The sequence below is a fragment of the Triticum aestivum genome, chromosome 6D (genome assembly GCF_018294505.1).
Source record: "Triticum aestivum cultivar Chinese Spring chromosome 6D, IWGSC CS RefSeq v2.1, whole genome shotgun sequence".
Lineage (NCBI taxonomy): Eukaryota > Viridiplantae > Streptophyta > Magnoliopsida > Poales > Poaceae > Triticum > Triticum aestivum.
Genome location: NC_057811.1, coordinates 258,343,478 through 258,415,566, shown reverse-complemented (window position 1 = coordinate 258,415,566; position 72,089 = coordinate 258,343,478). Strand labels below are relative to the sequence as shown.

Genomic DNA, 72,089 nt, shown 5'->3' with positions numbered 1-72,089 from the left:
ACAGTGGGTGGTACCACGGGCTCCTTCTTCTCCCATGCAATTCGCTTGCGCATTAAAAGGGGGGCTCCTGAGCATCGCGACTCAGGAGCTCCTACTAGCTCTCCAGCCCTCACCCCCTGGACTTGACCACGGCATCGCGACCTGGCATACCAGCGGCGGCTGAGCTTGCTCGAGGGCTGGGACCTGAGGACGTAGAGCACAAAGGAGATCGTGGAGAGGAAGGTAAGCACGCACGGGCCTAACCTAGCTGCACCATGACCGCCAGCGCACAAGTCTGGTGCAACGCAAGGGAACGACTCTAGATTGCCAAGATGAGTTTCGCGCTCCGACCAACCAATCGCTACGACACGGGATCCTCACTCACTGCAGCCCTGCCATGGCAACGTCGCCTCCCTTTCTTACCTCTCGATGGTCACTTGGACACTAAAGGGGACCTCCTGAGCATCGCGCCTCGGGAGCTCTTACTGGACCTCGGGCCGCTCACCTCCTGGCCTTGACCACGGCATCACGACCAGGCATACCAGCGACGGCTGCAGCCTGCCTGGGGACTGGGACCTGTCGGCGTAGAGCATCAAGCCGTCGCGAGGATAGAAAGGGGAGACTGAGCCGAAGCAGGACACGCACTCGCACAATTTCATAATAAGGATAATACCAACAAAAGACATTACAGGTTCTTTACACACCTCCACGGGGTTCGTTTCGATTCCTTGCACGGAACAAGAGAAAGGAAATTCACGGAGACCTGTCTACACGTGCCAGCGTGGTCGACGCCATCATCAATAGTGGGCCACAGGAGGCCGGCGCCAACCCCATCCAGATCAGCGACGACGACGGTCGGGTGCTGCAGCCTTGCTCCGAGTCCGGCGAGAGCTCGAGGGCACGTAGCTGTCGTCACTCGTCTCCGAAGTCTCGTAAAGCTCGGGAGAATCGCTGGACTCCCAAGCGGCGCCACTACTGCTGGATCAGTCGCTGGCGAGGTGGGCGGCAGGCCCAGCACCTGCCGTGGCACCGTTCAGGCGGCCCTCTCCAGGGCAGCACTCCAAGCGGGGGCCTTCCGCGTCGAAGACCTTGAAGAACATGGTGGAGGCGCCATCGTACCTGAAGTGGATCACAAGGGCGCCTTCTGCGCGGCAAACCCAGGCAACCTCGCCCCAGCCGCGGGTCATGAAACCTTGCTCGGGGAGACGACTTCCACATCCGCTCCGGTCGCCGGGGCATCGCAGTCGGCGTGCTGCAACCATAGCTCGAGGGGCCCCCTCGACGGCATCTCGGCGGAGAAGAACTGGGGGAAGCGGAATCAGGAGCACGGAGGCATCGCCACCCACAGGACGAGCTCACGCGAGGAGTCCATGGCGTGGGCCCCTGGGGCGACGGTGTGCGCCACCATTGCACGACAACCGCGGCCGCGGCGTGGGCGACGCCGCTCGCCGCCTCGTCCTCCCGAGCCCTCGGCTTGGGAATATATAGATAGCGGATACCCAGGAGGTGGCCGCTCGTACCAAGGCCTTGTCACCTCCTGCCGCACGGCTACTTCACAGCGGTGGACCGACCTCTTCTTCAGCGGAAGTGGCCCGGGCTCTTCACGGGGAGTTTTTGCTTTCTCCGCGGCCGAGAATCTTTGGATTGGCGCCATGGAGTCGCTGCTGGCAATGGAGCAAGGTAGGAGAAGTGAGCGGAATGGGAAGAGATGGGCGACGGGGGCTCTGCTGCCCTCCTCATTTATAGCCCCGAGGAGGCCAACCGCCGACCTCCACGATCAGAGGTAATGATAACTCTTTTTGCATGCAGCAGGGACTCATCAAGTCAGGCAGTTGCCGAGGCATCATGGGGAAGCGGAGACGCCCACGTCCAATCAATCGCCACGCGTCGACCAAGGCCGCAGGCTGTTGGGGCGCACTTCCCCTTTGGCTTCGCCTCGAAGCCAAGTCCAAGCGCGCCTTGGGCCCGGGGGCTACTGTCAGCGTTCTAGGAACGGGGTCCCCAGACTTGCCTACCTGCAGCCCACGGCGTGGCTCCACTCGCGGCGCAGTATGGCCCGTCTTCACCAACAAGCACTCAAGACCCTCGCGAGGGGCCAAGCCTCGCGAGGCGGACAACGCAAGACCTCCTCGGGAGTGGCTTCACCAGGCTGGCTCGCGAGGGGCGGAGAGATCAAGGCAAGACAAACCTCACGAGGTTCCTACGATGTCAGCCATGACGACCAAGACCAGGCGGGCGCCAGCGCGCACAGTGTCCTCGCTTCCTCTTTGGTGCCAAGGAGGCAAGCGCAGGCGATGAGTACTGAGGCATTAGGCAAAGGTTTCCTTATTGGTGCAACGAGACCAAGACCAGCAGGACGGCAGGACGGAGGTCACCGTGGAGCCCAAGAAGGCGTCACCACCAGAGCCTTTGGCAGGAAAAGACCACCTTTAGTCAGGATAGCTTGTACTAGTTGTCCCCTTTCAAATTGGCCGTTGTTGGCTCCCTTCCTGCTCAACATTTGGGAAGAGGACTAGAGCCTCTATAAATAGGGCTAGCCACCGCAGTAGGAGGCATCTCATCTTGGACTAGATCCAACCCATCCTCGCACTCACCAAGCACAAGAACACCTCGCCTCAGGAGGCTGTTCTTCCCCTTGTACTGTTCATCCTCAGCCCGAGAGGCAATCCACCACACCACACTGGAGTAGGGCATTACACCACAACGGTGGCCCGAACCAGTATAAAGCTTGTGTCTCTTGTGTTGCGAGTTCGTCGAGCTAGCCTTTGAGATCGTGGCGAGGTTGAGGGTGTGATTAGGTAGGAAGAAATCTTCGCACGCACCCCACTGTTCAAACCTCAAGGGTTTTGCCGGAACCCAAAATCCGACACCACCCATCATAACATGGAATCAAATGAAGGATGTCATACGAGTGCGCTTTGTACCCACGTACTATAGTCGCGACCTCTTCAAGAAATTGTAACTCCTCAAGCAAGGCACCAAGTCCATTGAAGAGTACTACAAGGAAATGGAGATCGCCATAATTCGAGCAAATGTCACGGAAGATGAGGAGCAAACCATGGCATTATTCTTGAATGGACTCAACCATCCTATCAAGAAGATTGCGGATTTCCAGCCATAGATGAACCTTCTCGAGCTAGTGCACCAAGCTACCAAGGCGGAGCGACAAGTGCAAGATGATTACAAATACACCAAGTACTCATCCAAGACATATGGCTCGTACACTCAAGCTTAACCGACTACAATGCTTTCTGCCTCAACTAAACCTACACTATTGAACAACGACAAGTCAAGTTACAAGAAGACTTCGACACCTTCAAGTCGTCCTCCTACTACAAGCAACTTCAAGACGAGAGCTTCATAATCGACAACTCTACCAGATGAGACTGTCAAGATGAGTTCTATCAAATGCTTCACATGTCAAGGCCGAGGCCACAAGACATTTGAGTGACCCACTCGGCGCACCATGATAGCCAATGACGATGACACCTATGACTCGATGAGTGAGGAAGAAATGAAAACTCTTGAGCACCTGGCCATGCACCGGCGCGTGAATGAAGATGAAAATGACCAAGTCTTTTGTGACAATGATTCAAACCCCGCTCTCATTGTCTACAAGACACTTCAACACCAACAAGACGAAGACCAACGTTGCCACATCTTCCACACCAAAGCGGGCATCAATGGTCGTTCCATGATGGTCATCATTGACGGAGGAAGTTGCCACAATTTGGCAAGTGAAGAGCTATCTTCCAAGCTACAATTGATCAAGATGAGGCATCCTCATCCCTGCAAGGTCCAATGTCTTAGCGACTCCGGCACCATTCAAGTGGAGCACACCATTCAAGTCTCCTTCAAGATTGGAGCATACGAAGACATCTTGGAGTGTGATGTGGTTACCATGTCTGGTTGCCATCTCTTGCTTGGACAACCTTGGCAATTCGACCGCAGCGTCATCCACAATGGGCGAACCAATCACTATAGATTTAAGGTAAAGGGAAAGGAGTACGTGCTACGACCTATGTCACCAAGTCAAATTATCGGCGACAAGCAAGCAACCACCCATCATGGAGAGAATAGTGAGAGAGTGAGCAACCAAAAAGAGAGTGAGAGCCACAAGCCCAAATCGAGTGCCCCCATGATGAGCGAGAAGAAAAAACTAGTGCTTCTAGCTACCAAAAGAGAGATGAGAGAAGTGTGTGAGAACCCATGTAGTGTTATTCATTATGTCCTAGTGTGCAAAGACGAAGAGGCAAGGACTAACACCTCTCACCATCTAACTTTAGTGTTGTCTAATCTATTGTAGGAATCTGTGGACGTATTCCCTGATGAGCTACCTCCAGAACTTCCTGCACTACGCGGCATCAAACATCGAATCGACCTCATCCCTGGTGCACCGTTATCAAACAAGGCACCCTACCGCGTCAACCCCGAAGAAACCAAGGAAATACAAAGGCAAGTACGACACCTCATTAACAATGGTCATGTACATGAAAGCTCAAGTCCTTGTGCCGTTCCGACTATTCTTGTGCCTAAGAAAGATGGTAGTTTCGCATGTGTTCCGATTTCCGTCCCATAAATGCTATCACCGTTTGCTATAGGCATCTCATTCCACGCCTTGACGATATGCTAGATGAGCTTAGCGGATCCACAATTTTCTACAAAATTGATGTTAAAGGTGGCTATTATCAAATTTGCATCCAAGAAGGTGATCAACGGAAAACTTCTTTTAAAACAAAATTTGGCTTGAATAAATGGCTAGTTATGCCTATGGGCTTATCCGAAGCACCCGGTACTTTCATGCGTGTGATGCATTATTCTTCACCCCTACATTGGCATATTTGTTGTGGTCTACTTTGACGACATACTTGTTTTTAGCACATCTCTAGAAGATCATGTCACCCATCTTAGAGCCGTTTTGCAAACTCTTAGGAAAGAACGACTTTATGCTAATATGGAGAAATGCACATTTGGTGTTGACAAGCTCGTTTTCTTGGGTTTTGTTGTGTCCTCTAAGGGTATTCATGTAGATGGAGCTAAAATTGATGCTATTAAAAATTGGCCACAACCAACCAACTTGCAACAACTGTGTAGTTTCCTTGGCTTAGCCGGTTTCTATCGTAGATTCGTTAAGGATTTTAGCACTATTGCATCACCTTTGCATGCCTTGAGTAGGAAGAATGCACCATTTGTTTGGGGACCATCCCAGGATACCACATTTCATGAGCTTAAGAATTTGCTTACACATGCTCCATTGCTTGCATTACCCAACATTGATAAAACTTTTGAGGTCCATTGCGACACTAGAGGTAATGGCATAGGATGTGTGTTAATGCAAGAGAAGCGTCCAATTTCTTACTTTAGTGAGAAACTTTCCGGAGCACAACTAAACTATCCCATCTATGACAAAGAGTAGTATGCTTTGGTTCGAGTATTGCATGTGTGGGAGAATTATCTCCGTCCTCATGAATTTGTCATCCATACCGACCACGAAACTCTGAAGTACCTTAAGGGTAAAACCAAGTTAAATAAGCGACATGCCAGATGGACTGAATTCATAGAGTCTTTTCTTATGTCATCAAGTGCATCAAAGGTAAGGGAAATGGTTTGGCGGATGCTATTTCCCGCAAATGTATGCTTGTAACTCAACTAGAATTGAATGTCATTTGCTTTGAGCACATAAAAGACTTGTATGCGCATGATCCTACTTTGGCTATTCCTTATGCCAAATGCTTGACGCATACATATTGGGAACGCTATTACATTAAGGATGATTATCTAATGAGAGCTAACAAACTTTGTATTCCCGAGTCTTTTCTTTGTTTGTTACTTTTGCAAGAGACTCATGGACACATTGGACACGACAAGACCTTCGCTACCTTCTCCAAGAACTACTTTTGGTCCAAGATGTTTCGCGACGTGTCCCGCTACACCAATCGATGCTCTACATGTTGTAAATCTCACTCTAAAGCTCAATCCCATGGTCTCTATATGCCGCTTCCTATTCCATATCACCCATGTGAAGATATTAGTATGGACTTTGTGCTTGGTTTGCCTAGAGCTAGAAATGGCAAAGATTCCGTGCTTGTTATTGTGGACCGTTTCTCTAAGATGGCACACTTTATTCCATGTAACAAGATAGACGATGCTTCAAATGTTGCCAATCTCTTTTATAGGGAAATCTTGCATCTACATGGAGCGCCCAAGACTATTGTCTCGGACTGCAACGTCAAGTTCCTAAGCTACTTTTGGAAGATGCTTTGTGCCAAGCTCGGAATCAAGCTCTTATTCTCTTCGGCCAACCATCCGCAAACCGACGGCCAAACAGAGGTCATGAACCGGACGCTATCTACTCTCCTCCGCGTGTTTATCAACAAGAACATCAAGGATTGGGAGGAGTGCTTACCCATCGCCGAGTATGCCTACAACCGAGCAAGACATTCGACTACCGTCAAGTCCCCCTTCGAGGTCGTCTACTGTTTCAATCCATTATCCCCATTAGACATTCTACCACTAGCACTACAAGAGCACATCAACATGGATGCAAGCGCACGAGCAGGCTATCTCAAGAAGGTGCATGAAGATACACGACAAGCGATCGAGCGCCAAGTACACCGAGTCGTGACCAAGATCAACTTCAACAAGCAACCCATGATATTCAACATTGGAGATGTATTGTGGCTACACCTTCGCAAGGAACACTTCCCCAACGAACACAAGTACAAGCTAGTACCGCGAGCCGACGGACCCTTCAAGGTGCTCGAATGCTACAACAACAATGCTTACAAGATCGACATCCCACGAGACAAGTACTCCGTGAGCGACATCTTCAATATCAAGGATCTCTCTCCCTGCCATGGTGATGAGGCTTTTGATCTGAGGTTGGATCTTTCCCAAGGGGGTGGGGAGATGATGCAGAGCATCCTACGATCATCCCCATGGACTTACCTTCTTCTCCTACGACACCACATGGACCAATGACTAGAGCTTGAGCAAGGGCTATCGAAACTAAGGTCAACTCGCTCCTCTCCGAACTAACACATTCCACATGTGAGACATGGCTACTACCTCAAGCGGAGACCCTATGTGTGACCAGGTACTTAGAGTAAAGCCATAGAGCAACTACATGAAACAGGAAAGGTGGCGAGAACACCAAGTACGAGGATCTAGTGGAAGAGCTGACAGGATTCTATAGCCTCTGGACGACCGGACAACACCGAACTTCCGACGCCTGGAATGCCAGCCAGCCGAAGGACCCAGCCAGCGTGTGCTACAACTTCCGACGCCTGGAATGCCAGCCAGCCGAAGGACCCAGCCAGCGTGTGCTACAACGGTCGGGCGACCTTCAAGATTTGGACATCCGACACACTCCAGCATCCAGACCCCTCCATCCATCTGGCATCTCCATCACAGAGCCCAAATGACGAAAATCCAAAGGCTTCCTGACGACCGTCGATCGGACGTCCGACCCGTGCCGGAAATCCGACTGCACCGCACCTAAGCCGAAATTGCCGGAAGACCGGACGACTACGGACGTCCGGACCCTCGCAAGCCTCCGGACGATCGTAACCCTCCAAACGTTCGACACCTGTCTACACACAATGCATAGGGTCGAGGCCCATGTAGCTCTTCGCCCCTCTAGACTATATATACTCCTCCACCTCCGCCATTTTAGGGTTAGCATTGTGATAGCTCATTTTGGAGATAGAGCATTGCTCATCTACTTGTATCCCTACTCCATTGTAGACCAAGGCCTCCTAGGAGAAGATCCCCCAAGTGTATTCAAGACCCCCTTGTGGGAAGATCCCCTAGTGGAGTCAAGACCTCCTCCTTGGAGATGAACTAGGTCCTTTGTACCCCCCCCCCCTTTGTTGAATTTGGATCGTGTATCTCTTTGTGTACTTGGATCTAGCACATGTGCAATCAAATCTCGTTGATTTGAGTGTTTCTTCTCATTTCTCCCTTCGTGTGTTCATCGTGTTCTTTGGGAATCCCCCTCCAAATCATGAAAGATCAGCCCCTAGGGTTCCACCCTACATCACCTCCCCTCGTCTTAGAAGGTACGATCTTGGTTCTAGTGTCTTTTAGATTCTTCACATTGATCAGTTGATAAAAATCCCAAGTGACTCAACAATAGAGCTATGCTCCCCAACAACAGTGCCATAAAAAGGTCTTGATAACCCACAAGTATAGGGGATCGCAATTGTTTTCGAGGGTAGTATTTCACCCAAATTTATTAATTCGACACAAGGGGAGCCAAAGAATATTTGCAAGTATTAGCAGTTGAGTTGTCAATTCAACCACACCCGGAGAACTAAATATTTGCAGTGAAGTGTTTAGTAGCATAGTAATATGATAGTTTGATAGCAGTAGTAATAGTAGCAATAGTAACGGTAATAGTAATAGGAGCAATAACAAAAGTAACTTAGAAAAGACCAATATTCGACAAGCGTAGGCATTGGATAACTGAAGGATATTCGTATTGGATGACATTCATCATATAACAGCCACAACATAGAGCGATACATAATAGCTACAATTCAACAATATAATGTAGGCATGTATTCCGTATATAGTCATACATGCTTATAATAAGAACTTGCATGACATCTTTTGTCCTACCCTCCCATGGCAGCGGGGTCCAAAAGGAAACTAAGGGATATTAAGGCATCCTTTTAATAGAGAACCGGAACAAAGCATTAACACGTGGTTAATACATGAACTCCTCATACTACGGTCATCACCGGAAAGAATCCAAACTATTGTCACTTTGGGGTATGCGGATCATAACACGTAATAGGTGCATATAACCTGCAAGATATGATCAAGAACTCAAATATATTCATGAAAACATAGAGGGTTCAGATCTTAAATCATGGCACTTGGGCCCTAGTGACAAGCATTAAGCATAGAAAAGTCATAGCAACATCAATCTCAGAACATAGTGGATACTAGGGATCAAGCCCTAACAAATTGACTCGATTACATGAAAAATCTCATCCAAATCCATCACTGTCCAGCAAGCCTATGAAGGAATTACTCACTCCCGGTGGTGAGCATCATGAAATTGGTGATGATGATGGTGATGAGTCGCCCTCTCCAAAGTCCCAAACGGACTACAGATCAGCCCTCCTGATGAAGAATAGGAGGTGGCGACGACTCTGTATCGTAAAATGTGATGAAACTTCTTCTCTTATTTTTTTCTCGGGGAAAAGGAATTTATAGGCCTGACATTAGGGTCAGCAGGGCCACGTGGGCCCCACAAAGTAATAAGGTGTGCCCAAGGGGGTGGTCGTGCCCTGTTGCTTTGTGAGCAACTTGTGGCGCCCTCCAGTGGATCTTCGCTCTAGTATTTTTTAATATTCCATAAAAAATCTCCAAAAAGTTTGTCCAATTCTGAAAACTTTTATTTCTGCACAAAAGAACATCATGGTAGTTCTGCTGAAAACAGCGCCAGTCCGGGTTAGTTTCATTCAAATCATGCAAATTAGAGTCCAAAACAAGAGCAAAAGTGTTTGGAAAACTAGATACGACGGAGACGTGATACGTCCATTTTGCATCATGTTTTCATATCAATATTTATTGCTTTATGGACGGCTGTTTCACTTTATGGTACAATTCTTATGCCTTTTCTCTCTTATTTTGCAAGTTTTACATGAAGAGGGAGATTGCCAACAGCTAGAATTCTGGACTGGAAAGGGCTATATTGGAGACACTTATTATGCACAACTCCAAATGACCTGAAAATTGATGGAGAATTATTTTGGAATATATAAAAATACTGGTGAAAGAATGAACAGAACACTAGTGGAAAAATGGCTAGCCACAACTTCCGTTTGTGGCGCGCCATTTTTCATCAAAATAGTGTTGGCATCGTCCAAATTGGTACGCCAGCTATAACTTGCTATTGCTGGCATTCCTAATACTTCTGACTTCACTACTATGTGAGCCCAGTTGTTGTGACCAGTTGTAGTATACTACCTTCATGTGATTTATAAACACGACATAGATACTTAACCTTGTGCTGTCGTGCCGTCGTCGCGAACGTTGGCACTAAGTTATGCCTATATATAGATGTGTTGGCAGCCCCTTGTTCTCAAATACATTCACTTCCATTCTCCACAAAATTCTACTCCCTTTTAGTTGCCTGCTTTGGTGACAGTGGACCACCGGAGGTTGAATTGACACGAGCCTCCCCCCCGTGCGAGTCCACGTCGGCGGGGCGTGCCGCAAGTTTGGGACTCTGCCGCCTTGGTCGAGCTCTTATCTGGCCTCGTTGGCCACGACATGCGCTCGCCACGGCCAATGCAGCTAGCCCTGGCTGGCGAATCATCCCACTGCAGCGCGATGTTCCTTTGATCCGATAGTTATGCCACCAGTGCCGAAGCTGTCAGGAGTCGAGCAAGGGCACCTGTGCTGCTTTCCGGCTGTGGACGCCCTGCTGATAAGCATATGTCGCACACACAAAGTAATCCAGAGCGAGAGTTTTACATCTGCGGTAACCGTGGAAAGGTAATATGATAGAAAATACATCGATCTTGATCTATTTCTGCTAATTTGCACAATTCAACTTTATATATATATATATATATATATATATGGAATTCAAATAGTTACATTCCTATTGATTCACTACGTAAAATTTGTCATAAAAAAATAAAAATATAGGTCATAAGGCAAGAAAATTTGCAGTTTATGTGTATTTTACACTATGTTTTTACGTTTGTAATTTCACATAACATGAAATATTTTTTACGACGATTATATATATTATTACGGTCTCTTTTTATGTCGGAAATAAGACAAAACTTACGGAATGTAAAATTACGATGCATTGATGGTAAAATAGAGGGGGGTGAAGAATAACTATTCCTCACCCAGGGTGACGAATAGTCAATCCCTATATATATATATATATATATATATATATATATATATAAACACTATTCCGATCACGGGATGAGAATAATATTCTGATAACTACGTGACCTGTCCCAACGGTAATAGTTGAACTTCCCCCAGTGCTAGGATGAACTTCCGCAAGCATTGCGCAAACGGGGCTTGCCATGTACCGTTGGAAAGCTGTGGACACGAGTACCATGATCTAAGTTAAAATTTTGGCAAAATCTAAGCATTTTAAGAGCAGTTTTGAAATCCCTTTTTTCTTCAGACAAAATAACGTGAATAGTATTTTCGATTCCATTTCTAAACCATTTATCGAAATGAGGCAAATAATATGGTGTTGGAAAGCTGCTATATATATGCTCCTTCCTCATGTATAACGTTTTCTCTAATTCCTATGGTTAAAGAGTAATTTGAAAAATCATAGAATTTTGCAAACCAAACAGCCGAGTTCGTATTTTCAATGTCATTTCTAGAAGGCTAATCCAATTGAGGAAAATTATTTGGCGTTGAAAAGCTTATGAAAATGCTCTTCTTTTTCATGTACAATGTTTTTTCTAATTTTGAACGGTTTAAGAGTAATTTAAAAAGTGGTCCAAGTTCCACTAAGTTCGTACTTTCGACTTAACTTTTTAGCCGTACGTCGGAATGCAGCAAATGATATGGCGTTGGAAAGCTTGATGTAATGCGAAACGTTTTGGTATATAATGTTTCTCCCAATTCCTTACGGTTTTAAGTTAATTTTGAAAATGGTTAGAATTTTTTTTTCATAATTTTTGCAAAATTTGTCAGGAATGGGGCAAATAATATACCGTTGGATATCTATCAAAAATGTGAAACTTTTTCATATATAAATTTTTCTCTAATTCCCAACATTTTCAAGTAATTTAGAAAATGACGAGATCATGATTTTTGCCTTCATCGCGAAAGGAAATGCACTGCGTGAAGTAGTTGAACTTCTAGGGCATGTCTGTTTGAACTTCACACTGTTTTGGACGTACTGTTTGCCTGTAACTCTCAAACCACTTACCGAAGTTGAGGAAATGATATACCGATGGAAAGTTGTTGAAAAGACACAACTTTCCCGTGTTGATTAGTTTTTCATACTCGCGATGGTTCTAAAGAATTTTTTGAATATATAAAAATGTGTTTTAAATGATATACATGATAATCTTAAAATGTTCATTGAAATGTAGCACATAATATACCGTTCGAAAGCTTATGAATAGCAACAAGTTTTTCATGTAGACATTAGATTCGAATTCATTCCCGTTTGAGAGCAGTTTTAAAAATGGGAAAAGCAACGTTGTTTTTGGACAGACGACTCGCACTAGAAATTTTTAACCACTTAGGCAGGAGCACGTGAGCTTCTTGCAACAACCCTTTTATACACTTACTTTTGTATTCTTTTTAATCTCACCTAAAATGTATTCCGGGTAGTAGTTGAACTGCTCGCGGTTTTCACCTTGAACTTCGGTCGTGTATTTTTGTTCATAGCTCCTCATCCTGTTCGACGGAGTTGCACAAAGGATATACCTGCTGAAACTTATGGAGAGACTTGACTTTTTTCTGATACGGTTAAACTTTTGTTCGAACCACATACACCAATTTATTTTAATGATTTATTTTGGAATAGAGCATACGATACACCCTTGGAAAAAAATTTCGAACAGGAGGAACTTTTTTCTTGTAGAGCATTTTTGTTCCAAATTTGTAGTGGATTGAGATAATTATTTTAAAACACGAGAAACAACATCTTTATTTCTTATTTTTTTGAACATGTAAACACACAATGCACCTCTCCCTCAAGAATTTTGAACTTCCAAGGGCAGTGCACATGAACTTATAGCAACAAAAAAAATTAGACTTTGGTTTTTTTTCTTTCTTACTATATGAAACACACACCATGCCTTACGTGCACTTCTGTCTGTTATCAATTTGAACTTCTCTCTATTTCGCTTTAGCAATGTAAATAATTTGAGTTTATAGGCATCGAAACGCTCTAACTTTTTTATTCTCATCTGAAACGCATTCCGTGTACTAGTTGAACTTCCCGCTGTTTTCACTTTGAACTTTGATCACGTATTTTTGTTCATAATTTCTCACCCATTTATTGGAGTCACACAAATGATATACCTTTTTAGTAACCTGTTGAAAAGATGCAACTTTATGTAATACGGTTAAAATTTTGTTTTGAACAACATATACGGATTTTTAACCATTTTGTTAAATAGTGTGTATGATATACGCTTGGAAATTTGTTGAATAGGAGAAACTTTTTTCACATAGAGCATCTTATTTCAAATTTTTAATGGATTAATAGAATTATTTAAAACATCAAAAAGTACTTATTTTTTGTGTGTTTTGAACATGTAAATACACGACGAACATCTCTCACAAGAATTTTTGAACTTTCTCCGGCTAAGGACTTGAACTTCTAACAACATAAATTTTAGACTTTGCCTTTTTATTCATTTTTTAATATACATCGTACCAGTTTGTTATTTTAATTCGAACTTCTAGTTCTTTATGAAAATGGGAAAAAATATTTTTATAATTATTTTTTCAACTGTTCCTTTTTTATTTTGGAACTCTCTTTTTCATTGTTTAGTAACAAGCAATATCAGAGTATTTTATCAACTTTGAACTTCTCTATTTTTTTAATTTGAACTTATTGATTTTATTCTTTTAGTATTGAGGAAAATCTGAGTTTTTTATAAACATCAAATTGCTTCATTTTTCTAATTTGGACTTCTAGGTGTTACTCGTTTGTAGCAGGAAATGTCCTAGTTTTGTAATAGACATCAAACCGCTTCATTATTTAAATTTGAACTTCTATGTTTTTTTAAGAAATAGAAAAATCCATTTTTATAAACTTATTTGAACTACTTTTTTTAATTTACCTTCTTGAGTTTGTACTAAATATTGAACTTCTCCGTAATTCAAACCTCTAGGTCTTTTTAGAAATGTGGAAAATCCATTTAGAACAATTGTCCCGCTCTATTTTTCAATTTGAACTTTTTGAGTCATTATTTACTATCAGGGGAAATCCTAATTTTGTAATAAAAATCGAACCAGTCCGTTATTTAGATTTGAACTTGTAGTTCTTTTTAAGACAAAGTCAATCTCTTTTTTAATTTGAAACTTCTTGTTTTTTTAGATACATGAAAAACCAAAAAAATTATAAAAGAGAGGATATTTTCTAGAAACATTGAACTCCTCAATTATTTTATTTTGAACTTCTACGTTTCTTTTTTCTAAATCAGGGAAAAAATTAAACATACTTCTTTTGCGCCCTTGTTTTTGAACTCCACTTACATTTTTTTATTCTTCTAAATTCTTGGGACATAGTATACGAACTTCTAGATACCCACAATATTCTTGAATTTTTTCATCTTAAATCTCTGTTCTTTTTTGTACATGGATTTTTTATTGATATTTTCTCTTTTTTTAGTTTCACGTTTGTCAAAAATGAACTACTAGATGTTTTTTCTTAAATTTCTGTGTTTCTCTGGATGAACTTTCCGGCTTTTACGTACTATTTTTTCTTCTCTGAATTTTTATGTGGTTTCGTACCTGAGAACACACTAACGACAATTCAGAGGAATACACACGCACTAAGTGCCAGAGAAAGAAATACATTTTCACTATAATTGATGGTTTCTATCCACCACCCACCGCTATATCATATCCACACACACACTCTCTCTCTCTTCTGATTTCTTTAACCACGGACATGGCAATGCTAATCTCTAGCAGAAATAACTCTTTTTGCCATGTTGAACTACAGCAACAGCGTAGCAATAGCAGCCAAAATGGCAGTGGCGCCGGGCAGCCACACGGCATAGCAGCTAGCAATGTCTGACAACGGCAGCTAGTAGTGACCGGCATCAACATTGAGCGATAGGAAGAGAGGGAAGCAGAAGCAGCTGGGTCGCACGCACTAGCAGAAAAGAGAGATGTCTAGTGGCAACCACTAGCATCAATCCATCTACTCCTGTAGTTGTCAACAGGACAAACGATAAAGATTCAGTTCAAACAAACATCAAAACGTCAGTTTCAGTGAAAACAATATTTGTACTACTATCCATGGAGAATATATCGATGGAAATTTTGGCTAAAGTTTGAAGGTTTAGTTGAAGTACACATTAAAATTGCAGTTCAGTCAAAACCAAACGGGGGGTGCTAGCTCATTGGACACTGGACAGCGACATGGGTTGATGTTGTTCTTCTCTGCTAGCAGCTTTGCCTGGAGCTGATATGCTTGTTGCGGCAAATTTGAAAATTTTGACCTCGGGACGAAATCAATTCACAGAATGAACTGCCCGTGAAACTATTTCACTCCCCTGACCTTTTTGTGCAGCGTCCGCCACGCCGGCGCCACACCCAACGGTGCAGCGCCTAGCTCGGGGGCGTTGCACTCCAGTCCACCGTGGCAGCCCTGGGCCCCGGACCCAGCAGTGCAGCGCCTACGAGGTAGGCGCCACACATGTAATGTGCAACGCCTAGCCCTTATGCGCTGCACTGTGACTTAGATGCTAGCCGCCCGCTCCCCCTCCCCCCACCCCACCCATTCGTTCCAGGAGGAGTTACAGAATAGGTGCGCCGGCGGCTTCCTCCTCTCCCCCTCTCAATCCCCTCTCCCAAATCCTTTAGATCTGACGATTTGGTCCGTGCATTTCTTCACCAATCCATCCTAGAAGGTACTCTCCTCCGATCCCCTTCTTTCTATCCATACAAAATATGGTATTTTGAAGATTTGGGGAATCCTTGTTTGATTTGATTAGATTTGAATCTTGCATGTATTATAATTTTGCATGTATTACAACCCTTGTTTGTTTGATTTGTGGAACCCTAGTTTATTTTGTTTTATTGAAAAGATATGGTTGGATACATAGATTGACATGTTATTTCTATGGAAAAGTTATTTGTATGAAGTAGGCCTAGTTTAGTTTATTTGTACTGAAATTATACTCGTATTGAGAAAAATGCTTTGGATACATATGCTTTGAATCTTGCATGTAGTAGGCCTACTTTAGTTTTTTTGAATTGAAAAGATAATCGTGTTGACAAGAATGCTTTGTTGAAATTGTTAGGATGGTTTGGCTTCTCGATGATCATTGGGACAAACAACACCGGTCGTACGCTATGTCGGTGGAGCAGCGGGTAATACTGAAAGTGGCCGGTGTTATGAATTTCGTATTTTTTTAAACACAAATGCCCCATATGTAATGTTATGATTTGTTTGTTTGTAGGAGCTTGCACCTTTGAAGCTTCGGTCTCACGGGGTCACCCTTGGATGGATGCGCTATGATGAGCGGTGCACACCGTATGTAAGGGAGGCAGGACTTCTCCCTTTCATTCAGTTGGTCCGCCGGTCGACGCCACCCAACAATGCTGCAGCACTCACCGTGCTTATTGATCATTGGAGGCCGTAGACACACACTTTCCATCTTCGGACCGGGGAGATGACCGTGACGCTCCAGGATATTGATATGATCACCGGTCTTCCTATCGATGGCAATCCTTTATGTATGAACACCATTCTGATGGGTGGCGCGCGCAGATGCATGCCCTTATCGGTATGGTTCCTCCGGAGCCTCGGGAACCAGAAGCAGAAGATAAGAAGAAGGAAAGAGTCGCAGCCGGCACTACTTTCACGTGGATATCATCGAACTTCAGTACTTGCCCTGAGGATGCTAATGAGGACATGGTGAAGACATATGCTCGTGTCTACATGTGGTACGTGATATCCAGGACTATGTTTGCTGATGGCACATGCAAGAATGCTCCATGGATGTGGCTGAAGGCGTTGACCGTCTTCGATAGCAAATGGAGTTGGGGTTCGGCAATACTGGCTTACTTGTATTGACGAGTATGAAGTTGTTTCTTTTTCACTTCATTGATACATTATCAATGCGCTCTTGCGGCAAATTTGACCATGTTCTCTTTTATGTGCAGTTGGACGAAGCCTGTTGTAGGCACACTGGAGGTATTGGTGGTTGTCTGCTCACACTTTCCATATGGAGCTGGGAGCGTTTGCCGGTTGGACGACCGAAGACCGTGAAGTACGAGGATTGGGACGACAAAGATGACCCACTACGGCTCCCCACTTGGGCTTACAAGTGGGATGTGTTAAATGAGACGATGGATGATCCCTCGGTAATGTACAAGTTGTACAAGAGCGAGCTGGACGCGATCACGCCTGAGCAGGTGAACCGACATTGCATAAGTGATTATCATGCTTGTATCGTAACTCGATATCAATTTTGCATTCAATCCCATTTTGCAGGTGGAATGGGAGCCGTATGGAAAAGGAGAGAGTTTTGGTAACCCTATAGAGTTCAGGCTGAATCCGATGTGCACTAGGGATAGGGATCTCTGGCATATGCGGTGCCCACTGATATGCAACTGGGCGGTTGAGCTTCACCTGCCACATCGGGTGTTCCGCCAGTTTGGTTTGTTCCAGCCACACCCGCCGGAGTGGGAGGACACGGACAAGTTGCTACATGCGTAAGATATAATTAACCTTGAGCACTTAGCAGCTTCTCGACGTTTTCGATGATGCTAATATTCTGTTTCTAACATGCAGGTTGGATAGGAAAAAGCAGCGGAAGATCAAGGATTGGGCCAAGCATCACAGGAAGTATGTCGTGCAGTTCGCTCTTAGTGTGGAGCAAGCAAGGGCTGGAAAACGAGCCCAGCTTCGTGAGCACTGCCCGATCGCATTCAACAACTATCTCACATGGTTTCTTGCAAGTACCCGCGTGGAGGTATGCAAGCCGGCGTATGCTGAGGAGATTGTGGAAGAACCCACCGTTTTTGATGAGGTAGCCCAGCACCAGTACAACGCATTAGTCAGGAAAGGAAACTCAGTGATCCCTTCAGCTCCAATGATGAACTTTGTGGTTAGCCCTTTTTGCTTTTCCATTCGCACTATTGACATCTTCGCTTGCCTAACACTTTGATACCGTTTCTGTTCATAGCGTGCCCATATCAAGAAAGCAGCTGATGAGACTGAGACTATTCTGGAAACAACCCCGGCTGGCAAAAGCGATGGGGAAGGTGCACTTCGAGCATTCATTAAGGTTCACATCTCCTTCAAACTAGCACTTAACATTTGTTGCTACGTTCCATGTCTCATTCACTTGTACATGTTGCAGCGCCAGGCCAAAAGTTAAGGCGGCTATCAAACCTTTTCGGTTGTTGTGACCCCGAGTATGTATCACCAGAACGGTCTAGGTCGGCGACACCATCAGATCCCGCTTCGGGGCAGGGCCATGGTGAACCTTTCGAGGATGAGGATGTGGGTGTGGTCACCCAAGAGGTATGGCATGATGATATATATCCATTTGTTGATGCATTGCTAACTATATCCTCACACACGGTCTTTCCATATCTTCTGTTGATGCATAGGTTGCTGATGATATGACCGTGGGGATGTACCAGGCTCAGTCTGCATACGAGTTGAAGCCTAGGAAGGGAATCAACAAGTACACACCTGAAGACTTCACCCAAAGAGGCCAAAGAGGCAAAAGGACGGTCGGCACCTCGCGGATGGCGGCTTTGGATGACTATTTGGATGACTATGTAGATGACGTGGAGGAACCGGAGCCGGAGCCGGAGCGGGTTCCTCTTCCTAGGAAGGTGAAGAAGATAAGCGTCAAGAGGGCGGAGGAGCCAGTAAGCGCGGAAAGCACTAGTCATCGTCCTTTATTTATAATGTTCAACTTAGAGTGGAATTTGTTATGTCGTTGAACTTGGAGTGGTGGTAGCTATTAGTAATGTGGAATTTGTTATGTCGTTGAACTTGGAGTGGTCGTAGCTATTAGTAATGTGAATTTGTTATGTCGTTGAACTTGGAGTGGTGGTAGCTCTAGGTTAAACTTGAACTTATTGTGATGGTCCTTTCTAAGAAATGATGTCTTTGGTGAACCCTTTTTGAACCTTAATGTTTATTATACGAAATGTTGAACTGTGGCTGAAAATGACCCAGTATGAATGACAAAAAAAACACTAAGTGTTTGTGCAGCGCCTAGCCCGGAGGCGCTACAGTATACAGTGCAACGCCTAGCCGCAAGGCGTTGCACTGTAGAGTGTGGCGCCTCCAAGCTAGGCGCTGCACAAACACTTGGCGAAATTTTTGCCCCAAACTGGAGGCCTACCTTCTGTTGCTCTCTGGATAGCTATAGACTTGTGCAGCGCCTAGCTGGGAGGCGCCACACTCTACACTGTAGCGCCTTGCCGCTAGGCGTTGCACTGTATAGTGTGGCGCCTCCGAGCTAGGCGCTGCACAAACACTTAGCGAAATTTTTGCCCCAAACTGGAGGCCTACCTTCTGTGGCTCTCTGGATAGCTACAGACTTGTGCAGCGCATAGCCCGGAGGCGCTACACTGTACAGTGCAACGCCTAGCCACAAGGCATTGCACTGTAGAGTGTGGCGCCTCCGAGCTAGGCGCTTGATAAACACTTAGCGAAATTTTTGCCCCAAACTAGAGGCCTACCTTCTGTTGCTCTCTGGATAGCTACAGACTTGTGCAGCGCCTAGCTCGGAGGCGCCACACTCTACAGTGCAGCGCCTTGCCGCTAGGCGTTGCACTATAGAGTGTGGCGCCTCCAAGCTAGGCGCTGCACAAACACTTAGCGAAATTTTTGCCCCAAACTAGAGGCCTACCTTCTGTTGCTCTTTGATAGCTACAGACTTGTGCAGCGCCTAGCTCGGAGGCGCCACACTCTACAGTGCAGTGCCTTGCCGCTAGGCGTTGCGCTGTATAGTGTGGCGCCTCCGAGCTAGGCGCTGCACAAACACTTAGCGAAATTTTTGCCCCAAACTGGAGGCCTACCTTCTGTGGCTCTCTGGATAGCTACAGACTTCTGCAGCGCCTAGCCTGGAGGCGCCACACTCTACAGTGCAACGCCCAGCGTCTGGGCGCTGCACTGTACAGTGTGGCGCCTCCTGGCTAGGCGCCACACATCTCTGTAACTTGCCATACCTCCTGTTGCTCTCTGGATAGCTACAGACCTGTGCAACGCCTAGCTTGGAGGCGCCACACTGTAGATTGCAGCGCCCAGATGCTAGGCGTTGCACTTGGACTTAGTGAATTTTTTAGCATATGCAAACATAGTAAGTAGATGTGAAGTAGGATTGATACGTAGCAAGCAAACAACTATGAAAAGAACATATGCACGAAGTACTTCACAACACATAGTAGTTCATAACACATAGTACTTCACGACACATAGTAGTTCTTACAACCAAATCGAGGAGGAGACATAGTAATTCACGACACATAGTTGTTCTTACAACCAAATCGAGGAGGAGACATAGTAGTTCACGGCACATAGTAGTTCACAACCAAATCGAGGAGGAGACATAGTAGTTCATGGCACATAGTAGTTCACAACCAAATCGAAGAGGATGACATAGCTCTATTGCGTAGAGCAAGGCCCCTTTCCCTTCTTCTTCTTCCTCTCTTCTTCCTCTTCCTCCTCCATTTTTCTTATGAGGTGAGCCTCCTTAACCACCCTCTCCATGAATATCTGATTGTCCCTCTCTTCTTTTTCAGCTGCAATTGCCCAAAGCTTCATGGTTCTTTCTTCAAAATCCTGTTGACGCTTCTTCTGTGCCTCCTCACATTTCCTCACCAACGCTTGCTCCCTAGCGCGCATCGCATTTGACGCTCTCTGTTTTGCCTTCCTCTCCTTCTCAAGCTCCTCTTCCTTCTTCTTCTTTAGCTTGGCTGCATCCTCCTCTCTAAGCTTCTTCGCAGCCTTCTCCCACCATCCCGCCATCTCATCTTCGCCATCCTCCTTCATCGTTGGTTTGTTGGGTTGGGAAGCCGCCATACCTACAATGAGTGAAACATAATGGTTAGTAAGGACAATAAGAACAAATGGAAGCACATATGAAAAAGAAGAACATATGGAAAAACAAGAACATATGATACATTATAGTTAGTGAGGAACATACGGAAACGGTCCATCTAGGTATCCAAACATTCCTCTATAACGAACTTGCCCTTGTCCATCACCACGGCCAAGTCCACCACCAAGGCCGAGACCATCACCACGGCCATTACCACCATGACGAGCTTTACCACCACCACGGCCTAGACCACCACCACGAGCTCTACCACCACCACGGCCTCTTGTAAGTCCTAGTTGCCGACCTCTTTGTTGCCTAGATCCTCTTTGGCTAACACTTGGTTGGCTTGGCACTTGTTGGCTACCACTTGGTTGCCTTGGCACTTGTTGGCTACCACTAGGTTGGCTACCACTTGGTTGGCTTGGCACTTGTTGGCTACCACTAGGTTGGCTACCACTTGGTTGGCTCCCTTGTGTAGCTCCTTGTTGGCTTGTGCTTGCATCATTTTTCTTGGACCTTTTCCTTGGTTTCGTACATTTTCTTTTGTTGTGGCCATGACCTTTGCACTCCCCACAACGGGAGCTCTCACGAGGCTCTTGGAATTGGTCGTTGCCCGCTTCACGGCGGCCACCATGGCCCCATCCGTCCATGTCGCCTCTAAGACGCTTTGTCTTACGTCTACCCCGTTTAACAACCTTCGACTCCGGATCCGGCCATAGTTGAAATCCATGATACTCCGGCAATTGTGATTGGTCAAAGTATGGGTGAAAGCGGGGAGCCCATGTTTTCTTGACCGTCATGATTGAGAACTCCGATTCCCTCACGGTGCGTGGGTGATCGATGTCCACATTCCCAACGCGACCGGCGGTATACAAGTGTGAGCATGGGAGATGAAGCAACAATGGCCTCCCGCAAGTGCAATCACATTGTGTTAACGACACCTTGAAAGCCCGACCTCCATGTTGCCCGCCATCGTTTGTGGTTCCTCCTAGCTCTTTCACTTCGTACTTCCACTCTTCGTTGTCATATAATATAGCTTCTTCTGAGTCCGCCTTCCGTGATTAAAATACCAACCATTCATCAACTTTGGGTGGGAACTTGTACTTGTACTTCCGTGGGTTCTCACCCGCTAGCTGTGCATCGGTTTCCATCGAGTACTTTACAAAGTACGCATTCATCTTGTCAAATGTGTATTGAACTATTGCCGTCACGGGTAATCCACGTGCACCTTTGAGCACCCTATTGAAGCATTCGGCCATATTGCTTGTCATTTGACCGTATCTCCGGCCATCTTCATCAAAAGCACGTGCCCACTTGTTCCGGTATTGAATGTGCCTATTGAGAAAGTCTTGACCCCCGGGATCAAGTTTTTTGTGTGCGAGCAATTTGTTGTACAAAGTGGCGAAGCGCTTATCGGAGAAAGCGAGACAACAATCTTGAAGATCATCGGCCAACTCCTTAAGGCCACATGCCCTATAGAAGTTCGAACAAAAGTGCCTCATGCACCATCGATGGTGCAACGGAGCATGCCCGGGAATGTCAATCTCCACCGCGTTAAGAATTCCTGGATGCCGATCCGATATGACACAAATTTCCCTTTGAGCGGGTAACACCTTCGTCCTCAAAAGATGCAGAAACCACTCCCAGTTGTCATTGTTTTCCACCTCAACCAAAGCAAATGCCAATGGCAACACCCGGTTATTGGCATCACTTGCTATCGCAACCAACAAGGTGCCCTTGTATTGTCCGGTCAAGAACGTGCCATCAATTGCGATGACCGGCCTACAATGTTCGAAAGCCCTCACACATTGCTCGAACGCCCAAAAAGCACGGCCAAATACTCTGACTTTCCTTCCTTCATGAACCGTTGTTTGGTGCCCATGAGGCTCGACCACATGAACCATGCCCGGGTTTGTCGCGGCCATGGCTAACAACAACCTAGGGATTCGGTTGTATGCTTCCTCCCATGTACCATACAACATCTTAAATGCGGCTTGCTTCGCCTTCCATGCCTTGCCGTATTTCACCTTGTAATGAAAGATGGCTTTCACAAGATCAATGACATGTTGGACGCTCATTGTTGGAAGTGTGGATATTGAGTTGGAGAGCCTGTAAGCGATGAACTCGGACGTGAGTTGTTTGTGGTCTTGGGACACAATCTTGCCATCCACCCTTTTGCCTTGGCACAAGTGAGTTGGCACACAACTCACTACATGCCAAGTTGGACCTCCTTTCCATGGTCTTGCACGCACAATCCACGGACATATTTCATCTTCACATGCACATGCAACCGTGTAGCGCACATTGACGTCCGAGTTCACCACCTTGTGTGGACGATAATGCGTAACCGAGTAGTTGTCGAGCCACATCTTCAATTCCAACAAGGTGTCGAACTTAGAACCTTTAGCAATCCGGTTCTTGTCGTCTACCAAATCACGGTGAGAGCTTGGCCTAACCCCAAGAGGTACACATTGGCCACCATCTACCACGGCTTCATCCGCGAGACTAACATCCTTGAACAATGTAGTCCGATGATCCCGACCAAATACCTTCTCGAAAGCTTCGGCCTCCTTCACCGTGAACCCCTCCGCATCAACTTGTTCATCGGGACCATCGTCATCCGAGTCCGATGCATATGCACGGGAAAAAGGGATGGAATGGTCCATTGTCTCTTGCAAATGATATTTGTCGAGATCACCCACATTGTTGTCATGGAGATCAACTTCATTGTCATCGTCCGCATACTCATCATTGTCCTCTTGCAAAGCTTCATCTTGGTTGTTTGTAAACGGGCTCAATGTTGGCCTCACTTCTTGGGTCAAAAGAGGTTCAACAATTTCATCTCGCTTCAAGGGTGGGGGGCTACTAGCAACCAAAGGGGAGGGGTTCCGGTTCAAGTCCAAATGCAAACTTGAATCAACCTTCTTCGTTGCAAATAACTCAAGAGCCTTGTCTAGTGATTCGGCCACCGTCTCCTTGTATGCAACCCAACGTTGCTCCGAGTTGACACGCATTGTCTTCCAACGGATGTGCATTCCAAAACCAACATTATGCCTTCCCTCCAACTCAATGATATCACTAGGGTCCATCCAATTCAAATCTTTCCTAACTTGTTGCAAGAGCTCCGCATAGCTAGGACTACTATCAAACACCATGTCAAGCTCATCCGGGTCCGGTTCTATATTGCCTTTCAAAAAGGCGTCTTTGTCCCCATGATGAACAAACACACATGTTCTTCCCATCCCTATAAGCATTCAAAGAACACAAGGTAACATTGCTTCCATGAGACTAATCCAAGGATAAACACGGAATACAAACCCTAATATATATATCAAACAAGAACCCTAACCCTAACCTTAACCCTAACCCTAACCATAACCATAACCATAACCCTAGCCCTAAACCTAACTCTAGCACCAACATAAGAACACCCATAAGAATAACCCTAGCATACTAACAAAGCCTAATCATAGAAATTGGCAAACAAACATCTCACATCTCCCTGCAAATCTCTAGATCCAAACAAAACTAGGGTTTCCCCAAACTAGCAACAAATGAGCAATGGGAGAACTTTACTTGGATCAAAACAAGGGGATCGGAGAAAATTACCTTGAGGGAGGGTTTGACTGAGAAATCCACAGACAAATTCTTCAAATTTGCAAAGATTTGGGAGAGGATTTGAGAGGGGGAGAGAGTGGGAGAGGGGCCAAAGCTCGGGGAGAGAGTGGGAGAGTGTGTGGTGTGGGGGGTGGGGGAGGGGGGCCAGCAAAGTGGCTGGATAAGTCACAGTGCAGCGCCTAGCCGCTAGGCGCTGCACATTACATGTGTGGCGCCCAGCGTCTAGGCGCTGCACATTCCATGTGTGGCGCCTAGCTCGGAGCCGCTGCACTGCTGGGTGCGGGCCTAGGGGCTGCCACGGTGGACAGGTGTGCAACGCCGCCGCGCTAGGTGCTACGTGGCGCCGGCGTGGCGGGCGCTACACAAAAAGGTCAGGGGAGTGAAATAGTTTCGCACCCAGTTCATTCTGTGAAATGATTTCGTCCCGAGGTCAAAATTGTCAAATTTGCCGCTTGTTGCTGCTTGCCTGCCCGCCAAACCAGCAGCCACATGCCAAGAAACTTGGCTGCCGCCCACCAAATTGTTAGCTGCACAGGTGTGCTCGCTTGCCGGTGCACCAGTTCCCCTTTCCTTCACTGGCATTCCTTCAAGATGATATGGTCTACATCAAGGGTCCATTTGAGGAGGGGATTCACATATGTAGTAAAGAAAAAGAAAAAGGTCTGTCGTAGAGGATGCGCTAGCAGGAACAACATGGTGGCAGCAGGGGCATTGCGGCTATGAACTTACCGGGGTTGCGTCATTGAACGGCCTAGGCACCGCGGTGCTCGAGCCTAACCGGGGATGAGGATGTGCGGTTGCTGGGGAGCATTGCCATGGGCAGTGGGGAGGAGGCAAAGGGCGGGAGACGCCGCTGTGGGTAGGCGACGCGCTGCACCTCGGGGGAGGCCTGCATCGCATGGCGGAGGAGACCAGGCGGTGGCACGGCGATGGCTCCGGTTGTGGCGTCCAGCGAGAATGGATCCGGGGAGGAACAGGGCTGGTGGTCGGGCGCCGTCAATTTCGTCGGCGAGTGGATCCGGAGAACAAGCGGTGGTGGCGGCGCGATCCGGGGAGGTAGGCGGCAGCGCAATCTGGGGAGGTAGGTGATGGTGCGATCCAGTGAGTAGTTTTTTTTTATGGTAATGCTCGCCGCTTTATTTACTTATGAAATGAAACTCGGAATCTCATCCGATACAATGTCCAAAATGCAGTCTGGCGGGGAAGAGAGCCATACTTGAGAAAGTTCATCTCCCATTCCCACCTTAGCTAACCTATCTGCGGCAGCATTTGCACTACGTCGCACCCACGAAATACGGAAAGAAACAAAAGCACCTAGCATAGCTTTAACCTCTTCCACAATCGGTCCCAGGGTAGACAAATTCTTCTCCTCATTCTTTAGCATCGCGATGACTCGAACCGAGTCGCTCTCCAGATGAAGTTGTGTCGTTCCCACGCTTGTCGCCAGTTGTACTGCCGCCTTGCATGCGAGCAACTCCACTCTCTCCGGATCAACCATCGCACCGAGAAACTGGCAAGAGGTCACTCTGAACGCACCTTGATGATCACGCGGCACCACCCCCACGCCTCCTTTTTGCCTGTGCTTGCACAAAGAGCCATCAACATTGGCCTTAGTCCAGCCGTCCTCCGGCGTCTCCCAGGCTTGTTGCACCGTTGCTTCCCTTTGCCTCGCCTCCTTCTTATGCACCTCCGCCCATTCATTGAGATAAGTAGCTACCCTGGTTGATAGTTCGTGAGGTTCTGTAATCTTGCGTCCATCTCTAGCCTCATTTCTCGCTAGCCAAAGGGTATATACTGCCTGCACCATGACCGATCTCTCCAGGTCCTCCGCCTGAGCGAACCATTCCAGCAACCACTTCTCTAGCTTGCTCTGGGAATCAATGTTGCGTGGTGGGGTTGCCACCGAGATTCCCAACTCCGAGCTCAGCTTTATCCAAAAACACAGGGAGTCCGGGCATCCCCAAAACCTGTGATATCCATCTTCTTCCCGTCCACATGCTATGCAAAACACTCCAGCCTTGATGCGCCGGCGCAGCAACTCTGTACCTGTAGCCAGGCCGTTCCTCATCAGTTGCCACATGTGTACTTTTGCCTTGCCCGGCGCGGCCGTGTCCCACATAGACAGCCAGCCCCTGTGAGTAAAGGCATCCGAGGATGGCCCCGCTCATCCGGCCCTCGCTGCATTCAGGCTCATCTTCAGGTGATAGGCAGATCGCACTGTGAATTTCCCATCCCTAGTACAATTCCATGCAATATAGTTATTAACTCCCGGGCCACCCACTGCAATCTGTTTTATATCCTCTGCATCATTCGGTGAGAACATATCCTCAATTCTACGATTATCCCATGCAGTACCAGTATGGTCCAGCAGGTTCGATACCTTCATCACTCCCTGTTGGAACACTGCACCCAGTGGTAGCAGGCTTCCTTGGCGTGGAATCCATGGGTCATGGTGGATGTTCACGGACGAGCCATCTCCTAACCTCCAAATAATACCCTCCCGAAGTAGGTCACGCCCATGGAGGATGCTTTTGAAGGTGTATGATCCACCAGATGGACATGTTGCACTCATAATTGAGCTGTCTTTAAAGTATCGCGCACGGAGTACCCTAGCACATAGGGAGTCCGGTACCTGCAAAATCCTCCATGCTTGCTTCGCCAATAACGCCTGGTTGAAAGCTTCATGGTCCCTGAAGCCCATCCCTCTAGTGCGTTTTGAGTGGCACATTTTATCCCATGCGATCCAGTGCACTTTCCTTTCACCGTTTATTGCACCCCACCAGAATTTCAAAGAGATTGAAGTCAATTTTCGGCACATCTTCTTTGATAGGTGAAAATAACTCATGGTGAAAGTTGGTGTTGCCTGTAGCCCAGACTTAACCAATACCTCTCTTGCTTTCTTCGACAGTCCTTGTCCTTTCCATCCCGTTACCTTGCCCTTACAACATTCCGTTAGATATTTGAAAGTCCCGTCCTTAGATCTCCCAACCAGTGTTGGTAGACCCAAATATCTCTCACTGAGCGCCTCTTGTTCAATGCCAAAGGTGTGCTTGAGAACCTCCTTTTGCTGCTGTTCACAACCTTTCCCAAAGAAAATTGAAGACTTTTGGAGATTGATTTTTTGTCCCGATGCCGCTTCATATCTAGCCAATATGTTCTTTAGCACCTGAATATTTTCTATGGAGCCCTGCATGAATACTATACTATCATCTGCAAACAGGAGATGTGTGACTTGGGGGCCAGTGCCCCCAAACCCCACCCCTTTTATACTTCCTTCTTCTTGAGCCCTCTTAAGCATAGCTGAGAATCCCTCCACACAGAATAAGAATAAATAGGGGGATAGAGGATCCCCTTGTCTCAGCCCTCTGGATGGTGAAAACCTCTAGATAGCCCACCATTCAATTTCACCGTGAATCTGGCAGAGGTCACACATCTCATAACCATGGCGATCCAACCCTCGGCAAACCCAAGCTTTGACAACATCTGTTCAAGAAACATCCACTCCACTCTGTCATAGGCCTTCGTCATGTCGAGCTTAACTGCACATAAAGGTTTCTTTCGTCTCCGGGTTCTGATCGCATGCAGACACTCATATGCCACCAAGACGTTGTCCGTTATAAGCCTGCCCGGTACAAAAGCGCTCTGTTCCTTGGAGATAAGCACAGGCAAAATAACCTTTAGCCTATTCGCAAGAACCTTCGCTGCCATTTTGTACAAAATGTTACACAAACTGATTGGGCGGAATTGAGAAAGCAACTCCGGTGAGTTGACCTTCGGAATCATCACAATCGTCATTGCATTGAACGAGTCTGGAGCAGCAACACCCTCAAGAAAATCCCTTACTACCCGGCATACGTCCTCCCGTACCATCGGCCAGTGCCTTTGGTAGAAAAGCGCAGGTAAACCGTCCGGACCCGGGGCCTTTGTTGGCCCCATTTGAAACAACGCCTCCTCAATCTCTGCATTTGTCACTCTTTGTACCAGTTTTTCATTCATTTGTTCTGTAACAGCCGGGTTAATTATCTCAAGAAGCTCCCGTGCGCCCTCTGATCCCTCGGAGGTAAACAACAACTCATAGAAAGTCGCTTCCATCCCCCTCATTTCCTCACAACCATACATTTCGTCCCATCGTCGCGTCGTAGGGCTCGTACAGTATTTTTTCTTTTACGGTGAGAGGCCCGGCCCTGGAAATGTTTGGTGTTTTGATCACCATCCTTCAACCAGTCCACACGCGAACGCTGCCTATAGTATACCTCCTCTCTCGCGTATATATCTCTTAGTTGGCCTTCAATCTCGCGTACCTCCAGTGAGATGCCCGTCGCCAGCGCTCTTTTCTTTGCTTCTTCAAGCTGTTTCTTGAGCTTTGATATTTGTCTGCGGATAGACCCAAACACAGCCCGGCTCCATCGCTGCATATCCGCTGAAACCAGATGGATCTTCTCCCATACAGCTGCTAAACCTCTGGCTCCCGAGCTCGCTGAAAGCCACGTAGCCGCGACCATGCGCTCGTAATCCTCATGCTTCGTCCAAGCCTCCTCAAACCTGAAAGGAAACGCTCCCCGTTGTCTATGTGTTGGAGCCGTCTCTAGCACATGCACAAGCAGAGCCAAGTGATCCGATTCCTCCGTGATGATATGCTCAACATGAGTCTCTGGGTACATCTCCAAAAAGTCATCCGTACACATTGCACGGTCTAGCCGGACATGGACATTTGCATCACCATCTCTCCTGTTGTCCCACGTGTATCTATAGCCAGAGAACCCCAGGTCCGCTAGTCCACATTCCGCCGCACAGTCTCTGAAGTCTTCCATTTGCGAAAAACTTCTCATGTTTCCCCCTTGCTGGTCAGATTGAAACATAGCTTCATTAAAGTCGCCCGCACAAAGCCACAGAAGATTATCCTATGATCGAAGATATCTTAACGCATCCCAAGATTTTTTCCTCTTCTCAGTGTCGGGTTCGCCGTAGAATCCAGTGATTCTAACGGTTTTACCGTCAACCACCACTGCAGCATCCAAAAAATATTGGCACCATGGTCTAATGGATACCTGTACATGTTCTCTCCACCAAAGAGCTAGCCCACCACTTCTGCCCACACAGCTCACCGCTACTCCACTTCTGAATCCCAAACTCCATTTTAGTTTTTCCATAGCTCCTGCACTCTTCTTAGTTTCGCTTAAGAAAACCACCGCTAGGTTGTGGGACCTAATCAGGTCACGCAGTTCGCCAACTGTCGAGTCCAACCCCAAGCCTCGACAGTTCCAGGCAAGTATATTCATTGGCCCCGGCGGTAGTTGGGAGGAGACGATAGCTGCGAGGATCGGGGGGCGGTGGGGTGGGATCTTTTATTTTTTTGTATCGGTTCATTTTTGGTTTGTCAGCATCTCGGGAACACCTCTTCGCGCCCTATATAAGACACTGTTATCAGAATAGTTATTCTAATCCTGGATTAGAATAGTGTTGTTCTATATATACATACATACATACATACATATATATATATATAGTGTCACGATTATTAATATATGTGTGTTTTGTGATCCATAGGCGTTAGGGATAAAATATTTCTACACATGGATATGGGGTTGATCTTGTGCAGAAGTACGTGAGCGAGTTGCTCGAGTACTCCATTGGCGAACTAAGACAACAGATAGATGAGATGCAGCTGAATACTGATGTGATGCACGGCCAAATCCAAATATTCAAGATGCTTCGATATGCTCTTTTAGCTGGTGTTATGCTTGGCCTCGTTCTTCCTGCTGGATCGGTGGCAACTTTTTTTCTCATGGAAATCATTACATTAATGATGTCCTTAGTCTAGATCAACAGTGTGTAGTACTAGAATATATATATATATATATATATATGTTATTATTTTCATCCTTCAACTATTATGTATCTATACTAGATTAATGAGATCGATGTTGGCGTTCTAATTATTGGTTTCCCTTGTATGGTTACCTATTTACACAAAATAATTAGTAAAAATAACAATATAATAAATAACAGAAAAATAAAACAATAAAATAATACACTAAACATCTATATGAATATAAAAACAATATGTATAATACATAAAAATAAAAAACAATATGTGTAACACATAGCAATGACGTTGGCCACGTAGGCCAACGCCAGCAATTACCCGCCGCCCCTGGCCGGATTGATTAAAAATACCCCCCCCCCCCCCACACACACAACCATCGATCCCCATTAAATCGCCGCCATCTCCATTGCCCTCGCCTCCGCTTCCACCGCTGCCTCTGCCTCCACCGCCGTCGCCTCCGCTTCCACCGTCGCCTCTGCCTCCACCGTCGTCGCCTCCGCCTCCACCATCGTCGCCTTCGCCTCCACTACCGTCGCCTTCGCCTCCACTGCCGTCGCCTCCGCCCTCACCTCCACCATCCCCGTCCCCATCGTCGTCGCCTCCGCCCCCGTTGTCGTCGCCTCCGCCTCCACCGTGGCCGCCGCCGCCCCCGTCGCACCCCGCAACGCCTCCTCGCCATCTACAGACTCCGCGGGTGAGTTCTACTTAGTGTAGTGTAGAATAATGTCGAATTTTGTGTGTACAAGTAGTGTAAAATTATATGATTTGTAGACTATGATTTTAGATAGTGTAATTTTATTGTACTTCTAGTAGTATACTTATGGTGAAAGAATGTAGTGTAGTTGTAGACTATGATTTTAGATAGTGTAATTTTACTGTACTTCTAGTAGTGTACTTGTGGTAAAAGAATATAGTGTGGTTGTAGACTATGATTTTAGATAGTGTATTTTTATTGTATTTGTATGTAGTGCACTTGTGGTGAAAGAATTTATTGTAGTGTACTCCCTTCGTTCCTAAATATAAGTCTTTTTAGACATTTCAAATGGACTACAATATATGGATCTCTAGAAAGAGTTATATTTGGAAACGGAGGGAGCACATTTTATGCATTGTAGGTTTTGCAGGTCCTCGTTAATATGTCCATTTTTTACTAACTTGTTAGTTATATATGCATCATCATAGATGGCTCCGAAGTTTCGTGGTGTGCGACAAAAGGGAAATAAGTACTATGCCACCATGAGGAAGGACAATGTCGTCCATGAACTTGGCCATTGGGACATCCCAGAGTTAGCAGCGTGCGCTTATGATGCCATGGCAGTAGAGTTCTTTCAAGAAGGGGCGAATCTGAACTTCCATGAGTGTCGTGAGTTCACGATGATCCTCGCGCCTGAGGACATGAGGATATGCACTAGGGTTTAGGAGAAAGAGAACAAAGAGGCCGAGATACCGTTCTTCGACCCATTGGTGAGCGAGCTTGCGAAAGATGACAAACACGTGGAGGCCAACAAGATGATGTTACTTCAGTATGCAGCCAGGAAGAGCGTAGTGGAGTATCCCGTAGAGTGGGATGCCTTGGAGCGTGAGGAGGAGGATTAGCAGTGGTGTCGTCGTAGGTCTACTAGGAACGACCACGAGGCCGGTCCCTCTGGCCACCAGCTTAGCGTACGCTACCTATTTCATATGAACTGTTTAACATGGTTTGTAGAACTGTTTAATTACAAGTACGTGTGTGTTAATAACTAGATGGGCGGATAGCGCTAGTTCATACTAACTGCTTATGTTGCATTATATCTATGTGCATGTGTTATGTATGCTTATTTTTCTCAACTTCATGAAAGCAGTAAATGGATGCCCCATGTGAAACATGTGGTTCAGTGAGATGCCAAATGGATAAGAAGTTCTTCATAGATCTGCTGAATGACTTCCTCACTAGGACGGTATGTTTTAGTTGAACATGTTTTGATTGAGTTTCATATGATGTATATGGTTGTGCCCAAAATTGTGTAACTAGCTAGCTACTTCTTTCATTCAACTTTCCTCAGGCCATCCCTTGCGGGGCAAGGCGTGACTTCTTAGAGAAGTTTAAAGTTCTAGTTGATGCAACCATCACATTCTAGTGCACCCTCATGAAGATGCTGAAAGCCCAACAATTCAATTGTCTTGTCACCAACGAGGCAAACTGCAACTACTTTGGTCGCCCTGGTTGGAAAGCCCGTGCAAATGCTTACAAGATGGAAGCTGGGGAAAGAGCCACGTTATACCTCGACTACGATCGTGAAGAGATCATGGTCTACTACAAGCTTGTTGGCAGCGATGATGGTTCACTTACTCCGGACTATGACCCTGACTCCGCCCGCCAAAAAGTCATAGTTAGCTAGTTGGCATGCATGGAAGATATCATGTTATTATCACCTCTATTTGTTTGAACTTCTACATTCATATGTGTGTTACTTTGCCTACTTTGTTGAACTATATCAACAAGTGCATTGTTGAACTTAAATGTTGTCATTGGGTCTATATATAGTTGATTAATTGACTATTTTTAAATTGGATTATGCTGTGATTTTGGCTGAAATCGCTGTTGTATAGCTTTTATTTCAAATATGAAAATCAAATTACTGGCGTTGCGAAAACATGGAACATCACAACTGATGACCAATACTGTTGGCGTTGACTACGCGGCACGCCATTACCATCCAAAATACTGGTGGCGTAGGTGCCAATGCCATGCTAATTTTTAACACTAGCGCCATATTGGTGGCGTCGGGTGTCCACGCCACCAAGGCTGTTTTTGACACGCCATATCTAGGATTTTGTGCACTAGTGGAAGGGGGCCAACCAAGCAGCCACAAGCCTGGGGGCACCGCACTAGGGCGCGCCTCCTGGACTTGTGGGGCCCCCGTGAGGCCTCCGAAGCCCATCTTCTTCTATAAGGTGCCATTTGACCTAGAAAAATCAGAAGGAAGGTTTCAGGACGAAGCGCCGCCGTCTCAACGTGGAACCTGGGCAGGAGCACTTTTGCTCTCCGGTGGAGCGATTCTGCCCGAAAACTTCCCGCCGGGAAGGGGAAATCGAAGCTATCGTCATCACCAACGATCCTATCATTGTGGGAGGACCAATCTTCATCAACATCTTCACCAGCACGATCTCATCTCAAACCCTAGTTCATCTCTTGTATTCAATATTTGTCTCAAAACCTCAGATTGGTACATGTGGGTTGCTAGTAGTGTTGATTATGTCTTGTAGTTGATGCTAGTTGGTTTATTTGGTGGAAGATTATATGTTCAGATCCTTGCTGATATTCAATACCCCTCTGATCTTGAACATGAATATGATTTGTGAGTAGTTACTTTGTTCTTGAGGACATGGGAGAAGTCCGGTTATAAGTAATCATGTGACTTTGGTATTCATTTGATGTTTTGATGATATGTATGTTGTTGCTTCCTTTAGTGGTGTCGTGTGAACATCGACTACCTGGCACTTCACCATCTTCAGGCCTAAGGCAAGGCATTGTGGAGTAGTAATTATATGATGGGTTGCTAGACTGATAGAAACTTAAACCCTAGTTTATGCGTTGTTCCGTAAGGTGCTAATTTGGATCCGTATGTTTCATGCTATGGTTAGATTTATCTTAATTCTTTTCTCGTAGTTGTGGATGCTTGTGAGAGGGGATAATCATAAGTGGGCGAGGCTTGTTCAAGTAAGAACAGCTCCCAAGCACCGGTCCACCCACATATCGAATTATCAAAGTAATGAACACGAATCAAACAAACATGATAAAAGTGACTAGATGAATTCCCATGTGTCCTCAAGAACGCTTTGTTTGCTATAAGAGAAATTTCCGGCCAGTCCTTTGCTATAAAAAGGATTGGGGTACCTTGCTGCACCTTTGCTGCTACTTGTTGCTCGTTACAAATTACCCTTCTATCAAACTACTTGTTACCGATAATTTCAGTGCTTGCATAAAATACCTTGCTGAAAACCGCTTGTCATTTCCTTCCGCTCCTTGTTGGGTTCGACACTCTTACTTATCAAAAGGATTATGATTGATCCCTATACTTGTGGGTCATCAAGACTCTTTTCTAGCACAGTTGCCGGGGAGTGAAGTGCCTTTGGTAATTGGAATTTGGTAAGGAAACATTTATATTACATCTGAAATTTACTGTAAGTTGTCACTATGGAAAACAATTCTTTGATGGGTTTGTTCAGGGTATCTTCACCTCGGCCGAAAGAACAAAGAGTTACCCCTCAACCTACTGCACCTACTGAAAATATTTATTATGATATTCCTTCGGGTATGTTAGAGAAACTACTAGCTAATCCTTATGCAGGAGATGGAACGGTACATCCTGATTTGCACTTAATATATGTGGATGAAATTTGTGGATTGTTTAAGCTTGTAGTTTATCCAAAGATGGAGTTAAGAAGAAGGTATTCCCCTTATCTTTAGAGGAAATGCATTGACATGGTATAGGCTATGTGATGATATTGGAACACAGATTGGAACCAATTGAAATTGGAATTTCATCAGAAGTTTTATCCTATGCATGTGGTTCATCATGATCAGAATTATATATATAATTTTTGACCTCGTGAAGGAGAAAGTATCACTCAGGCTTGGGGAGGCTTAAGTACATGATGCACACTTGCCCCAATGATGAGCTCTCAAGAAAAATTATTATTCAGAATTTTTATGCTCTGCTTTCTCATAATGATCAATCCATGCTCGATTCTTCTTCCACTGGTTCTTTTATGAAGAAAACAATTGAATTCAAGCGGAATCTTTTGGAAAGAATTAAACGCAACTCTAAAGATTGGGAGTTCAACAATGGTAAAGAGTCAGGTATAAATCTTGAGTTTGATTGTCTTAAATCTTTTATGGAAACCGATGCTTTTCATAAGTTTAGTGCTAAATATGGACTTGACTCTGAGATAGTAGCTACATTTTGTAAATCTTTTGCTGCTCATGTTGATCTCCATAAGGATAAGTGGTTTAAATATGATCCCCCTATTAAAGAAAATATAGATGATCCCGTTATGGTTAAAGATGAAACTATCATTTGTAATGTTGATCCAGTTGTGCCTACTGCTTATATTGAGAAATCTCCTTTTCCCGTTAGGATTAAGGGACATGCTAAAGCTACAGCCGTGGTTAATAAAATTAATATGGGATAATTAGATTTATGCCCCTAGTTGTGTCCCACTCGTCTGTTTTACCCCTAATTCCCAAAAGTCACCGATTCTGTCCAAGTCACTTTGATCCTCTTATGCTCCTTTGACTGTTTGACCGTCAGTTTGAAAACTTCATAACTAATTCATACAAAATCAAAAAAATGCAAATAAGATACCAAAATGTTCAGAAAAACATCACCTATATGTCAGTGTCATTTGCATTCATGAAAAAAGTGTTGGAAAGTGCACATCCGAGTTTTAGCGCTTTTGATACCACCATGAATAGTAAACTCTAAAAAATTCAAAAAAATTAAAAAAAGGTGGCATAGAACGACAAGTGTTTTAAGTGCTTGCCAAGTTTCATTAGGGAACGACATTCGTGGAAGTCGTGGCAAAAAAAATCTATTTTGGATTGTTGATTGTTTTTTTTGCCGCGGCACCCACGAATGTTATTCCCTGATGAAACTTGGCAGGCACTTAAAACATTTGTCATTCTTTGCCACCAAATTATTTTTTAATTTTTTTGAACTTCTTTAGTTTTTACTATTCATGGTGGTAGCATAAGAGCTAAAACTCGGATGGGCACTTTCCAACACTTTTTTCATGAAATGCAAATGACACTGACATATAGGTGATCTTTTTCTGAACATTTTGGTATCTCATTTGCATTTTTCTTATTTAGTATGAATTAGTTATGAAGTTTTCAAACTGGCGGTCAAACGGTCAAAGGGCAAAAGCATAAGAGGAGCAAAGTGATTTGGACAGAACCGGTGACTTTAGGGAATTAGGGGTAAAACAGACGAGTGGGACACAACTAGGGGCATAAATCTAATTATCCCAATTAATATTAGAACACTTAGACCCTCTGAACAAATTAAGGTTGAACCTAATATTGCAACGGTTAAAGATCTCTTGGTTGATAATATTGATGGGCATGTTATTTATATTTTGCGATGCTGCTTCTAGAATTGCTAAACTTGTTAGAAATAAACGTGATAAGCTAGATAACCCATAGTGGGCATGCCTATTGTTTCTATTAAAATTGAAGATCATTGTTATCATGGTTTATGTGATATGGGTGCTAGTGTTAGTGCTATTCCGTTTACTCTATATCAAGAAATTGTGAATGGTATTGCACCTGTTGAGATTGAAGATATTGATGTCACTATTAAGCTAGCAAATAGAGATACCATTACACCACTTGGTATTATTCGAGATGTTGAAGTCTTGTGTGGTAAGATAAAATACCCTACTGATTTCTTAGTACTAGGTTCATAACAAGATAATTTTTGTCCCATTATATTTGGTAGAACTTTCTTGAATACCGTTGATGCTGAAATTGATTGTGTTAAAGAGAAGATTAGATTTAAATTTGGTGATGTATCTCATTACTTCAATTTCTCTAAGTTTAATAGATAACCACATGAAAAATAATTGTCTAGTAAAGATGAAATTGCTGGTCTTGCTTCTATTGTTGTTCCTCCTACCGACCCTTTAGAACAATATTTTCTAGACCATCAAAATGATATGCATATGAATGAAAGAAATGAAATAGATGATACATTTTTCAAACAAGTACCTATCCACAAACATAACTTGCATGTTGGAACTCTAGGGGACCTCTTCCACCTAAGTGTGATCCCGTGTTTGAATTGAAACAATTCCCTGATACGCTGAAATATGCTTATCTTGATAAAAGAAAATATATCCTATTATTATTAGTGCTAACCTTTCAGAGCATGAAGAAAAGAGATTACTAAGAACTCTGAAGAAGCACCATGCTACTATTGGATATACTCTTGATGATCTTAAGGGTATTAGTCCCACTCTATGTCAGCATAAGATTAATATGGAGCCCGATGCTAAGCCGGTTGTTGATCATCAATGACCATTGAATCCTAAGATGAAGGATGTGGTAAGAACTAAAATATTGAAGCTTCTGGAAGCAGGTATAATCTATCCCATAGCTGATAGTAGATTGGTAAGTCCTGATCATTGTGTCCCTAAGAAAAGGAGGCATCAGCGTTATTCCTAATGATAAATATGAACTTATCCCACAAATAATGGTAACTAGTTATAGGATGGAAATTGATTTCAGGAAATTAAACAAAGTCGCTAGAAAATATCATTACCCCTTGCCGTTTTATTAATCAAATCATAGAAAGATTTTCTAAGCATACACACTTTTGTTTTCTTGATGGATATTCTGGTTTTTCACAAATACCCGTGTCAAAAGAAGATCAAGAGAAAACAACTTTTACTTGCCCTTTTGGAACTAATGCTTATAGACGTATGCCTTCCGTTTTATGCAATGCACCTGCTACCTTTTAAAGATGTATGATTGCTATATTCTCTGACTTCTACGAAATTATTGTTGAGCATGGATGATTTTTTGTTTATGGGACTTCTTTTGATGATTCTTTAAGCAACCTTGATCGAGTTGTGAAGAGTTGTGAAGAAACTAATCTTGTCTGAATTGGGAGAAGTGCCACTTTATTGTAAACGAAGGTATTGTCCTTGGGCATAAATTTTTTTAACGAGGTATTGTGGTAGATAAAGCTAAAATTGATGTAGTTGAGAAAATGACATGTCCTAAAGATATAAAAGGTATAAGAAGTTCTTTTGGTCATGCTGGTTTCTATAGAAGGTTTACTAAAGACTTCTCTAAAAATTTTAGGCTTCTTACTAATCTTATGTAAAAAGATATTTCATTTGTTTTGATGATGATTTCGTAGAAGTTTTTTGAAATCTCTCCCTAATAATAAAGCAGCTAGTGCTTCTGGCCGTACGTCGTTAGCAAGTTTTGCAAAAAAACCCTTCTATATTTCACAAAACAACCCGCAGTCCCTGTTTAAGTGAATACTAAAAAAACGATTCGTTTTTGCACAAAACACCCTGTCGTATGGAGTATTCAGCCCGCGGTTCGCGTAGGTTTGTAAAGAAAAAAACGACCACAGGAGGACCACGGGCTCGCCTCCTCCCCCTCTCACCCACGCCGCCGCCACCACCCACGCCGGCTGCTTCCGGCGACCTCCGACGCCGCGCAGTACGCCCCCGAGCTCCCCACGGTCCGCGCCTCCGTCCCCTCCGGCCAGATTCTCCGCTCCGGTCCTCTACCGCCTGCTCGCAACCCCACCCCCGTGGCCAGGGTTTCGGGCAGGGCTTCGCCGGCGCGTCTCCGGCGGACCCAGGTTCGTGCCTCCTTCCTTCTTGGCCTCCCTTCAACTCTCTGTAACTGATGCATCTTGGCTGCTGATCGAGGTCACTGCTGGCCTGCAACTCTCTGTATGTGTCTTGTGTTAAGTACAATTTCTATTTTTTTTTCTTCTATATGTGTTGAATTGAATCCTTAAACTGATGCATCTTACTACCTGTTTCATGTTTAGAATAGAAGATGAAGAAACAGTTTCATGTTTTGATGCCTTGAAGTGTTGGTTCATTGATTAACTATCTCACTTATGTTGTGGGAGGAGCAGATGAGCCAAACCATCGATTTTGTATTCTTCTGACCCGGGGTTTGCCTTCCATACCCCGGCCAGTTCCGTCTTTCTGCGTCTGCGTAACATGTATCAGGTCACCAAATTGCTTTAGGGACGTTCCTGCTGGACGCAATCAGCGGCCAGCAGCAGGTCAATCAAGCCATGTGTTGGAAGCATCTTGGATTCGGTCTATGGCTAGCGTGTAGCATTGACGTTTTAATAATGCAGTGTGTCTGCAAACCAAGGCTACTTCTATGTTACTGTGTTAGGCCAGTTACATTGTAGTGTGAATTAGGTCTGACACTGCTAAATTGATGAACCAACTGGGATCTTATTAACTTCGGCATGTGATGTTTTTTGTTTCGAATGATTCTATTTCGAATGGTCACCATATGATGTTATAATCAATTTTTTCCGTTCATTCTCATCACGCCATTTGATTCACAACCTGCAGGAATTTTTGTGAGTGTCAAGGGGATATCTGCCTCGGAAAATCAGGTTGCTGAAATCACCAACGAAACTGATGGTAGGAAAGTAGACCCAAGCAAGACCGATATAACCCCCGGAATGCAGGGTGAGGAGGAACATAACAAACTCTCCGGGAAGGAAACTGCTCTATGATACAGACAACAAAGAAGAAGATGAAGAGGGTAACAGTAGAAGCCGGAACCTAACAATCACCGCTGCGAAGTATGAGGAGGTGTTTGAAGAAGCTCACCCCGCCATTCCCACCAAGCAGGTTGAAAACAAATGCCCCAAGCAATACACCAACTGATCGAGCTACACAAATTTCCCCACACGTCACAAGAGGCTGTGTACCTCTTCGGTACAGGCTACTGGTACCAGCCAGAACACCTCGAGATGGTTTGTGATGAGTTTCTGCTCTAGGAATGGCTGGGCGCTGCTGCTCGAGAGATAGGCGTTGATTGCTACAATTTAGGGCTTGATTGAGCTGCTGCTAGAAAGAGAGAGAGAGAACAGAGAGGGAGAGACAGGGTTCCAATGCTTACTGATCTAGTTTTGGTGAGCAAAAAAATGAGAAATAGGAGAGGAACAGAGAGAGCAGAGAGATAGAGAGCGCAGAGAAAGAGGGACACATCACTGAACCCTTTGGATTCTAATGCAAGGTTGAATAATTTTTGTGTGTTCTAACTCTCTGGGCCAATATGCAGTTTTTTGGCTTATCATTGTGCCTCAAGTTTCTGACATCATGTGGCTGTACACCGACGACTTTCGCCGATAATCCGTCTGGTCGTACTCGACTGTTCGCTGGAACTTTGTCTGACCTGAGGTACATACTACGGTGTTATCAATTGCATCTGTCATCAAAGACTACTTATTAACTTTGTATGTTCTTTAGTATATGCTCTTTAAGCTCTGAACAAGTCAATGCCTGAAATACCACATGTAGTCATTACAAGATGATCTTCGGGAAAGACAATAATTACAAGTAGCGATCAAAGGAGATAAAGCTAGCTACATTTTTATCTAGGAAGAACAGCTGCTGTATGACAGGAAAAATTTAATAAAAGATAAACTAATATCATGGTGATGGCATTAATTGACTATTTTGTAAGTAGCAATCAAAGGTGATAAAGGTAGCAAATTTTTTATCTAGGAAGAACAGCTGTTGTGACAGAAATGAAAGCTAAATATACAAGTATATACTTGTTCGTGTCTATCAATTTAATTTCATGAGTATTTCAAATTCATTCTTCTTACTTCTTCAGATAATACAGTATATGCTACTTTTGTTCAGGTATATACTTCTTTTTACCACTTTTACTTTTTCTCAGTGGATTCATGCATGCTTCTCCTCATAGGTTTCCCTTAGTTCAGTACTTAATTTTTTTGGTGTATACTTTCTCCTCATCAGAGTATACGTACAACAAGATAGAAAGAAACCTATACTGTTGATCGATACTGAAATATCATATGGAAGATAGCCCTCTCTTCTATACCCCATTGCGAAAAGTAGTATACTATCAATTGAAAACACACCATATACTCCTTTCGGACAATGAGGATACACTGATCGTTATTGCCAGTATCATAGGTATATACTCTGAGAATAGTTGTATATATCCCATTTGAAAAAATAAATATGTATATACTCCTTGAAACTACTCATCATTTAAACCTTTTTACATAAGATTGTCCGTCTAGATACAATAACTAATTAGTATTTTAATAACTTAAATTGCATGGCTTGATCGTCTGCTTGAGTCTTCTCTTATGTATGAGTGCACCGTGTGTGGGTTAGTTTTTTTGGGTCTTCTAATTCTCTGCGGTAATTTGCATCTATATTTGTGCTAATTGGCAAGGTGCATGAATAATGATTTATCTAAGTTTTTTGCTTAATGGAAAGGCCTTTTCAGTTAAAAAAACCCTACTGATTTGATCAACAGAACATGCTTCTGTTTTTAAATAGCTGAATTTCTACTTATTTAATTGACTATTGTGGTGTCAAGATCCAATAGCCTTGCTATTAGTTAATGCTCTATTTATATTTTCTTCCAACAAAACAAATGTATGTTTACAGCAAAAAAACTCGTTCCAGCAAAAACAATGGCTCGCTGTCGCCAGGTCGCGGCAAAAGTTTTGGCCGGTCCCATAAGAAAATTAGTTCCAACAAAAAAAGATTGTTGTCGCGGTCACAGGTACTATACTCTACGCCTCCTGAAGATGTGCATTAATGGTTGGCTGTTATAATACATATATGTAAGATTTCATGTTATACCAGCTTAGCAGAACTTCACGGAAATTTGCTAGAGGTGTTGCAACAGCCTTGATCAAATATTATTTTCATTATTCCTTCTTGGTATGAGACAATAACAGTAGATAATCTTCATCGAAATTTGCTAGAGAAGTTCCAACAGCTTTGATCAAATATTATTTTTATTATTCCTTCTTAGTTTTAGACAATAAAGTAGAGAATCTAAATCCTTCTACTTTATGTGTACTTGTAATAGAGCGACGCTTGGTGCAGCTAGCTTCAACAAGGACCAACTTGACTTGATGGGGATACAATCACCAAGAAAGAATCATACCTGAACTTACCTTTATGCATTACACGAACTACCAAGATATTGTATCTTCCTGTATGATCCGTAACTCATAGACACATGAGTAGCGATGGATACTATTTGGTATGAACAACATCATCATCTTGCAATTCTAACATGTATTCATTAACTTATTAATCCACATAATAGTGATGCGTCTTACATTTCTGTCTATTGTATTTGAATCTAAAATGCAATTAACTCCTTAATTTGCCTTCAACAGGATTGAGCGATCTGGCATGTAAGCTTAGCTCGGTGGTTCAGATTATCACTGTTAGTCTTCTGGTCGTGGCAATTTTTTAGACCTCTTGAGGTAGCTCAACGAATCTGGTGTGAAGCTATGAAGGGATTTTTCTTGAAAACAATACTGAAAGGATACCTTAACTTCATTTTATCCCCTAGATTAGTATACGTATATTAAGTCCCCATTTATTTTAGATGTATAGCTTGCATGACAGTTTTGTTTAAACAGATTTTTGGGGCATTTTGCAATTCTCACATATGTTGTTACCCATGCACTTACTTTTATCATTTCCAGTGTCAATGTTTACAAAATTGTTAAATCTTTTTTTATTGGAGTTCAGCCATGTTTTCCACCAAGGATTCAACTTGCAAGCATCTGAATCTTATGTTGTCCGATTCACTCTGCATGTTAATTCACAACTTGCAAGGTAATTTATATATTTAAATTAATCATTTTTCTACAATGACAGTGAACATGTCATTTCTAAGCACTGCCATACACTTTTTATTTCATGTCGATAACAGGGGCGATGCTTTGCGAAATGTCTGAACGAGATAGATAGATAGATAGAGAGTATGTGAGTGATGGAGCATGATGTGGTCTTGAGCCATTAGACTAGGGGGAGCTAATTTTTTTCTCCCGTTGCAACGCACGGGCGTATTTTGCTAGTACTTAAGAAAGCCTTAACCTCTGCACCTATTGTTCAACCACCCGATTGGAACTTGCCTTCTAAAATTATGTGTGATGTTAGTGATTATGCTATTGGTGCTGTTCTAGGACAAAGAGTTGATAAGAAGTTGGATGTTATCCATTATGCTAGTAAAACTCTAGACGGTGCGTAAAGAAACTACGCTACCACCAAGAAATAATTTTTAGTAGTTGTGTTTGCATGTGATAAATTTAGATCTTATATTGTTGATTCTAAAGTATTGTTCACACCGATCGTGATGCTATTAAATATATTATGGAAAATAAAGATGTTAAACGTAGACTCATTAGGTGGGTTCTTTTGCTACAAGAATTTGATTTGCATATTATTGATAGAAAGGGAGCTGAGAATCCCTTAGCTAATAATTTGTTTAGAATGGAAAATGTTCTTGATGGCCCACTACCTATTGATGATAGTTTTCCCAATGAACAGTTAGCCGTTATAAATGCTTCTCGTAATACTCCTTGGTACGTAGACTATGCTAATTACATTGTTGCTAAATATATACCACCTAGTTTCACACACCAACAAAATAAAAAATTCTTCTTTGATTTAAGACATTACTTTTGGGATGACCCACATCTTCATAAAGAAGGAGTAGATGGTGTTATTAGACATTGTGTACCTGAGCATGAACATGAACAAATCCTACGGAAGTATCATTCCGAGGTATACGGAGGACACCATGCTGGAGACAGAACTGCACATAAGCACTACATGAATCAACTGATTTGCTGTCAGCCATGGCAGATGGCAAAGGACCAAAAAGTGGACGACAAAGGTCTTTGCCGTTTGCCACAGACGATGAACTTTTCCGGCACTGAAAGTTACGGTAATGAACTCCTTTGCCGTTTGTTTCCGCACGGCAGACGACAAAGACCTTTGTCGCTAGCTTTCCTAGCCAAGCAGACGACAAATAGAGTGGAGCGTAAAGAATAGACATTAGCCACGTTAGGTGGCTAACGGGAGACTTTGTCGTCCGCCGGCTGACAACAAACGTGCCCTCTCCTTTGTCGTCTGCTTCCTGACGTAAGTAGACCAGTGGTTAACGTTACTCCTTCCCGGTCTTTGTCGTCAGCTAGCAGATGACAAAGAACCACTCGCCTTTGCCGTCTGCCACCGACGACAAAGTAAAAAATGTCTCAGACCCAGTGCTCCAAGGTTGCACAGGTTGCTCCTTGATACGTCCATTTTGCATCATGCTTTTATATTGATATTTATTGCATTATGGGCTGTTATTACACATTATGGTACAATACTTATGCCTTTTCTCTCTTATTTTACTAGATTTACATGAAGAGGGAGAATGCCAGCAACTGGAATTCTGGACCGGAAGGAGTAAATCTGAGAGCCCTATTCTGCACAACTCCAAAAGTCCTGAAAATTTACGGAGAATTATTTTCGAATATGAAAAACATATTAGGCGAAGAAAAAACAAGAGGGGACCCACTAGGAGGCCACAAACCTTGGGGGCGCGCCCTACCCCTTGGCGTGCCGTTGTGGCTTGTGGGCCCCCTAGTAGACCTTCGGTGACCATCTTCTGCTATATGGAGGGTTTTGACCTGAAAAAATAAATCATAAGAGAGCTTTCGGGACGAAGCACCGCCGTCTTAAGGCGGAACCTGGGCAGAAGCAATCTAGGGCTCCCGCGGAGCTATTCTGCTGGGGAAACTTCACTTCCATAGGGGGAAATGGAAGCCATCGTCATCACCAGCGATCCTCTCATCAAGAGGTGGTCAATCTCGACCAACATCGTAACCAAAACCATCTCCTCTCAAACCCTAGTTCATCTCTTGTATCTGATCTTTGTCTCAAAACCTCAGATTGGTACCTGTGGGTTGCTAGTAGTGTTGATTACTCCTTGTAGTTGATGCTAGTTGGTTTATTCGGTGGAAGATCATATGTTCAGATCCTTAATGCTATTCAATACCCCTCTGATTATGAACATGAATATGATTTGTGAGTAGTTACGTTTTTTCCTGAGGACATGTGAGAAGTCTTGTTATAAGTAATCATGTGAATTTGGTATTCGTTCGATATTTTGATGAGATGTATGTTGTCTTTCCTCTAGTGTTGTTATGTGAACGTAGACTACGTGACACTTCACCATGATTTGGGCCTAGGGCAAGGCATTGGGAAGTAATAAGTAGATGATGGGTTGCTAGAGTGACATAAGCTTAAACCCTAGTTTATGTGTTGCTTCGTAAGGGGCTGATTTGGATCCACATGTTTCATGCTATGGTTAGATTTATCTTAATTCTTCTTTCGTAGTTGCGGATGCTTGCGAGAGGGGTTAATCATAAGTGGGAGGCTTGTCCAAGTAAGGACAACACCCAAGCACCGGTTCACCCACATATCAAATTATCAAAGTAACGAACGTGAATCATATGAGCATGATGAAAACTAACTTGACAATAATTCCCATGTGTCCTCGGGTGTGCTTTGCTTTATATAAGAGTTCGTCCAGGCTTGTCCTTTGCTACAAAAAGGATTGGGCCACCTTGCTGCACCTTAGTTTTTTTTGTTACTTGTTACCCGTTACGAATTATCTTATCACACAACTATCTGTTACCGATAATTTCAGTGCTTGCAGAGAATACCTTGCTGAACACCGCTTGTCATTTCCTTCTGCTCCTCGTTGGGTTCGACACTCTTACTTATCAAAAGGACTATGATAGATCCCCTGGTTCATCAAGACTCTTTTCTGGCGCCATTGCCAGGAAGTGAAGCGCCTTTGGTGAGTGGAATTTGGTAAGGAAACATTTATATTACATGCTGAAATTTACTGTCACTTGTCACTATGGAAAATAATCCTTTGAGGGGCTTGTTTGGGGTATCTTCACCTCGACTGGTAGAGAAAGAAGTTGCTCCTCAACCTACTGAGCCTACTAAAAATATTTATTATGAAATTCCTTCGGGTATGATAGAGAAACTGCTAGCTAATCCTTATGCAGGAGATGGACACGCTACATCCTGATATGCATCTAATCTATGTGGATGAAGTTTGTGGATTATTTAAGCTTGCAGGTTTTCTCGAGGATGATGTCAAGAAGAAGGTTTTCCCTTTATATTTTAAGGGAAAGGCATTGACATGGTATAGGCTATGTGATGATATTGGATCTCAGAACTACAACCGATTGAAATTGGAATTCAATCAGAAGTTTTATCCTATGCATCTGGTTCATCGTGATCGGAATTATATATATATATATATATATATTTTTTGGCCTCGTGAAGGAGAAAGTATCAGTCAAGCTTGGGGGAGCCTTAAGTCAATGTTATATTCATGCCCCAATCATGAGCTCTCAAGAGAAATTATTATTCAGAATTTTTATGCTTGGCTTTCTCGTAATGATCAATCCATGCTCGATACGTCTTATACTGGCACTACTAGGGAAAACCCTAGTAGTAGCGCTTTTACGAGCGCTACCACTAATGCACTACAGTTAACTAGTAGCAGTAGCGCTGGGAAGGGAGCGCTACTGCTATACCTAGTTAGCAGTAGCGCTGATCAATCCATGCTCGATACGTCTTATACAGGCACTACTAGGGTTCCCTAGTAGTAGCGTTTTTACGAGCGCTACCACTAATGCACTACAGTTAACTAGTAGCAGTAGCGCTGGGAAGGGAGCGCTACTGCTATACCTAGTTAGCAGTAGTGTTTTCTTTGGGTCAGCGCTACTGCTAGTAGTAAGTAGTAGTAGCATTTCTTCTGAAAAGCGTTGCTGCTAACTTTTCCTGTATTTTTAAAAATACAGCTTATTTTCGTTGTGGTTTTATATACAGTACTTTCATCAATTGATTTTAGACCATGATTAGTTATTATATATAACATTGGGTGAAATGAATGTGGAGTAGATTCAAGTGGAGGCAACATGTGGTGCATGTCGAAAGTACTACTCTAATCCAAAGTTGATCTAGTTTGGATTAGTAGTACTTTCGATGTGCACCACATGTTGCCCCCACTTGAATCTAATCCATGTTCATTTCACTTACTGATATATATAATAACTCATCATGCTCATATAACAACTTAGCATCATGCATCATCGATCATAATAATGAATAACTCATCATTGGTATCATAATAACAAGTCATACTCATCATCATCAATCATACAACTTCTACTCGATACCACATCATCATCATAGTCATCTAACCAATCCTACTTAGTTGTTCTTAGCACATGATCATGAGTATTATTAACTAGGACCTACTACCTTTTCCAAGGTAAAATAGCATAAAAGAAGATAGGCCCTGACTCTCCATTATGGAGAATGGAGATTATCCTGTCTGCAATTCTTGCCTTTCGCACAATGTTGCTTCCAAACCTCCTTACGACTGTCCATACATTTTTTCCATTCTTTGATTTTCATGTCTTCACTGGTTTTAGAAATCCGATATGGACAGGTGTGATTCGTAGGATGACCTGGCTGTATGTTCAAAACATCAAGGCGACCATTCTGATACATCAGATGAGGCACACAATCCTTCAGGATTTTCTGTTGAAAAACATAGTAATAACTTTGTAGTTAGCCATGTAGTTAAGTTTTAAAAGAATTTATGCAAAAGATGCACGGATGTCGTAATAGTAAACAATCTTACCATGGCATCTCCATGGATGTTACCGTAGTTCAACACGTGCACTAGTGGCACATATTGACCATAATGTGGAGGAGTTTTATAATAGTTATTGTCATTCTCAAGATCAGTACAAAATGCGACCAGATGATTTTTCTCCTGATAAGTTAACTCAGAGCCATCAGTGTAGTAGGTTCTGTCTACCATCTTCCGCACATTGTTTGAAGAATGAAAATAAGTTGTCAACTATTTTGAAATAAACAATATGAATTAGTTAATAACTATGTTTGAGAAACTCACATAGCGGTAGAATTGGAAGCGTATCAACAAGGACCCAAATGTCCATATTATCTTGGTGGATGTCAGGATCACCAAGATCCATGGTGACAAGCATACCCTCATAAAACCATACATCTTGCAAAGTGCTTCCCAATTTGTGCAAGCAAAATGGGTTACGCTCTCAGAATTGTACAGATTTACTTCGAAATCCATACCATGATGGGTCCTTAGGTGAATTTTCTTTGTTTCAAAATTTTCATGGTCTTCAAAATCCATCCTCTCCAAGACATAACGTCTTGCATGGCATGGGACAAGCTACTCGAATTGTAAAGTATGAAAATTACACGTTGAAATAGTTGAAGTCATGCTTAATTATGAAAAAACACTTGTCGTCGTTGCGTACCGTTTCAACATCGAAGGTCTCCTGGAGCTTAATGCTGAAGCGTCGACCTTCGTCCAGGTGAGGCCTGTCGCACTGACCCCGGTCGTCGTCGCACCAGTCGCACTCCCCCGGGAGACTTTCGTCGTCCGATAACGACATTTCCTAGGTTCAGAATTCAAAAATTAAACTTGTACAATTCAATATATGTACTACAAAAACTAAATTAGATCATTATTATTCATCATGGGTTGACTATCGGTCTGCCAAGTCTTTTTCTTGAAAACTCTCAGCTCGCGTGGTGTATACATTCGACTGTTGGTGATGATCGCTCCTCCTTTTGTCCCCGAGTGCATTACACCAAAATGTCTAGCACACGGGAACGAAGGAGAAGCGACCCCCACGACAACAGTCGGGATTTTTCGTCCTCTCATATGTGGTGGAGACTCTCACTCACTGATTCCTCTCTGACATTTGCGACTGTCGGTGATGGTCATTACCTCTCCTTCCCCTAGTGCATAACTGTCTAGCACCCGGAGAAGAAGGAGAAACGAACCCCACGACAACAGTCGGGCTTCTTCGTCCTCTCTCATATATGGTGGATACACTCCCTCACTGATTTTTCAACCTTCGATGATGGAGCCTTGACAGACTTAAAGTCAACCCAAAATGTCATTTAATTATTTTCTAGAAAATCCAGGCCACTCGATATTTCCTACATATTCTAGCACAAGTCATGCCAGAATTCACGAAAAAATCCGGCATGACCTTTGCTAAAAAGGACATATCGAGTGCCTGAAATTTTCCGGAACGGAAATTAATCAACACTCCGGCAAAACATAGGCCACTATAGGAGGTGTAACCTACAAACATGGTTGACCACTTGGGCAAGCACATATCCTATTTGAGCAACACAAGATATACATGTTTATATCTACATCATATGAGCATTCAAACTTGATGGAGTAGTTTTCCAATTTGAGCATTCAACAAGCAAAACCAAATCGTAAAATAAATTAGTATTCAAATTAGCACTCATTCAATAAGCAAAACTAAATCATCTCTTTCGTCCGTACATCGTCGAATATTATCACTAATAGATCTCGAATAGTATTATACATATAACATCACTAATACAGCTAAAACCCTAGCGAATGACGGGTATCGGCGCGGGCGGTGGACACCCAAAGAGAAGGAACCATCACAGGATCATATGTACAGTGAGATCCCTGAAGAACCTCCCAGGTATTGGAGAACCTGCCCTCCAACGCAACCATGTAGCAACGGACGTGCTCGTCCTCCTCGCTGACACGGTGACGTACCACCTCCGCGGGGTCCTCAAGCCTCCGCACCGTCACTGGCCCACGCGACCGCCACCAAAGAAGGTTCGTGTCAATGACGGGCTGGCTCCTCACCAAGATGCACCCCCGGAAGGTAGCACCTCCCAGTACTAGCCCGGCGGAGCCCAGTCCCGGACATGGCTCCTCACCAAGGCCAGGCCTCCTCCGCCGAGTCGACGACGAGGATGCGGGATAGGCATCATCAACGTCGATGCGGGAATAATTGCTTTAACTAAAAAAATAACAACAAATGTGACACCTAAAACACCTAAATTCTATTAACTACACCTAATTAAAAACCTACATTTTGAACATGATTCGATCATAACTAGGGTTCATACTACATTGTTCTAAGATTAAACACCTAAAATACCTAAATTAAATTAACAACATGGGGTGGCTGGTCTCACCTCGATCAAAGTGGGAGGGGGTCGGTGAACTGGACGACGGTGGGGATGATGCAGGGGCTCCTTGATTTCTGCAAAAACAAAATATAAACAAAAACATTATTATCATCATCTTAGGACTTAGTGAAACTCCGTAAGCTACATTAAATTATTCTATTCAAATTTACTTATAATTTCCTATTCCATTCAAATTTACTTATCAAAATTTTCTAAAAATTTCCCTATTCTATTCAAAAGACCTACATTTACTTTTTTTTTAAATTTCATATTTTATTCTATTCAAATTTACTCATTGAAAGTTTCTAAAAATTCCCTATTCTATTCAAAAGACCTAAATTTACTTATTTTCTTTAATTTCATATTTTATTCTATTCAAATTTACTTATTCAAATTTTCTAAAAATGTCCTATTCTATTCAAAAGACCTACATTTACTTATTTTTTTCAATTTCATATTTTACTCTATTCAAATTTACTTATTCAAAATTTCTAAAAATTTCCTATTCTATTCAAAAGACCTACATTTACTTATTCTTTTCAAATTACTTATTCAAATTTTCTAAAAACAAAATATACTAAAAACCTACATTTAACAAATACTAAAACCTATTTACAGAAAGGGGGAGGAGGAGGTGGGAGGAGGCCAGGAGGAGGAGGAAGGAGGAGGAGGAGGATGGAGGAGGAGGGGAAGGAGGAGGGAGGAGGAGGAGAGAGCAGAAGAGGGAGGAGAAGGATCGAAGGGGGGCGCCGGCAGAGAGGAGGAGAGAGGAGGGCCGTGGGAGGATGGAGAGAGGAGGGCGGCGAGAGGAGGAGGAGGAGGGAGGGAGGGATGGGAGGGTGACGAGAGGAGGGGGGAGGGAGGGGGAGGGAGGGAGGCAGATACCTTGGGGGAGTCGGCAGCGACGGCGGGCGACGATAGGCGACGTGTGGCGAGTGAGTGTGTGAGGGAGAGTGAGGGACGCGCGCGGGGTGGATAAGGTGAGCGTAGTAGTAGCGCTCTTTAGAAACAACCGCTACTGCTATTTAGCAGTAGCGCTCAACAGAGGACAACGCTATTGCTATGTACAATAGTAGTAGCGCTTTTTAATTAAGAGCGCTACTAGTATACCTACACTGCCATGCAAACCATTGGAAACTATAGTAGTAGCGTTTTTTATAAAAAAATGCTACTGCTAGATGGATATTAGCAGCGCTCCTCGGTGACAAGCGCTACCGTTCTTTAGCAGCAGCGCTTTCTTATAAAAAGCGCTACTACTAAGCTCCTGTGTATAAGCATTTCCCTAGTAGTGTGGTTCTTTTATGAAGAAGACTATTGAATTGAAATGAGATTTATTGGAAAGAATTAAACGCAACCCTAAAGATTGGGAACTCGACGAAGGTAAGGAGTCAGGTATAAACCTTAAGTTTGATTGTGTTAAATCTTTCATGGATACCGATGCTTTTCGTGAATTTAGCACTAAATATGGACCTCACTCTGAGATAGTAGCTTGTTTCTGTGAATCATTTGCTACTCATGTTTATCTCCCAAAGGAGAAGTGGTTTAAATACCATCCTCCCATTGAACTAAAACTAGTAGAACCTATTAAAGTTGAAGAAGAAACTATTACTAATAATGTTGATCCTGTTATTCCTACTGCTTACATTGAGAAACCACCTTTTCCAGTTAGGATAAAGGATCATGCTAAAGCTTCAGTTGTGGTTCGTAAGAGTTATACTAGAACACCTACACCCCTGAACAAATTAATGTTGGAGCTAGTATTGCTATGGTTAAAGATCTTTTGGTCGATAATATTGATGGGCATGTTATTTACTTTTGTGATGAAGCTGCTAGAATTGCTAGACCCGATAATAAAGATAAACATAGACCTTTTGTTGGCATGCTTGTTGTTTCTTTTAAAATAGAGATAATTGTTATCATGGCTTATGTGATGTGGGTGCTAGTGTGAGTGCAATTCCCTTTACTTTATACCAAGAAATTATGAATGATATTGCACCTGCTGACATAGAAGATATTGATGTTACTATTAAGATTGCTAATAGGAGATCCTATATCACCAATTGGGATTGTTAGAGATGTTGAAGTCTTGTGTGGGAAAATAAAATAACGTACTAATTTTCTTGTTCTTGTTTCCCCACAAGATGATTTTTTCTCCCATTATATTTGGTAGACCTTTCTTGAACACTATCAATGCTAAGATAGATTGTGGGAAATAAAATGCTAATGTAAGTTTTGGGGGTGTGTCTCATGAGTTTAATTTCTCCAAATTTCATAGACAACCCCATGATAAAGAATTTCCTAGTAAAGATGAAATTATTGGTCTTGCTTCTATTGTCGTGCCTCCTACCGATCCCTTAGAACAATATTTGCTAGACCATGAAAATGATATGTTTATGAATGAAAGAAGAGAACTAGGTGAGATATTCTTTAAACAGATGCCTGTTTTGAAACACAATTTGCCTGTTGAGACTCTTGGAGATCCAATACCACCCAAGAGTGATCCAGTGTTTGATCGTAAACAATTACCTGATACTTTGAAATATGCTTATCTTGATGAAAAACAAGATATATCCTGTTATTTTTAGTGCTAACCTTTCAGAGCATGAAGAAAAGAAATTGTTGAAAACTCTGAAGAAGCACCATGCTGTTATTGGATATACTCTTGAGGATCTTAAGGGCATTAGTCCCACTCTATGTCAGCAAAAAATTAATATGGAGCCTGATGCTAAACTGGTTGTTGATCACCAACGACGGTTAAATCCCAAGATGAAAGAAGTGGTAAGAAATGAAATATTAAAGCTTCTGGAAGTAGGTATAGTGTATCCTATTGCTGATAGTAGGTGGGTGAGTCCCGTTCATTGTGTCCCTAAAAAGGGAGGTATTACTGTTGTTCCTAATGATAAGAACGAATTGATCCCACAAAGTTGTTACAGGTTATAGAATGGTAATTGATTTTCGCAAATAAAATAAAGATACTAAGAAAGATCATTACCCTCTACCATTTATTGATCAAATGCTAGAAAGACTATCCAAACATACACACTTTTGCTTTCTAGATGGTTATTCTGGTTTTCTCAAATACCTATGTCACAAGAGGATCAAGAAAAGACTACTTTTACTTGCCCTTTCGGTACCTTTGCTTATGGACATATGCCTTTTGGTTTATGTAATGCACCTGCCACCTTTCAAAGATGTATGACTATTATATTCTCTGACTTTTGTGAAAAGATTGTTGAGGTTTCCATGGATGATTTCTTTGTTTACGGAACTTCTTTTGATGATTTATTAAGCAACCTTGATCGAGTTTTGCAGAGATGCGAAGAAACTAATCTTGTCTTGAATTGGGAGAAGTGCCACTTTATGGTCAGTGAAGGTATTATCTTGGGGCATAAAATCTCTGAAAAAGGTATTGAAGTTGATAAAGCTAAAGTTGATGCTATTGACAAAATGTCGTGTCCTAAAGATATCAAAGGTAGAAGAAGTTTCCTTGGTCATGCCGGTTTCTATAGGAGGTTTACTAAATACTTCTCTAAAGTTTCTAGGCCTCTTACCACTCTTTTGCAAAAATATTTTCCATTTATTTTTTATGATTATTGTGTAGAAGCCTTTGAAATACTTAAGAAAGCCTTGATTTCTACACCTATTGTTCAACCACCTGATTGGAACCTACCCTTTGAAATCAGTGTGATGCTAGTGATTAAGCTGTAGGGCTTGTCCTAGGACAAAGAGTTGATAAGAAATTAAATGTTACTCATTATGCTAGTAAAACTCTAGACAGTGCCCAAAGAAATTATGCTACTACTGAAAAAGAATTTTTAGCAGTTGTATTTGCTTGTGATAAGTTCAGATCTTATATTCTTGATTCCAAAGTAACTATTCACACCGATCCTGTTGCTATTAAATACCTTATGGCAAATAAAGATGCTAAACATAGACTTATTAGATGGGTTCTCTTGCTACCAGAATTTGATTTGCATATTATTCATAGAAAGGGAGCTGAGAACCCCATAGCAGACCACTTGTCTAGGTTAGAAAATATTCTTTATGACCCAATACCTATTGATGATAGTTTTCCCGATGAACAATTAGCTATCATAAATGCTTCTCATAATGCTCCATGGTATGCTGATTATGCTAATTTCATTGTTGCTAAATTTATACCACCTAGATTCACATACCAGCAAAAGAAAAAGTTTTTCTATGATTTAAGACATTACTTCTGGGATGACCCACACCTTTATAAAGAAGGAGTAGATGGTGTTATTAGATGTTGTGTACCTGAGCATGAACAGGAACCGATCCTACGCAAGTGTCACTTCGAAGCCTACGGAGGACACCATGCTGGAGATAGAACTGCACACAAGGTATTACAATCTGGGTTTTATTGGCCTACTCTCTTCAAGGATGCTCGTAAGATTGTCTTGTCTTGTGATGAATGTCAAAGAATTGGTAATATCAGTAGACGTCAGGAAATGCCTATGAATTATTCACTTGTTACTGGACCATTTGATGCTTGGGGCTTTGATTATATGGGACCTTTTCCTTCCTCTAACGGGTATACACATATTTTAGTTGCTGTTGATTACGTTACTAAGTGGGTAGAAGCTATTCCAACTAGTAGTGCTGATCATAACACTTCTATTAAAATGCTTCAAGAAGTTATTTTTCCGAGGAGTCCCTAGATATTTGATGACTGATGGTGGTTCACACTTCATTCATGGTGCTTTCCGTAAGCTGCTTGCTGAATATGATGTCAACCATAGAATTGCATCTTCTTATCATACTCGGACTAGTGGTCAAGTAGAACTGAGCAATAGAGAAATTAAATTGATCTTGCAAAAGACTGTTAATAGATCTAGAAAGAATTGGTATAAGAAACTTGATGATGCATCATGGGCTTACAGAACTGCTTACAAAAATCCTATGGTTATGTCTCCGTATAAAATGGTTTACGGAAAAGCATGTCACTTACCTCTTGAACTAGAACATAAAGCTTATTGGGCAATTAAAGAGCTCAATTATGATTTCAAACTTGCCGGTGAGAAGAGGTTATTTGCCATTAGCTCACTTGATGAAGGGGAACCCAAGCCTATGGACATGCCAAGTTGTTTAAGGAAAAAGTTAAAAGATGGCATGACAAAAGGATACAAAAGTGTGAATTTAATGTAGGTGACCATGTCTTGCTATACAACTTTCTTTAAGATTTTTTGCAGGAAAGCTTATCTCTAAATGGGAAGGTCCTTACATTATTAAGGAGGTTTATCGTTCCGGTGTCATCAAGATCAACAACGCCGAAGGCACTAACCCGAAGGTGGTAAACAGGCAAAGAATCAAACATTATATCTCAGGTACTCCCATAAATGTTGGAACCAATATTATTAATACCATAACATCGGAGGAGTACATAAGGGAAACATACCAGAACATTTCAGACTCCGAAAAGGAATAGGTATGTGGTACGGTAAGTAAACCGGCTCCAAAACTTTTCTAATGGCAATTTTTCTTTGTTTTGGAATATTTTAAAAATTAGGAAAATAAAAAGTAGTCTGAAAAGTACACGAGGAGGCGACAAGCCCTGGGGGCGCGCCCTACCCCCTGGGCGCGCCTCCCTAGCTTGTGGCCACCTCGTGTGCCCTCCGGACTCCGTTTTCCTGCGCAACACTTCTTTTTGTTGGTAAAAATTCATTATATAATCTCCCGAAGGATTTTACCACCGCACCCCGACAAAATCCTCTGTTCTTGTTTTGAGCTGTTTTTTGACAGATCAAGATCACCATGACATCTCCAAGCGCCCCCAAGGACACGTTTTTTTGAGAAGGTCATCAACCCCTACCTTGCGGAGGTGCTACAACACCCTCAAACCATCGAGATTCATGAGGGGGTGCTGCACATCTGCGATGTTCAAGGGACAAAGAAGACTGGAAGCGTGGAATGGTGGAATGCGGACTCAAACCCAATCACTCCATGATCGTGGAATTTACCCGTGACCACAAATTGGACGCCAAGAACATCAGAGAGGCCATCTTCAAGCCCAGATCTATGACCTGCAAAACCAAAACTATGAGTATGAATATAAATTTAAGAGGATGAGTTTGGCTGCAGATTTGAGGATCCCAGAGAGTCGTTCATCTTTCTATGATGGTGGGCCTATGCCCTAGAAGATGGAGGACAAGCCTACAACATCATCAACTCCATCATCACCACCTCCAAAGAAAGAGCTCTAAATACATGGGTATGGTTACTCCCCTTGGCAACTTCCAAGCTTGGGGGAGGTGCCCCGGTATCGTATCACCATCACACCTTTACCTTTATCGTTTTTCTTAGTTCGATCCTTTTGGTTATATCTTGATCTAGTAGAATAAAAGTTTGAGTACGATCTAGCTTTGAGTTTTGCTTTGAGTTCTACCTATGTAATCGAGTCCATGAGTTATATAATAACGAGTAGTATTGAGTTGAGGGCTTTGCTTTCTTGCTATGTTCTTGAGAAAAAAAAGAATAAAAGGATCATATGATCTTATGGAGAGTGATGACTTCACATATAAAGAGTATGATGAATAAAATTTGTTGAGAGTTGACAAACATAGTTTTGGTCATTGTTGCAATTAATAGGAAGTAATAAAGGAGGATAGGTTTCACATATAAATATACTATCTTGGACATCTTTCATGATTGTGAGAATTCATTAAAATATTAAATTCTAAAGAGTTGATGTTGGACAAGGAAGACAACATAATGAGTTAAGTTTTATTATATCCGAATAGAAGTTATATTGTCATGGATCCTCCAACATGTTGAGCTTGCTTCTCACCCCTTGCTAGCCAAATCTTTCACACCAAGTAGAAATACTACTTGTGCATCCAAACATCCCTTAAACAAGTTTTGCGATGAGAGTCCACTATACCTTCCTATGGATTGAGTAAGATCTTTCAAGTAAGTTGTCATTGGTGCAAGAAATAAAAATTGCTCTCTAAATATGTATGATCTTTTAGTGTGGAGAAAATATGCTTTATACGAACTTGTGATATGGAAGAAATAAAAGCGACGGACTGCATAATAAAGTTCTTTATCACAAGCGGCAATATAAAGTGACGTTCTTTTGCATTAAGATTTTGTCCATCCAACCATAAAAGCGCATGACAACCTCTGCTTCCCTCTGTGAATGGCCTATCTTTTACTTTTACCTTCTACCCTTATACAAGCGTCATGGTGATCTTCACCTTTCCTTTTTACACCTTTTCTTTTCAGCAAGCACTATGTGTTGGACAAAGATCCAGATATGTATATCCACTCGGATGTAGGTTATCATAAAGTATTATTGTTGACATTACCCTTTAGGTAAAAGGTTGGGAGGCAAAATTATAAGCCCCTATCTTTCTCTGTGTCTGATTGAGGCTTTGAACTCATAAGTATCGCGTGGGTGTTAGCAATTGTGAAATATTAAAGATGGTTGAGTATGTGGACATGCTATACAAAAAGCTCTTACATTGACTCTTTCCAATATTATGATAAATTGCAATTGCTTCAATGACTGAGATCATAGTTTGTTAGTTTTCAATAAAAGTTTATGATTCATACTTTATCTTGTGAATGAATTATTACTTTGGAATAAGAGATTATATGACAATATATGTTGCTTTTCTAAAAATGATCGTGATGCCCTCATGTCCGTATTTTATTTTATCGACACCTCTATCTTTAAACATGTAGAAATATTTATTGATTTCGGCTTTCGCTTGAGGACAAGCAAGGTCTAAGCTTGGGGGAGTTGATACGTCCATTTTTCATCATTCTTTTATATTGATATTTATTGCATTATGGGATGATATTACACATTATGGTACAATACTTATGCCTTTTCTCTCTTATTTTATAAGAATTACATGAAGAGGGAGAATGCGACAGTTGGAATTCTCGACCGGAAAGGAGTAAATCTGAGAGACCTATTCTGCACAACTCCAAAAGTCCTAAAAATTTACGGAGAATTATTTTGGAATATATAAAAAATATTGGGCGTAGAAAATACCATAGGGGACACACCAGGAGGCCACAAGCCTGGGGGCGCGCCCTACCCCTAGACGCGCCCCTATGGCTTGCGGGCCCCCTAGCAGGGTTTCGGTGCCCATCTTCTGCTATATGGAAGGTTTTGACCTGGAAAAAAAATCATAAGAGAACTTTTGGGACGAAGCACCACCGTCTCGAGGCGGAACCTGGGCAGAAGCAATCTAGGGCTCCGGCGGACCTATTCTGCCGGGGAAACTTCCCTCCTGGAGGGGGAAATTGAAGCCATCATCATCACCAACGATCCTCTCAATGAAAGGGGGTTAATCTCCATCAACATCTTCACCAGCACCATCTCCTCTCAAATCCTAGTTCATCTCTTGTATCCGATCTTTGTCTCAAAACCTCAGATTGGTACCTGTGGGTTGCTAGTAGTGTTGATTACTCCTTATAGTTGATGCTAGTTGGTTTATTCGGTGGAAGATCATATGTTCAGATCCTTAATTCTATTCAATACCCCTATGATTATGAACATGAATATGCTTTGTGAGTAGTTACGTTTGTTCCTAAGGACATGGGAGAAGTCTTCTTATAAGTAATCATGTGAATTTGGTATCGTTCAATATTTTGATGAGATGTATGTTGTTGTTTCCTCTAGTGGTGTTATGTGAACGTCGATGACATGACACTTCACCATGATTTGGGCCTAGGGGAAGGCATTGGGAAGTAAGAAGTAGATGATGGGTTGCTAGAGTGACAAAAGCTTAAACCCTAGTTTATGCGTTGTTTTGTAAGGGGCTGATTTGGATCCACATGTTTCATGCTATGGTTAGTTTTACCTTAATTCTTATTTCGTAGTTGTGGATGCTTGCGAGAGGGGTTAATCATAAGTGGGAGGCTTGTCCAAGTAAGGACAGCACCCAAGCACTGGTCCACCCTGTAAGTGCATCTAGTGCCACCCCTAGTTGGTTTTGGAGTATTGACGACAAACCTGGTTGAGGGACTAATGTGTTTGTGAGAATTGCAGGATAACACAAGTAGTAGTCCCTCCTTGAGTCGGTTTACCTACCGAAGATGACCCCTAAAAATGTATGAAGACATTGAAGACAATGGTGGTATGTGAAGATATTCACATTGAAGACTATGACATGAGAAGACATCGTGTGAAGACTATGGAGCGCGAAGACTTGGTTGTTTTGTTGTTTCCTTTTCTTCTTTGTTGAGTCATAGGAACCACCGTACTGTTAAGTGGGGTCCCAGTGAACAAAGTCAGAGTGACTGAAGTGATGCTCAACCAAATCCTATGTCTTTGAGTGAAGACAATGAGAGCAAATCTTATCCAGAGCTGGATGAGTCAGCTTTACTTGTAGCCCAAGTCAAGCTGCCGCGTGTGTTTGAAATCTGACCGTTGGAACACGTGTCAGTTCCTTAGTGACCCAGGGTCATTATGGAAAAATCAGGTCGGGTTGCCTTGTGGCTATAAATAGCCCACCCCCTACACCATAAATTGGTGGCTGTTCAGAGTTAGTGCACGGCTTTTGTCGTTTGAGAGCAACCCACCTCCGAAGCTTTTGAGAGAGAGAAATCCTTGCAAGGACAAAGACCAAACACCCAGAGCCCAAGAGTGTTAGGCATCACCGAAGTCTTTCTATCCGCGTGACCTGAAGACTTGTTACACTTGAGGACTATGAATCCTCCAGCCGGTTAGGCGTCGCGTTCTGAGCATCCAAGTGTCATTGTGGATCGCCGGTGAACAAAGTCTGTGAAGGTTTGGAAGTCTACCTTGAAGACTTACCAGAGTGATTGGGCGAGGACTGGGTGTCCTTAGCTCAAGGGGAATATGGTGAAGACACGGTCTTCTGAGTTAAATCTCAGCCTCCCTAACCAGACGTACAGTTGTCATAGCAACTAGAACTGGTCCAAAAAATCCTTGTCCTCATCAAGTGACTGGTTCTATCTTCTCCCTCTATTTATTTACAGTTTTTCTTCGTGAAGTCATTGCCTGCCTGTGTTACCTGTTTGACTTCACTGTGTGACTTCTATTGTTGTTTGGCTTCATACTATCTTCCATCCTGATCATCACTACCTAGCTGCTATTAGTCTTCGTGCTTTCACTTCATTGAATACCTGACTATGGCTTGCCTAGTGTAGTCTACCTTCCGCTGCATGTCAATAGGTTCATTTCTATCGTTTGTCTTCAAAACTCCCATGTTTTGAAGACGTTCATAAAAATCGCCTATTCACCCCCCTCTAGTCGATAACTAGAACTTTCAATTGGTATTAGAGCGAGGTACTCCCTTGTTCTGTGTGATTCGGTTTAACCACCTGGAGTTTAGCTATGTCGACTACAGGGATAATCAAAGTCTCCGCTGCGTGCCCCGTCTTCGATGGAACTGAATATCCCTATTAGAAGAATAAGATGAGCATGCATCTTGAAGCCATTGATGTCGACCTCTGGTATGTCGTCAAGAATGGTGTTCCCAAGACTGGTGAAGGTGTCACCCCTGCTGATGTCAAGAAGTTCATTCAACTGGATTCTACTGCAAGAACATCATCTGTGGTCATCTGAGCAAAGGGCAGTATGGCCGTGTGAGTGCTCTGGAAACATCGAAGCTAGTCTGGGGCTGGCTCTCCAAGGTCAATGAAGGCGTCTCAACCCACAAAGATCAAAGGATCAGTGTTCTTCGCAACCTCTTTAACCGCTTCAAGAGAAACGACAATGAGAATGTCCAGCTCACGTTTGATCGCCTCACTGACATCACAAATGAGCTTCGTGCTCTCGGCGCCACTGAGATCACCAAGCATGAAATCGTCAAGACACTCCTGAGATCACTTGACAGCTCGTTCGACACCCTTGCCTTGATGATACAAGAACGCCCTGACTTCAAGACACTCGATCCGTCTGACATACTTGAGAGGCTCAACACACATGAGTTCCAGCTATCTGAGAAAAGAGACATCTATGGTCCAAACCATGGCCGAACTCACGCTTTGAAGGCAAAAGTTGTTTTCTCATCTGAAGAAGAATCTGACTGTAGTTCTGGTGATCCTGAAGACATTGGAAAGGAGCTTGCTATGCTTGTGAAGAAGTTCCAGAAGTTCACTAAGAAGAAGGGCTTCAGAAAGTCTTCACGATCCGGCTCTAGAAATGATGAAGCTTCCACTCATGATTACAAGAAGAGAACATATCACAAGTGCAAGAAACCTGGACACTACATCTCTGAGTGTCCATAGTGGGACAATGAGAACAAGAAGAAGAAGAAGAGCAAGGAATATGATTCTGATGACAAGAAGAAGAAGAAATCCTCAAAGTCTTCTTCCAAGTCTTCGTCCAAGTCTTCATCACACAAGAACAGCTCATCTGGCAAGGCTCGTGCTTTTGTTGGCAAGGAGATGGATTCAGAGGAGGAGTCTGCTTCTGAGGAGGCGGAGGTGGAGTCTGAGGAGGAGTCCGACTCTAGCGTTGCAAGTCTGGCTCTAGCTACAGCCTACGTTGCCAAGTCCATCTTCAACACTAAAGACAATGGCCCTGTCACCAACACTGATGCTAATGACAAGGACGACTCTGCTCCCACCTACTGCTTCATGGCACGTGGTGCCAAGGTAAAATCACGTGATGCTTACTTTCAAACATCAAGTGAAGATGACTCTGATTGTGAATCCAAACCTAGCTACAAAACACTTGCTAAAATGGCAACTGAACAACAGAAAGCTATGGAACATACTCAAAAACTGTTAGACAAAAGCGATGACCTGTTGGACGCGGAAATGTCCCGATCTCAGTCCTTAATTGAAGACATAAAAAATCTTCATGTTAAGTACCAGGAACTTGAAAGTCGTCATGAAACGCTCTCAACGACTCATGAAAAGCTTTCCTATGATTATCTTCAAAGGAAGCAAGAACTTGAGAAATTGAGAGCGGCTCATGAAGATCTTCAAAAGGAGAATGAGTCACTTCGCGCTCAACAGATCAGTCCCGCTCAGGAAGGATTTGAACCACCATGTCTAAAATGCCTTGAGCGTGATAACGCTACTTCTGTTGCTGAATGTTCTACTGCTGCTACTATTGCAATATCTTCAACTGTTGATGTGGTAACTAACCCCCCTGCTGAGGATACCACTACTATTGATGATGAAAATGCTAGGTTGAAGACATTGCCTGAAACAGGGATGTACAAAAGTCTCAAAGGGCATCAAACACTGTGCGATGTCCTCAAAAAGCAGATTCTGAACCGAAACCCTAGGAAAGAGGGTGTTGGGTTCGAGAGGAAAATGAATGTTTATGGTTCCTACTGGAAGCCTGAGCAGTACCCCAAAACCACATGGGTTGCTGCAAAGGGACCTTCAGTGGATTCATCCACTTTATCTGGCTTCACTTGTGCTAACCCAGTTATCATTGATGAATCCTTTGATGCAAACTATAAACTGTTTAAGAATCAGAATGGTGAAGTGTTCTCCAGGTATATTGGTACTAACTGCAGGAACGGGCCACCTATGAAGAAGATCTGGGTTCCCAAAAGTTGTCTCGAGAATCTTCTTATGAATGTCATCATGACACCGCCTGGGAAGAAGACAAATCCCAGACCAAAAGCTTCATATGGTCCAAAGGCTTCATACAAATACAGGACTCACCTGAGTCACCCTAACGCCAACGTTTTGCAGGGAAATCATACTCAAACTTATGAATATGAGCGTGTTTCTTCAAACCGCTATGTTCATAAAACTAAGAACTTTTCTTCTTATTCATATGAGTATCATTCATCTCCTGCAAGGATATTTGCTAGGGCTCCAAAGCCGAAGTTCTCAGATGCTGCACTTAGACTCATTGCTTCTAAGCCACCCTTGAAGATGTGGGTGGTTAAGAAGAATTAACTTTCTTTTGCAGGGAAAGGTCTCCAGCCGGAAATCAAAGGCGTTTGATGCTATTGCTGGGGACCTAAAACATCTTGTAGGGCGCAAGATAAAAATGCCCAAATGGTCTTACTATGTATTTTGTTCCTGAATCACTTGCCAATCATCCTATCTGTCCTAATCGTTTATGCTTCACAATACTCTTGGTGAAGCCTACCCCCCTAACTGTACTGTAGGGTATGACACCTCATGCTTCAGAATGGATTATGCACAGCGGATGCACTAATCATATGACTGGTGATCGAAGTCTTCTCATGGACTCAACCTTACGTCCATCTGACAAGAGTCACATCACATTTGCTGACACTGGTAAAAGCAAGGTATTGGGTCTAGGTAGAGTTGCAATCTCAAAGGATCAGCACATGGATAAAGTGATGCTTGTTGAATCCCTTGGTTTCAACTTAATGTCTGTCTCAATGCTTTGTGACTTGAACATGATTGTGATATTTGGAAAATATCGTTGCCTTGTACTAATGGAATCTGACAAGTCTCTAGTCTTTGAAGGGTATCGAAAGGATGACTTGTACATGGTAGATTTCTCAGCAGGACCACAGCTTGCCGTATGTCTTCTAGCAAAAGCTTCAGAGTGCTGGCTCTGGCATCAGAGGCTAGGGCATGCTGGCATGAGGAACTTGCACACTCTCGCAAAGAAGAAGCATGTCATAGGCATCGAGGGCGTCAAGTTCAAGAAGGATCACTTGTGCGGTGCCCGCAAAGCTGGAAAGATGACAAGGGCCAAGCATCCTCGAAGACAATCATGACGACATCCCAACCCTTCGAGCTGCTACACATGGACCTATTTGGCCCTACTCACTACTCTACTCTCACTACTACTGCTTGTCTCTATGGTTTCATCATTGTTGATGATTATTCAAGATATACGTGGGTGCATATAATTCTCTACAAGACTGAAGTGCAGGATGTCTTCAGACGCTTCGCCAACCGTGCCATGAACAACTATGGCGTCAAGATCAAGCATATCAGAAGTGACAACGGCACTGAGTTTAAGAACACCGGCCTCGACCTTTACCTGGATACATTAGGCATCACTCATGAGTTCTCCGCTCCATACACACCTCATCAGATTGGCATCGTGGAGCGCAAGAACAGAACACTCATTGAAATGGCTCGGACGATGCTTAATGAATACAAGACTCCCAGGAAGTTCTGGCCTGAAGCCATTGATACTGCATGCCATGTCATCAACCGTGTTTATCTTCACAAGCTTCTGAAGAAGACATCCTATGAACTCCTGACTGGTAAGAAGCCAAATGTCAGTTACTTCAGAGTATTTGGTGCTAGGTGCTGGATCAAGGATCCACATCGCACTTCAAAATTTGCACCAAAAGCACATGAAGGTTTTATGCTTGGTTACGGAAAGTATTCGCACTCCTACAGAGTCTTCAACCTCTTTCACTATAAAGTGGTTGAAACTGTAGATGTGCGGTTCGATGAGACTAATGGCTCGCAAAGAGAGCACCTGCCAAATGTGCTAGATGAAGTTCCACCTAGTGATTCCATCAAGCTTATGAGAACTGGAGAAATCATACCGTCTGAAGCTCAGCCTGAAGAGGAACTTATCATTTCTACACCTAATCAACCTGAAGACAATGCTCAGACTGAAGACAATCCTCCTAACAATGACAATGATCGGCAAGAGCAAAATCTTCGTCCAGTTCATCCTCGTGTTGCAAATGAAGTACAGATTGAGAAGATAATTGATAGCATCAATGCGCCTGGTCTGCTCACTCGTTCAAAAGCAACACAACTAGCAAATTTCTATGGGCACTTTGCATTTGTCTCAATATCAGAACCAGAAAGTTGCCGAAGCATTCATGGAACCTGAATGTATTCAAGCTATGCAAGAAGAGCTTCAACAGTTCGAGCTGAACAATGTGTGGGAATTGGTCAAGCGTCCTGATCCTCGTAAGCACAATATCATAGGCACTAAATGGATATATTGCAATAAGCAAGATGAGCATGGTCAAGTCGTCAGAAACAAGGCCCGTCTCGTTGCTCAAGGATACACTCAAGTTGAAGGGATTGACTTCAATGAAACATTTGCTCCTGTGGCTAGGCTTGAAGCCATTCACATACTACTAGCCTACGCAAATCATCACAACATCCTTCCATATCAAATGGATGTGAAGAGTGCCTTTCTCAATGGCAAGATTGAAGAAGTGTATGTTGCACAACCGCCTGGCTTTGAAGATCCAAAGCATCCTGATATGGTATACAAGCTCAACAAGGCATTGTATGGCCTAAAACAAGCCCCTCACGCTTGGTATGACACACTCAAAGACTTCCTGAAGAGCAAAGGCTTCAAACCTGGTTCCCTGGATCCCACACTCTTCACGAAGACATATGATGGTGAACTATTTGTGTGCCAAATATATGTGGATGACATTATCTTCGGCTGCGCTAACCAGAAATAAAGTGATGAGTTTGGACACATGATGCAAGAGCAATATCAAATGTCCATGATGGGTGAGCTGAAGTTCTTCCTTTGTCTTCAAATTTGTCTGCAAAGCAACGAAATCTTCATATCTCAAGAGAAATACCTCAAAGACTGCCTGAAGAAGTTTGGAATGCAAGACTACAAAGGTTACACGACGCCAATGCCAACTAAAAGTCATCTGGGTCCTGACGCCAATGGTAAAGAGTTCGATCAAAAGGTATACCGCTCCATGATTGGTTCTTTACTTTATTTATGTGCATCTAGGCCAGATATAATGCTTATTGTTTGCATGTGTGCCCAATTCCAAGCGGCACCAAAGGAATCGCAGGAATCGCATCACTTAGCTGTGAAGCGAAATCTTCGATATTTGGCTTACACCCCAACACTAGGATTATGGTATCCAAAGGGCTCAGAGTTTGATCTAGTTGGATTCTCGGATGCTGATTATGCTGGTGACAAGGTGGATCGCAAGTCTACATCAGGCACATGTCACTTTCTGGGATGATCACTTGTCCGTTGGTCTTCAAAGAAGCAGAACTGTGTATCACTCTCCACTGCTGAATCTGAGTACATTGCTGCTGGATCTTGCTGCGCTCAGCTTCTATGGATGAAGCAAACACTCAAGGACTATGTCATCCATCTGAAGCAAGTACCACTCTACCGCGATAATGAAAGCGCCATCAAGATTGCGAACAACCCAGTTCAGCACTCGAAGACAAAGCACATTGAAATTCATCATCACTTTCTCAGAGATCATGTTATGAAGGAAGATATTGATATCATTCACGTCAACACTGAAGAGCAATTGGCAGATATCTTCACAAAACCCTTGGATGAGAAAAGGTTTTTCAAGTTGCGGTGTGAGCTAAATATCTTGGAATCCTCGAATGTCCAGTGATCAGGCACACATCCTAACACTTATGCATGTTGATGACTTAGATGTGCAACACACGAAGTAATGTATATCTTCAATCAATGAAGACTTACACTCTGAGTGTGAATACATTAATGCAGAATTTGACTTTGGAGCGCCACGATAATTATGCGTCGTGTCTGGGTCTAATACTTCCTATACAGTGGGTAACGCCACCACCAAACTGTTGTTTGGATTGTTTTCTGTTGGCGTTACTTTTGCAAAGTCTTCGCATTTGGTTTGTCTTCAATATTGACATGATTTCATGTTTATCTCCGTAATGTTGATTTGGTCTTATTCTGATATATACATATATTAGTGTTCTGTCCTCTACATCATTCACTTATAGCTATGTCTTCTCGTTTGAATCTTTTGGACTAAGTGAATGTGATCGGACCCTAACCTCTCTATTCTTTCTTCTCAAATCTATCTATCCAAATCATATGCATTCTATTGGAACTGTCGAATGTCTTCTCTGCGTCCTTGTTAGTAGAAGATACAGAGACAAACATTAAATTTGTTTTAAATGCTCATCCTTATTGCCTGAAACCCAGAGAAGCCGGATCGACCACCCGACAGTCCAGGCATGCGTGGGAACATGGAACAACTTCCAATGTGTTGCATGTTCGCCATGTGTCCCTCAGATGTGAACCGCCAGGGGCACCTGCGTAATTGCGCTATGCCGTCCCTCTCCTTATAAATACACATCACATCGCGGTCAAAATACTTCTTCCACCTCTCAACCTCAGACAAACCCTAGCGCCACTGCTAGCTCTCGACGGCGCCGGCGACGAAGCGCTTAGCTGCCGCGACCTCACCGACGCCGTCTTCACGCCGGCCGTGGACATCGTCTTCTCCGCCGCCGCCGTAGGTGTCCTCCGTCGCCAAGTTAGGGCGCGGAAGATCGAACTGCTCGGCCTCCTCTTCTGCTCCGTCTAGCAGTTCATCATGTGGTAAATTAAAACTCTCTTTTTACTGTCTTTTTGATCCGATAGATTCATCCTTCCTACGAAAAGTGGTTTCTGCCTCCACAAATTTGGATCTATCCTGTTCTGCATCTCATATTATGCCTAGTATATTCACTTATGCTTCACACGTAGTTAGATTCCTCACTTGTACCTATTCTTGGATTCGTACAAATCTGGAACCAACTCTCAACATATAAGTGAATGTCTTCGCGCTATGAGGTCAATGTCTTCTAAACTGATTTATCTTCAAAATCTTCTGAGAATGCATATGACCTCTTCCCCTTCCCTCGCATCTCTAATGCTGTCACAGGTACATGTCCGTGGGAGAATCCCTTGGTTCTCATAGTCTGCATTCATTTGCAGAATTCTTACAGCATCATATCAACTCTCCCGAAGCTAGTTCCTGTCTGACCAGCAGACGGAAGCCTTTGACAGTTTTGAAGCCATTCAGTCTGAACTACATGGCCACAGATAAGTCAGCAAGGAAGGGAGGCAGACAACACCGTGGGGGAACATCAAGAGATTTGCCACCTGACCCTATGAGCTATACAAGACAGATCCAGAGGAGGATTAAAATCAGCGCAAAACACAAATCCAATGGATTTGAAGATATTGGGCAGAGCAATGGTTCAAGTATAGGTTCGTGACCTAGGAATATGCTGAAAAGAATGCCATCAAGCGACCCTGGGGAGACATCTTGTACAAAAATCTTCCACCCAGGTCCAGAACTGAAGCCATTGATCAAGGCCTCTACCCTTGCATGGTCCGTGGACCACAACCTGCTGATGCCGACCCATCTTCTCTGCTATGGTGTCGTGACGACAATCTGTTCAAGCGCAACTATCAGTTTGCCAAGAACTCGGCAAAAGAGAACAAGAAGTCGCGAGGATTAAACTTCAACCCAGGTCCCTCTGCTCCTCGTGCCGATGGCACACGCGATGCTGAACCCAATTTTGAAGAAATCAGGTCGTGTTGCCTTGTGGCTATAAATATCCCACCCCCTACGCCATAATTGGTGGCTGCTCAGAGTTAGTGCACGACATTTGTCGTTTGAGAGCAACCCACCTCCGAAGCTTTTGAGAGAGAGAAATCCTTGCGAGGACAAAGCCCAAACACCCAGAGCCAAAGAGTGTTAGGCATCACTGAAGTCTTTCTGTCTGCGTGACCTGAAGACTTGTTACACTTGAGGACTGTGAATCCTCCAGCCGGTTAGGCGTCGCATTCTGAGCATCCAAGAGTCATTGTGGATCGCCGGTGAACAAAGTCTGTGAAGGTTTGGAAGTCTACCTTGAAGACTTACCAGAGTGATTGGGCGAGGACTGGGTGTCCTTAGCTCAAGGGGAATAAGGTGAAGACACGGTCTTCTCAGTTAAATCTCAGCCTCCCTAACCAGACGTACAGTTGTCACAGCAACTGGAACTGGTCCAACAAATCCTTGTCCTCATCAAGTGACTGGTTCTATCTGCTCCCTCTCTTTATTTACAGTTTTTCTTCGTGAAGTCATTGCCTGCCTGTGTTACCTGTTTGACTTCACTGTGTGACTTCTATTGTTGTTTGGCTTCATACTATCTTCCATCCCGATCATCACTACCTAGCTGCTATTAGTCTTCGTGCTTTCACTTCATTGAATACTTGACTATGGCTTGCCTAGTGTAGTCCACCTTCCGCTGCTTGTCAATAGGTTCATTTCTATTGTTTGTCTTCAAAACTCCCATGTTTTGAAGACGTTCATAAAAATCGCCTATTCACCCCCCTCTAGTTGATAACTAGCACTTTCACACCCACATATCAAATTATCAAAGTAACAAACCCGAATCATATGAGCATGATGAAAACTAACTTGACAGTAATTCCCATGTGTCCTCGGGAGCGCTTTGCTTTATATAAGAGTTCTTCCAAGCTTGTCCTTTGCTACAAAAAGGATTGGGCCACCTTGCTGCACCTTAGTTACTTTTGTTACTTGCAACCCGCTATGAAGTATCTTATCACACAACTATCTGTTACTGATAATTTCAATGCTTGCAGAGAATATCTTACTGAAAACTGCTTGTCATTTTCTTCTACTCCTTGTTGGGTTCGACACTCTTACTTATCAAAAGGACTACGATAGATCCCCTACACTTGTGGGTCATCACTGCCACATGTCACCTTTGCCGTCAGTGGCGGACAACAAAGAGCCCTTGGCCGTCGGTGGTAGGCGGCAAAGTGCCTATATTGCCTCTTTTTGTTCCGTTTTTTTGCTATATTGATAGTATGTATATATATATATATATATATATATATATATATATATATAATTCACAGGGCAAACAATATGAGCAAGTCTCACAGCAAATATATGATATCAAACACATAAGTTTCATCCATACAAGCATTGTTCCATCCATACATACATAGTTTCATCCATATTACAATAGTTTCATTCATATATGGGTAGCAAGTTCCACATTGTTCGTCGATACAAACTAAAAACAGAAATTAAACACAAGCATTCCATCAATGCAAGCTTCCACGTAGAACCATCCGATGTGTGTACCATCACTGGTACAATGAGGTGCTATACAAATGGTTTTTAACCCCTTTCCGCAATAACATTTTGAAGCGTCGCCGAGTGAGTGTGTGCGATAGGGGGTCCTTCCGACACAACCCAGAAACCGTCAGGGATAGGCAAAATGAGGTCGTGTGCGACGGGCGAGCGATCAAATACGTTATACGTACAGTTGTGCTAAAAAATACAATTATACAGGACAAAATCATTTTCGGTCATAAGTACATCCCACACAGTCAGCCCGACTAAAAGTTTCCGTTCGTATGTACATTCCACGCAGTCAATCAAAGGAATACATTTCCGTTAGTATGTACATCCCACACAGTAAATCCAAAAAGTACGTTTTCGTTCTTATATACATCCCACACAGACACTCCAAGGAAAACATTTCCGTTCGCATGTGCATCACACACAATATTCCCCATTAAATTGTTTGTGATAGCATTGCCATTGCAGACGATATTAACAATTTTACCGTTTGCGTTATTGAATGCATCACACAGGGTGCATAGAAGAAACTGTGTGGCATAGTCTCTGTCCATCACACACAATTTTTATGTGCTAAACATTTGCGGAAGGTGGCCTAACGCAAACAGATTTCAAGAGGAAGTCGTGTGTGATTGTTCATTGATCCAACATGGTTTATTCCTACAAACCGTGTGTGTTGCTTGAGGTCATCGCCCATGGTGTTTTCTCAATAACATTTGCAATAGAAAAACCCAATTAGCAGGCTAATCAGCCATTAGTAGGCTAATTGTCCTATTATTAATAATACAGTTATTACTCTAATTGACATTTCATATTAAGCACACAACATATTTCATTTTTGTATCAGGGAAGCCAGATTACATAATTGAAATACATCAGAGTACAACATCATATAGCTACAGCACTCAGCTACCCCATTACACAATTGCACCAGCACCAAGTTGCGCATGCAACATCTATAACCTTTCGAAATTAGCAACATAGACGGTACATAAAGCTGCTGAAGCGGAAGGCGAATATTGAGCCTTCATCGATGTTGAAGGTCTTTGCAACTTTAGGCCAGTACCTGTGGATGATTGGCCGTCCATCCATCGTCCTCTTCAGGAACACTTCAATATTGAACCGTGGGTGTTGTATGAATACCTTCCTGGCCTCCTGACCATATAGGTGGTCTGAGAGGTAATCATCAGTGCACTACTTTAGAAAGGCCTGAAAATAAGGATGTTCATAAATATCTTCTCTAGATTGGAAATGGGGCAAAGGAATAAAAGAGCCAAGGTATAATAGTTAGTACCATCCTGTAGTGAACTGATGTCTTCTTCATTGTGCAGACAAAGATCTTGTTGTTTTTTGTCGCTAATTTCTTTATCCTAACAATCTTTCTGTGTTTCTTGACTTGACTGGTACTCATGGACAACTCATTTCCCCATATGCAAAAAGGGTCGAACAGTGGGTCAAAACCACTCACAACAGGACCTACATGTGCAAGACCACATTGTTAAAAACCTAAATATTAGAATGGTTCCTGCAATTGCACAATAATGCTATTAGACAAAGGACCATGCATGTGCAAACCTCGATTGTAAACCTCAGTGCTTCCCATTGTTTCCCTTCAACACATATAAGGTAGTTAGCGATCAGATTAAGTGAGGGTTCGCATGCTCGCAGTAAAATATGTTGATGAAAAATAAGAACATTGCAGATTCATCATATTAATTCGAGCCACATGGAAAGCATGGTTAAGAACTAGGAAATATAGCAATTGTATATGTTTCTCATGTATTAAGTGCACCCAAATTTGATTTATTCCTCACATGCACAAGAATACAAAATTCTACCAACGACAATTGGACATCGCATTGCAGAATTGAACCAAGCAATTAACTAAGCACCACAACAAATGAACCAAACATTAACTGAGAATCACATTGCACAATATAACATACTCCTAATAGAAGATCAGATAGTTAACCAAACCAAACATGCTTAACAACTTGGAAATATAGCAATTGTATTTGTTTCTGATGTATTTAGTACAACCAAATTCGTTTTATTTCTCACATGGTATACAATAACAAAATGCACCCACAACAATTGAACATCGCATTGTAGAATTGAACCAAACAGTTAACTAAACACCACAACAAATGAACCAAACGTTACCTGAGCACCGCATTGCACAATATATAACATACTAGAAGATCAGATAGTTAACCAAACCAAGCATGCTGACAACTTGGAAATAAACAGATTGTATTTGTTTCTCATTTATTTTATAAAGATAAATCCGATTTATTTCTCACATGGCAGACGATAAAAAATTTCACCCTGAAGAATTGAACATCACATTTGCAGAATTGAACCAAACAGTTAACTGAAGACGACAACTAATTAACCAAACAGTTAATAAGTGAGCACCACATTGCATGACATATAGAACATATAGACTAGAGCAACAGA

At 43.1% G+C, this 72,089-nt stretch overlaps 1 long non-coding RNA gene across 2 annotated transcripts; it reads left to right on the top strand.

The window, feature by feature from the left end:
• Positions 1–38,261: 38,261 nt before the first annotated feature.
• LOC123144580 (uncharacterized) lies at positions 38,262–42,516 on the top strand. Of its 2 annotated transcripts, XR_006471733.1 has the most exons (4): positions 38,292–38,555; positions 39,298–41,503; positions 41,816–41,992; positions 42,132–42,516. It is a non-coding gene; the product is annotated as an uncharacterized lncRNA (long non-coding RNA). The 2 variants fall into 2 exon arrangements; XR_006471732.1 differs by having other exon boundaries at positions 38,262–38,555; positions 39,298–41,992.
• Positions 42,517–72,089: the final 29,573 nt, after the last annotated feature.